Source organism: Peromyscus leucopus, chromosome 10 (genome assembly GCF_004664715.2).
Source record: "Peromyscus leucopus breed LL Stock chromosome 10, UCI_PerLeu_2.1, whole genome shotgun sequence".
In the NCBI taxonomy this organism is placed as follows: Eukaryota; Metazoa; Chordata; class Mammalia; order Rodentia; family Cricetidae; genus Peromyscus; species Peromyscus leucopus.
The window spans coordinates 12,731,361-12,803,449 of record NC_051071.1 but is presented as its reverse complement, the minus strand read 5'-3'; the positions used below and the strand labels follow the sequence as shown (position 1 = coordinate 12,803,449).

The 72,089-nt window shown below is 42.7% G+C and overlaps 2 pseudogenes; both read left to right on the top strand.

Moving 5' to 3' along the window:
* Positions 1-30,993: 30,993 nt before the first annotated feature.
* On the top strand, positions 30,994-31,873 carry LOC114697929 (annotated as a pseudogene).
* A 20,546-nt stretch (positions 31,874-52,419) lies between these two features.
* LOC114697930 lies at positions 52,420-61,063 on the top strand (annotated as a pseudogene).
* The last annotated feature ends 11,026 nt before the right edge of the window (positions 61,064-72,089 follow it).

The following is a 72,089-nucleotide window of genomic DNA, read 5'->3' as shown; positions in this document are numbered from 1 at the left end:
TGAGTGTGATCAGTGTTCCTTTTATAAAACAGCAAATTGATTGGCTTTTTCAAAATAATGATTCTTGAGCAATTGCCTTTTCTCAGTTTTTAGACCAAATTGATAATCAGTTTCCAGCTGATCAATTGTTACAATTTGCCCAAATGCATTCATTTGTATTTCTTAAGGTTGTGATGAAAGATCTTAAGAGATGCTATGCTAATTTTTACTGACGGTTCCTCCAATGGGAGGGCGGCTTATGTTATCAATGGTAAAAGCTACATAGTATAAACAACAGTACAGATAGTAGAATTGAGAGCGGTGACTATGATTTTTCAGTTTCTTGTAGATAGTTAATTTAATTTATATACAGATAGTCAATATATTTATAGGGCTCTTCAAGTTATAGAAACTGTTGCATGCATTGGCACTAATAACAGTCAGGTTAGGATGCTGTTTCAGCAAATTCAAGATGCTATTCACCAAAGAAAGCTACCATGCATTGCTAAGAGCTCACTTTTAGATGTTTGTTAAAGTTTGCAAAGTGTAAATAGTCCTATTGAGAGTTTGATTTTGGATGTAAGTTTGTGTGTGTTTCTGGCATCCTTGTCATGTATGAGATGGCTGCAATTGTATGCTCTTGTGTTTGAGTCTTCTGTTTAAGGAGAAATAAAAAAATCTTTAAAGTGATCAGCATCCTTAGAAATTAGGAAAATGCAAATTAAAATTACTTTGAGAATTTGTCTTACCCCAGTATGAATGGCTAAGATCAAGAAAACAACTGATCAAATACTGGCATATAATGGATCTGCAAGCTGGTCCAGCCACTCTGGAAATCAGTGTGGAGAATTCCCAAAAAGGTAAAAATAGATCTACCATATGACTTCCTAAACCACTCCTTGGCATATGCTGAAGGACTTGACATCCTATTCCACAGATTCCTGCTCAGCCATCTTCACTGCTGATCTAGTCGCAACAGGTAGGAAATGGAAACAACCTAAATGCCCTTCAATTGAGGAATGGATGATGAAAATGTGGTAGGAATACACAATGAAATCCTGCCACACTGTAAAGGAAAAGGAAATCATGAAATGTACAGGTAACTGGATGGAACTAGAAGATAGTATACTGAGTGAGGTAATGCAGATCCAGGGAGACAAGCACCATATTCTCTTTCTTATTTGTGGATCCTAGTTATGAATCTTTAGATGTGAATATATGACTTGGAGTAACTGCAGAAACCAGGGAAGCAGAATGGGACCGTGGGGAAGACAGGAAGAGTGGCATCGAGGAGGACATTAGGACACGGGTGTGATGAAGGGAAAATGTGAGGCGTTTATCCCAGGGTGGAGAAGAGCAGGCAGGGCAGAGAGAGGAAGAGGGAGAGAGGATGCTAAGGATGATGTAAGAAGCCACAGGGAAACATACTGACTTATTTTTACTTAGAAATACACATATCACATATGAAAGTGTATGTTATACAAATAATTTAAAGGAAGTTACACCATTTGGGTGATAATGCTCCTCCCACCAAGAGCCATAGACTAGCTAACAAAACCTCAGTACTAGACACAGGAAACCTTCTTCTAAGTTGTTGGTTAGGGAAGTTCAATAGACCTCTCCCCCCCAAACAATACAGGCTGTTGCCACTGCACTGTAATTCCAGCACTTGGGTGGGAGAGGCAGAAGGATCATTGTAATTTCAAAGCCAGCTTGGTCTACATAGCAAAATCCAGGGCAGCCAGGGATACATGGTGATGTATATGCTTAAACAAAGACAAAATATAATACATTATTATATAAAACAAAAAATAATATATTTGGGCATCACAGTGTGAACTTCTTCATGATCAACCTGACTGGATTAAGAATCACCTAGGAGACACACCTTTGGACATGCCTGCAAGAGTGTGTCCAAAGAGGATTAATTGAGGAGGAAGATCTGTTGTGGAATATTATTTTAAGGTGTGTTGCTTTTGTTTATGTTGCATTTGTTTAGCTCTGTGAAGCTGTGTCACTGTGCCTGTCTAAAACACCTGATGGTCTAATAAAGAACTGGCCGGTAGCAAGGCAGGAGGATAGGTGGGGCTGGCAGCCAGAGAGAATATATAGAGGGAGAAATTCGGGAGAAAGAGATTTGGTAGCCAGAGAAGGAGAACTCTAGGGGCCAGCCACCCAGCTACACAGTAAGCCACAGAGCAAGAGTAAGATTTACAGAAGTAAGAGAATGGGGAAAGCCCAGAGGCAAAAGCTAGACAGGATAAGTCAAGAAAAGTTGTCTAGAAACCAAGCCAAGCTAAGGCTGGGCATTCACAAGTAATAATATGCCTCTGTATGTGAATTTATTTGGGGGCTAGGTGGTGGGCCCCCCCAAAAAAAGAGTGAAAAACAAACCATTTGGTACCCAACATAGGTTGTATTTCCACATAGGGCTTAGGAAAGCTAAACAATGAAAAAGGGATACGGCTCCTTCAGGAGTTTCTGCCAGACAATTTCTGCCAGTCAATGAGCCCTTGAGCAGCTAGTATGCTAAAAAGGAACACAAAAACAAACAAACAAACAAAACAAACAAACAAACAACAAAAAAAAAAAACCTAAGTAAAATGCCTGCCACAAAGCAAGCATCGACATTCTAGAGCTCTAGAAAGGTTGACTGCAGTTCCTGGTCAGACAACCTCCAAGCAGCCTCGAGTTTCATATTTGGCTTTCAAGACCCGAGAAGCAGATGGAGCGGGCTGAGAGCTGCATGTGGAGAATTCAGGTGTAGGTAAACAGTTTAAAGTTTGTTCATGAGGGCAAAAAAGACTAGAGACACACAATAAGAGTGGTCCAGATGAAAAAACCTCTAAATGGGCTGGAGAGATGGCTCAGAGGTTAAGACCACTGACTGTTCTTCCAGAGGTCCTGAGTTCAATTCTCAGCAACCACATGGTGGCTCACAACCATCTGTAATGAGATCTGGCGCCCTCTTCTGGCCTGCAGTCATATATGCTGTATACATAATAACTAAATCTTTTTTTTTTTAAACCTCTAAGTAGGTTACAATATGTTTAACAATATGCGTAGACTTAAGAAAAGGATAAGGATATAGTCATAAAAAATGAATAGTTTACAAAATAAAATCTTTTTTTTTTTTTTAAAGATTTTATTTATTTATTATGTATACAGAAGAGGGCACCAGATCTCATTACAGATGGCTGTGAGCCACCATGTGGTTGCTGGGAATTGAACTCATGACCTCTGGAAGAGCAGTCAGTGCTCTTAACCTCTGAGCCATCTCTCCAGCCCCAAAATAAAATCTTTAAAGAGACAATAAAAGAAAAGCCATGTAAGATGGGAAATACACAAGTAGTCTAGATCCTATATGGGTTGATTTTGAATTTTTTGACTGTCGAGAAGCAAAAGACAACCAGTAGGACATGTGAGATTGTGAACTGGACTGCTAAATTGAACAAATATAGATATTTTAAAAATGCCTTAACTTAAAAAAGAAGTAAAAAAAATATTTGTCAAATGGAAATAAAAAATGCTTTGGAGTTTTGCTCCCACAAGAGATGAGAAGTTATGTATTCCTTTAGGGTTAATACAGATCAGGTTTGATCAGGCGAGACCTCCTGAAACTTGACAGGTGATATCTATCAGCAAAGGTTGGTAGATCCTGCTGGTCTTACCAGGACTTGGTCATTATCTCAAAATTTTCTCTCTGGGACCCTAAAGATACTTCGGTCCATAGACAGCAGGAAGAAGTATGTAGAAAACTACACCCACATTCTCACGATTTGGGGGTTATGGGTTGTTTTTGGTTATTTGATGGGCTAGGGATGTTTGTTATCATTTAGGGGAATATAGTATATTGATACAAATTTAAGGTAATTTTTATTACACTGTATATGTTTCTACTCTTGTTTAAAGGATTTTTGTATATTGGTAAAAATTTATTTTTGTTACAACATATTATATATATGTTTCTATTTTTGTTTGAAGTATTATGCTTATGCAGTTCATTTGAAAATGTAGCATGAAGTTCTAGTTTTTGAAAGCTATTATTATAAACTATATAGGACAATCAAGAAACATAGGTCAATAATTAGTCATTTAGATATGTTATGTTAGATAAGTTTTCTAGGTTAAATAGATTATTTTGATAATGGTCTTCAAATACTTCAAAGATCTATAGAATATGGCATTTAGAATGTTTTATTAATTTAAAGTTTTTCATGACAATGAGACACATCTGCTCCTGGCAGCACCAATTTACTTTAGAGAAGATGATGGGCATTGAAGAAACTCCTTTTGGAGTTTGCTTTCATTGTGGCAAGGTTAGCCACTGGGCAAAGAAACTGTTCTTGCCTTTGACTGACGACAATGTGCTGTGCAGACTGGACATGCAGGACACACAGAAAAAAAACTTTTGAACTTTGCCAAAACAAGGCAGGACAGTCCTTCAGAATAAACCAACCAGTTTATTTCAAAGATGTGTTGACCTCAGAATGGAAATCAGGATATGTCTTACATTAGGAAAGGGGTTTTGCTTTTGTTTTTGCAGGAGAAGAAAAGCTATGGATACCAACAAAATTAATAAAAATTTGATTTGAACAGGAGAAACCCCTTGATGAGAAGAGGAAAAAGCTCATCCACTGATGTGACATCTCTACAAGTTGTAAGAAAAATTTAACAAACAAGGGTTGGGCAGGGTTGTTTTCTGTCTTTACAGAATAATAGAAATGCCCATCTTCCAGCAATCATAAGACATTGGATACCTAACACACAATGGAAGGAAAAGCACCTATTGATACCAATATACTCCACAGGGTAATTTCTCAGTGCCTAACATCTACATCTCTTTAACTCTAGAATAGTTGTGGTCCCGATTCTAATATAAATCAAGCTGGCTTTGGAGTTGGAATGTGGCTCTCTCCATCTCTAAAACCAAGCATGTTGATAAAAGAAAAAGGTTAAGAGATTCTGTCTCCTATCAGAAGAACCACCTGGTGTGGGGCAGAAGAAAACTAATAATTTAGGGACCATTGTCATCCAGACTCTATTTCTTTCTATGCTTTTCCTCACCTTTGAAGAATTCCTTATCTATCCAATATAAATCCCAAACTTTCCATCTTGATATTGAAAATGTTCAAGTTTTTCCACAGCAAAAAAATAAGTCTTTTCCAATAGCCATCTCTGAAGTCTCCAGAAGGAAGATGGGGCCCCCTAACAATGACTCTGCCCAGTCCAGAATGATGCCATGGTATTCATGAACAACTCAATGATCAACCTTGGACTGAAAACTCTCCAAGATAGTCCCACAATAAGATGGTTCATCATACACTTCTAGCCAGAATCTCAGACAACCTTACCCGTTACTCTGAGATTGGCTGTAGAATCTACAGGTAGTCCAACCGAGACCTAACTATCTGAGCTTTCTTACAGGACTCCACAGAGATACCATCACCCCCTGAACATCAGGAAGCAATTCTAAGAAAATGATGCCCCCTTTTCCCAAAGGTTTCATGTTTCTCAGGGTTATGGATAATGGTTATAGAGTTGGGAGTGGAAGAAAATATTGGACTTAGTATTCTCCTTAAGAAAAGAAAAAGGGGAATGGATAGGTATAGGATATTAAGGTAGATTATTATATATACTAATAAACTAATTTAGTAAAATATCAGATTTAGATAAATTGCACTGTTATGAATTCTTGTATACTGATACAAACATAAACTTTTTATATTCTTATTTAAGATAATTTGTATATTTATACAAATACAGAACTGTATTTGTTGTAACGTAAACATATTTCTACTCTTATTTGAAATGTTTGTACATTGATACAAATGTAAAATTATATTTGTCATACTGTATGTATATTCTACCTCTGTTTAGGATATTTTGTATATTGATACATATTTAGGATTATTGTCATATTGCACTATGCATTCCTACCTTTAGCTATTTTGTGTACTGTCACAATTTTGAGGTCATTGTCCTTCTACTGTACTTTTGCTTACAGACTGTTTACCTTATTTACATAAAGTCTTAGTCCTTAGGTTATTTAGGTAGATAAGACTTACAGATTTATAGTCACCTATGCTTGTCATCTCTATAGTTATATTAGGTTGTCCAGATTTACAGATGGACAGGTAATCTTCAAATACTTTATAGACCTAGAGAATATGGCATTTAAATAACTTTGAATTCTGTTAACATGAGACATGATTGCTTCTGGCAGCACTTATTTGATCCCAAGAGAATGTTGGGCTTCTAAGACATTTCTGTTTGTAAGTTTGTCTTCTTGGCAAAAAAATGGCCTGCTGGGCAAAGAACTGCCCTTGCTTCGACTGTTGACAGTACAAATACTGTCCCTTTGGAATGGGCAAGATACAAAGATAAGCAACTACCAAACTCTGCCAAGAATGGGTAAGATAGTTTTTCAAAATACCTGCTTCTGAAAATGATCTGTCAGATACTCTAGTCCTGTAGCCAATTTGAATACACCAACAATGCTGGGAAACTTTAGGTGACTGTCCAGGCTGCCAGCTGTCTCTGTCTACTCTCAAAAGACTCCTGAAAGTTGCTTGTGTCCCATTTCTCAGGTATTATTATATTCCTTCTCAGGTCTTTGATGGGATTGAAGACTAACAATTACAATTACAATCTTCTCATATCTTAGGTAGAACATATTAAATATTAGATTCAGGTTCTTCAGGGTAGGACATCTTTTGGAATGATCTCTGTAACGTGCCATTTACCTATGCTCTAGACTTCTCTGGATGTTAGCATGTGTCTCCTGTTTGATGTTGTTCTTATTGGTTGTAGATCCATTTGTTTATGTCATTACCCTTTATTTCTCCTTGATAATTATTCCTATTGCATATAGTTTTGTGTTAGGTTAGAACTTTCTTCCTTAGACAAAAGGGGGAGATGTAGGGGTGGGTGTCTGTGCTTCACCCTTTAAGCACCGCCCCTAGTAGGCAGCAGGTAACTGCTAGGTACCTGTTCCCACCCTGGGGTGTGGCAGAGACAGGGACCCCTTGAGAACTGAAATACATACGTGCTCGCTTTCTTGGCTACCTCATGATCCTGGATGCTGGATGTTGGACTGCAGACCAAGTCAGAGTTCTCCAGAGAACCAAATTGGACTGTGCCTTACCTCTCCTGGATCCTGTAACCAACTTGCTTTGCTTATTATAACTTAACTCAAAATAAACCCCCTTTGACTATCAGATAAACTACATGGAATTGCCACTATATTCCTGTTTCACAGAAGAAACTGCCAGACATTCTGCAGGACACAGAGGAAAGCAACTGATGAACATTGCTACAATAAGCAGGACAGTCCAAAATTCTTTCTTCATAAAATAGTCTGCTAGATACCCTAGGCCTGTAGTCTAAAGATGGATGCCCCAATGTTACAGAGGAACTTTGGATGATTGTCCAGGCAGCCAGATTTCTTTGTTGTTAGATAATATTACATCCTCTTTAATGGAGGATGAAGACTAAATAATTATAATTGCAATTTTCTTAGTTATAATAGATAATAAATTAGATATAAAACTTTAGATTCACTAAGATAGAATAGATAATGCATTATTTTCTCTAAATATGCTAACTACAAGTGGGCAGAATATTATGAATGTAATCCTTACCTGATAATTGTTATTGTATATAATCTTACTATGTTTAAATTAAAACCCTTCTATTTTTATTTAGATAAAAAGAGGGAAATGTTGTGGCATAGTTTTTAAGGTATGTTACTTTTGTTTATGTTGCATTTGTTTAACTCTGTGAAACTATATTACTGTACCTGTCTAAAATACTTGATGGTCTAATAAAGAACTGGCCAGTAGCGAGGCAGGAGAGAGGATAGGTGGGGCTGGCAGACAGAGAGAATATATAGAGGGAGAAACTTGGGAGAAAGAGGTCTAGCAGCCAGAGAAGAGAAGGACTCCAGGAACCACCCATCCAGCCATGCAGCAAGCCGCAGAGTAAGAGTAAGATTTACAGAAGTAAGAGAATGGGAAAAGCCCACAGGCAAAAAAAAAAAAAAAAAAAAAAAAAAAAAAAAAAAAAAAAAAAAGGCAGACGGTAAAAGTCAAGAAAAGCTGTCTAGAAACTAAGCCAAGCTAAGTAATAATAAGCCTCTGTGTGTGGATTTACTTGGAAGCTGAGTGGTGGACCCCCCAGAAAAGATTGAAAAGTGAACAACAAAACCCGTCCTGAACGTGCATGGATGTGAGTGAATGTGCGTGGCCCGATCCTGTGGGCTGAGATCTTTGAATAGAATGGGGAAGTGAGCTGAGGGCCAGCGTTCATCGCCCTCTGCTGCCTTCTGTGCACACAATGTGACCAGTGCTTCACTCTCCTGGCGGCACAAGCAGAGCTGCTCTCACTGCCGTCATTTCCCGTTGTGATGGACTAGACTGTGAGCCCATTTCACAGAAATGAGAAAAGAAATTAACACGTTTTTACAGAGAGTGAAAAAGATCTCAGAAGGACTATTGCTGACTGTCCAAGTGCCGGCTGGTATTAGAATTCAATAGTTGGCAGTAATTGTGTGAGTATGTGTGTGTGTGTGTGTGTATGTGGTGTGTGTGTCTCTGTGTGTGTATATGTGTGTGTATGTATGTGTGTGTGTGTGTGTGTGTGTGTGTGTGTGTGTATGTGTGTGTGTGTATGTGTGTGTGTGTATGTGGTGTGTGTGTAGTGTGTGTGTATGTGTATGTGGTGTGTGTGTGTGTGTGTGTGTGTGTGTGTGTGTGTTTTCTAGGTCAGATGGAGCACAGAAAAGAGTCCATCATTTGTATCAATTCTTTCCTTGGAAGAACAGTGCTGGGTACAGAAGCATGGATGCTATGGTGGTTTGAATGAGAATGGTCCCCATAGGTTCATGTATTTGAATGCTTGGTCTCTTGATGGAAGTGTTTGGGAAGGATTAGGAGGCACAGCCTTCCTGGAGGAAGTGTGTGACTCAGGGTTGGGGAGACTTAAGGTTTCAAAATCCATACCATCCTCGGAGTGCCTTCTCTGATGTGAGCGCTCGTTGCTGCTCCAGCTGCCTGCTACTGTGTCTTCGCTCTGGCGTCATAAACGCCAATCCTCTGGAATCATAAGCCCCATTAAAATGTTTCTTTTATAAGTGGCCTTCATCATGGTGTTTTATCAGAACAATAGAAAACTAACTGATACATTGAGGGTCATGAACTGATTTAATTTAGTCCTCTCCAATCCATAGCTGTTTTTCATGAGCTATCCAGCCTCCTCATTCGGAAGTCTTGTCATGGGGATGCTGTACTCTGGAGGGCTCAGTAGGACTGACTCATATTGCTTGACCTGGTTTGGGGCCTAGAGGAAGCAGGACTCCCTAGGTCTAACAGGCTCCAGGCTGATATGACAGCCATCGCCTCTCCATTAGTCACATCTGGCAATGGAAATGTCTCCAGGACTGGATGATCTCTATCCATAACGTGCTTTCTTGTAGGGGAGGACAATACATAGCATACTCTGCAGGATACATGCCACTCAAGGACAAGCTTAAACTTTTCTATGACAGTACACTGCCCTTTGATCTGGCCTTCACTTCTTCCATAAACTCTTGTTCAGGCTTTAAGCCTTCCAGAGGCCCCCTAACAGCTAATTTAGCTTCTTTTATTAATTTTTGACCCAGAAACTTCAGCTTGATACAAATCTTGCCACATTTGTTTTCAAGTGGTCCCTCTTTCATTCCCTCCTGAGAGCTTTCACAGCTAAGAATATTATTAGTGTAAATCACTGCGGTCCAATGGAACCTCTGTTATCATGGAAAGATGGTGTCCCAGCACCAGCTTGGCCAAGCCACTGAAACCGTTAACAATGTCAAGATCTCTGTTGTGTTAATCCATTTCTTAACTCTCCAGTAGACACAGTCCTGTTCAGATCAGTGAACTAGACATCAGATGCTGCCTCTCTTGTGAGCAAATACCTCAATAATGCTTGTCTATTTTCCTTCAAGTCCCTAGCTTTAAGGGGGACCCCAGTGGGTGATAACAAGCTATACCTGTCAGTCCATCAGAGATTGATTTTCCTCAAGAAGACCAGTAGTTATATTACTTTTTCCTTCCTTTTCTACACCACTAACAGTGATCCCATCCACCCGGAGTTCCGTGGCTTCACAAGCTGGGTTATTTCTTTCTTGTTTAAAAGTCTTTCCTATTTCAAGCTGTTCAGAGGCAGACTACTTCCTGATGATCACAATTTCCTGTACTGAGCTATTATTAAAGCCCCTGCCTGTGTGCTGAATCTCTTGTCTTCCTTAGTATTAAAGACAAGATCTGGGATGTATCTTATCATACCTACTTCATTCTCTCTTTTCTCACTGTCCAGTTCTTCCCGTGAGATCCAAGTGTTTGGATCCTAAGAAGGGATCTTTAGCAGAGATCTAGCTTGAGCTCTCTTTTCCCTGCTTCCTGCCAGTCACAATAAATGCCAAGCCAGCACCTCCATTCCGTCTTCCCCCTCTCCCCACTGTTCCTGCCAAATCAAAAACTACTGCCAAGGACATCATCTGCACGCCCTTTAAACACTGTAACTCCTCATTACGCCTGCCCGAACTTTCCAGACAGTTTGGTTTCAGCCGCATGCCTCAGAATAGGAAGGAGCTGGCCACCTGCTGTCAAAGCCTCCTCGATCCCACCCAAGTCTGGCTGGGTGAATTAACAAGTTTATTGGTGTCCTTGCAAAAGCACAGGTGACCCACAGCGGGCCTCATCGCAGCCAAAGCCTCCGCCCCCCACTGTAGCCCGAAGGGCCATCGCTAGGAAGCCTTGCCCAGTATGACCAGTCGTGAGTCTCCAGAAAATTATTCAAAAAAAAGCAAATTAATAAAATAACTGAAGAAAAGAAAAAAAAGGACTAAAATACATCTCTATTAGAGATTTTTCCTTGGCATGAGTCATTGAGAGATGTTAATGTTACCTGCCATTGGGCAAAATTGTGTGAGCTATTACTTTTTGTGGTAAGGGGATGGGAAAGAGGAGAGGTAGGGATATTGGTAGTGCCCAAACAGTTGATAAACTCTCCCTGCATTCTATATCACAGACCATGAGTGGCACAGATGTGAGAGGGCCCCAAACCATTCAGGTTGTCTTAGAGTTTCTATTTCTGTGATGAAATACCATGGCCAAAAGCATCTGGGGGAGAAAGGGGTTTATTTCATCTTACATCTTATAGTCCATCAACCAGGGAAGTCAGGGCAGAAACTCAAGGCAGGAATCTAAAGGCAGGAACTGATGCATAGGCCATGGAGGAATTATGTTTACTGGCTTCCTCCCTGTGGGTTGCTCAGCCTGCTTTCTTATACACCCCAGGACCACCTTCCTAAGGGTGGCACCACCCACAATGAGTTGGGCCCTCCTACATAAATCATCAATTAAGAAAATGCCATATAGACTTAACTTCCAGGCCAATCCAATGGAAGCATTTTCTCAATTAGAGAACCTTCTTTCTAGGTGATCCTACCTTGTGGCAAGTTGACATTTAAAAAAAAAAAAAAAAAAGCCAGCATAGAGAAATAGAAAGCTGTAGCAACATGGAGCTATTCATCCTAAAGTAAAGCAGGCAGCTGGCATTTTGCAGAGCAATTTGCAAGAACATTTTTAAAGCTTAGAAAAACCAGAACAGTTCTTGGGCCCCAGTAACTAGGGATCTACCCTGGTCCTTTAGTCAGTAAAGAAGGGATGTTGCTGGAGGGCTTTGCCAGCCTGGCTAGCTTAGTCAGTAGAGCATGAGACTCTTAATCTCAGGGTCATGGGTTCGAGCCCCACATTGGGCACCATTTGTTGCTGGAGGGCTTTTTTCCAGGTTCCACCAAGCCCCGCAGTCCCACAATCCACATATAAAATAATCACTCAGACGCTTATATTACTTATAAACTGTATGGCCATGACAGGCTTCTTGCTAACTGTTCTTATATCTTAAATTAACCCATTTCTATAAATCTATACCTTGCCACGTGGCTGGTGGCTTACCGGCGTCTTTACATATTGCTTGTCCTGGCGGTGGCTACAGTGTCTCTCTCCAATAAGGGAGATGGATTGTAGATCCATGATGAATACGTTAAACACAAATTCCCTCTACTATATGCCAAGATGTGTGATAAAATGTTTAAGTCCAACTGTGTACTATTCCTTTACACTGTGTGAATATATGTCGCTGTGATTAGTTTAATAAAGAAGCTGACTGGCCAATAGCTGAACAAGATAAAGTTAGGCAGGAAAGCCAAACTGAGAATGATGGGAAGAAGGGTGGAGTCAGAGGGGTTGTCAGCAGATTCAGGAAGAAGCAAGATGGGCATGCCATACTGGGAAAAGGGACCAATCATGTGCCAAAGCATAGATAAGAAATATGGGTTAATTTAAGTGTAAGAGTTAGCTAGTAACAAGCCTCAGTTATTGGTCAAGCATTTGTGATTAATATTAATCCTCTGAGTGGTTATTGGGAGCTGCTTCAGGACAGAAACTTTCACTTACACCGAACATATATTTCAGAAAGAGGATTCAATTATTCTGGAACATCCGTTAGTTGTCTTTACAACTTCCAAAACTAAGGATGCCTTCAAGTTTACTTTGAAAGCATCTGAGAACAATGTATACCAACTGAAAATTAAGGATAAGCTTTTTATGTATAATCAGAGATGGAGACAGGAAAAACAAGTTTGAGGCCAGGATGGGCTACATACTATGATCCTATATTTAAATTAAAAAAAAAAAAACTCTCAGGTGGTGACGGCACACACTTTTAATCCCAACACTTAGGAAGGAGAGGCAAGCAAAGCTCAGTGAGTTCAAGGCCAGCCTGGTCTACAGAGCGAATTCCAGGACAGGCTCCAAAGCTATACAAAGAAACTCTGTCTCAAAAAAACAAAAATGAAACAAACAAAAAATCTCTCATGCTCAGAATAAACAAAATCTTTCAGTATTTAACCTCCCTCAAGTTTATTTATGTCTAGTTATATCATGTTGTATTAACATATCCATAAAGATGCTAGAACAGTGGTTCTCAACCTGTGGGCCATGATCCTTTCACGGGAGTTACATATCAGATAGTCTGTATATCAGATATTTACACTGTGACTCATAACAGTAGCAAAATTACAGTTATGAAGTAGCAACAAAAATAGTTTCATGGTTGGGGGTCAGCACAGCATGAGGGTTGCATTATAGGGTTGTATTATAGGGCTGCAGCCTTAGGAAGGTTGAGAACCACAGGTCTAGAATAGTGTGGTGTTATTCAGTTTTCTATCACTATAGCAAAATACCAGTGACAATGATCATAAAGAGAAAAGGTTGATTAGGCTGTGGTTTCAGAGGCTGCAGCACAGGGCTGGGGCTTTGGGCCTTAGCAGATGTGCCAGATGTCAACAGCAGCATGAGTGACAGATGAAAGCCACTATCTCATGGCCAGGAAGCACAAGGGAGTGATGGAGCCAGGGTTCGTCAGCTGGAGCCTATCCTCAGTGGTTCCATTACAGCCTCTAGCTCCACACTACGCCGTCTGAAAACCAATTTAGTTCTCTGCTTTCTCTCCGGGCCTATCATGGAAAGGACTATTTTGAACATGCTTGATGACCAAGTGTGGATTAGAAGAACAGGTTGAAAAACAGGAGATCATCCCCTGGAAATGACTTGATTTACTATTGGCAAAGTCTTCTGCTATCAGGGCAGCATTTTCAGAGATTGATCCTCAAAGAAATGAAGTCTAGTGCTGTTCAGAGAGGAGGATGGGCATCGAAGACACTCCATGTGGAGTTTATCTTCACCTTGGCAAAAATAGCCATTTGGGCAAGAAACTGTTCTTGCCTGGACTGCTTGATCAACTGGACATGCAGAACCCATAGAAAGATGACCACTAAACTTTGCTTGACAAGATGGTCCTTCAGGTTCCTGCTTCGCAGAAAAAACTGCCAGACATTCTATAGGACACTGGAAAAATAACCGAGAGACTCTAGCCCTGTGGGCTGAAGACAGATACCCCAACTTTACAAAGGAACATGAAGTGACTGTCCAAGCTGTCAGCTGTCTCTGTCTACCCTGCAAGACTCCCGAAAGTTGCTTGCATCCTCCTGTTTCTCAGGTAATATTATATCCTTCTGAGGTCTTTGATGTAATTGAAACCAGATAGTTACAATTTTTCTTAGTTATGATAAAAGATAAGTTAGATATAAAACCTTAAACTCACAAATATAAGATAGATAGGATATCTTCTTTAATATTGCTACTGTAATTCTTGCTCGATAATTGTTTTGTTATATGTAATTTTACTATGTTAAAGTTAAAACCTTCTTTTCTGAAAAAGAAGAAAAGGGGAAGTGCTGTGGATATCACTCTGTATAAACAAAACACTGATTGGCCAGTAGCCAGACAGGAAGTATAGGCGGGACTAACAGAGAGGAGAATTGAGGGAACAGGAAGGAGAGGGGCAGATTGCCTGGAGCCGCCACCAGGACAAGGACGATGTAGTACTGATAAGCCACGAGCCATGTAGCAAAGTATAGATTAATAGAAATGGGCTAAATATAAGAGTAAGAGCTAGACAATGATAGGCCTGAGCTAATGGCCAAGCAGTTTAAATAATGTAAGAGTCTGTGTGTTTATTTTATAAGTGGGCTCTGGGACTGGCGGGACTTGGTGGGAGCTGGAGAGAAATTCTCCAGCTACAGTCTAGTCAATCTTGATGAAATTATATTGTAAAGTTGGCCTAACTTGAATATTTAAAAACCACCATGGGGGCCTGGTAAGATGGCCCAGTGGTTAACAGGACTGACTGTTCTCCCGGGGACCCAAGTTCTATGTCAAACACTCGCAAAGGTGAATCACAGCTGTCTTTAACTCCTTTTCTGTCATGTACTAGTCCTGCACACACATGGTGCACAGACATACATACATACATGCAGGCAAAACATACATACACATTAAATAATAATATAGGAAATATAAAGAAAAAACAGCTAATAGCATAAAATATCACAGCGCTATAGATTTATGTGTATCATAGCAGGAAGATGGTAGGTGGTGAGGCATTGGACCAGAAAGAAGAGTTGAAAAATATTTTCTTTGAGTATTTTTCTTTGTTTGAGGCTTGAAAAAGTTTTACACATACACTTACCTTTTGGACTTGGTTCCACTCTTCTGTGGTTGTAGTTCATTGAAACGTGACTGTTGATGATGAACTGTCTGTCTTCCCTCTGGCCCCATTTTTCTCACTACACTTCACTTGCCAACTTTTGCTGAAGGTACATAGTGTGACATCTATATCATGTTCCTTCACTTCTGTGCTAAGCCTTCAGGGCCTTGGGAACTTTTTCCTTTTTTTGACCATCAGTTAAACATCTACTCTACTCAAAAGATACTTGAAAGTAACCTACTTTTAAGAGTCAGTGTGGCTATCACATCTCCTGTGTAGTCTTGACCAATAGTCCCACCCCTTGCAGGGCCCACTGGCCATGGTAATTCCTATTCTGAACATATTTCTGTAGTCATACTGCTATGCCTCATGTTTACTTTTTTAAATAATTTATTTTTATTTTATGTGTATGAATGTTTGTCTGCATGCATGTTTGGGCACCACACATGTGTTTGGTGCCACCGAGGTCAGAAGAGGGCATCAGATCTCCTCAAACTAGAATTACAGATGACTGTGAGCCACCATGTAGGATCTGGGAACTGAATTTGGGTCCTCTGGAAGAGTAGCCATTTCTCTTAACTGTTGAGTCATCTCTCCAGCCCTTATGTTTTTTTGTTTGTTTGTTTCTTTCTCTCTTTCTTTTTTTTTAAATGTAAATGTCTATCTATTTCTTTCTGCCAAGTGGCAAACTGCCTTCAGTCAGCTGTATGGATTCTTTAAAAAATCCAGGACTTCAGGTTTTCATTTAGTTTTTTGGATAGTTCTCAGCTCCTTTCAAAAAATTCCACTTCTGTATTTGAGTTAGTTGAAGTCACTTCCTATTATGTATGACCATAGAATCTTAACTATTGCATCAGTGTCTTGAAACTGAACAAACTGAACAGAAAGGATGAAGGTGAGAGCTCTTAGAGGCAAAGTAAAGAATTCAAATTCGGCAGCATTTGTCCATCACTACTCAGAGTGGGAGGTGTTGCTCCTGGGAACGTAACTCAGTCCGGTGGCTAAAAAGGTATTCTCTACTGTGGACCAAGGACAACCCTCAGACTTCATTATGGCCTTAAAACTTTCGGTAAAAAGAAAAGCAGGAGCAAAGCCATATGGCTGGGGTGGGTGGAATATAGCCAAATGCACCAACCAGGAGCTCACCCAGCATCTATAATGCTGGGCGGTTGGGCACGATAATCATGATCTCTTTGTGGGGAGGAAGCATGACCAAACTCAGAGTCATGGCAACCTGAGTGGGACAATGAGTGTGCCCAGGCTCCGAGGAGAAAACACGGGCCCACCTGGTACCTTGCAACACCAGCCAGATGGGCACTATTAGAGTGAGCATAGGTATGATATGGTGTGGAGAGAAAGAGAGAGAGACAGAGTCAGAGACAGAGAGAGACAGACAGAATGGTTCAGGTTCTGTGGACAGAGGCATATCTGAGAGACAAGAGAGGAAAGGGTTGGGCTGAGATGGTGAGGTTGCTGACCCCTTGACCAGTGGCAATGGCTGGGGAGAGACCCCCCATCAATGAGGCAGATGGGAGAGTTGGCCCTGTGGTCATAAGAGGAGGAGAGCTATCCCTGACCCCCACCAGCTGCAACACTCTGGAGAACAGGCCCTGCACCTCTCCAGGACAGCACAATAGAGACAACCCTGTTAGTAAAGGTGTGGGTGAGCCAGCCCTGAAGTTGTGAGCAAGAGAGAGCTGCCCTCATCACCCATCTGTCCTGTGGTGGCATGGGAGGGTGAGAGTTGCCCTCCCCCATCAATGCCTGAGGCAGGTGTGAGAACTGGCCCTGAGGTCACCAGAGTGGGAGAGTTGTCCCTGCCCCCCACCAGCTGCAACACTTAGGAGAACAGACCCTGAATATCACTTGGGTAACACGATAGAGCCAACCTTGTTGGCAAAGGGGTGAGTGAACCAGCCCTGAAGTTGTAAGTGTGGGAGAGCTGTCCCTACTACTCAGTCATGTGGTGATGTAGGAGGGTGCGAGATGCCCCCCCTTTTACCCCTAGCCCTTTACCACCTGCAACAGACCCTCCCCCTTACCAGCTGCAGCACTCAGGAAATGGGCCCTGACCCTCACCTAGAAAGGACAGCAGAGCTGCCCAGTGGTTGGAGGTGAGTGTGACCCAGCCCCGATGTTATGAGCAAAGGAGGGCTGCCCCCATTACTCATCTGACATGTGGTAGCATGGATGGAGGAGAGATGCCTTCCCCCCTCACCTCCTGCCCATCAATGCCTGAGACATGTGGAGGAGCTGGCTCTGGGGTCACAAGAGCGGGAGAGCTATCCCTATCCCTCACCAGCTGCAGTACTCAGGAGAGTGGCCTCTGTACCTCACCTGGGCAACACAGTAGAGTTGGCCTTAATGTTGCAGGTGTGGGAGAGCCGACCCTGCGGGTGTGAAAGCAGAAGAACTGGTCCCACCCTTGCTCATTGCTGCAAGAAGTGAATTGGCCAGCTGGAGGACTCACCCTGGTGGTGAGGACAGGGGAGAACTGGCTGGCCGACCAACCCTACAGCTGCCCAGACCCAGATCCTGGGTTATGACTTGGCCCGCCCCAACATCCACCCCATCTGTGATCGGCTGGAGCACATGAAGGGACCTGACCCACAGACCCAAAGCTGCAGGACCTGCACAGCACAGGGCAGCAACAGGAGATCCAGGAGGAGTCCCAGTGAGGGCCCAGCATTGATGGTGTAGCAGAGACCAAACCAGTGACTCTTGGCAATGAGCACTTGCACGTAAAGATATGTGGACAAAGGGGTTTATGGTGTGACTCACTGTGTCACACTGCAGCTTACATGATGAGATTTTAAATTTCTTCCCCTTTTAATTTTTTTCCTTTTTTTTGTCTTTCTTAAATTTCATTTTATTTGGGGGGGGGCATGCAGGGGCAGAGGGCGGGTGTGAAGGGATGGGAAATGAATGAGATCAAGATACATGACATAAAAGACACATGGAATAAATGAAAGAGAAAAGAAAAACATACATGAAAGCATTAAATTATGCACATTGATGGGGTGCTGCATACCGTCCCGACACATGGACACACTGTAGAGTGCTCAATCCCAGTTAGCTCTGCCTATCTCCAGAGTTTGTCGTTCCTTCCTGGTGAAAACTTCCAAAATCCTTCCTACTAGTTTTGAAATGTCTAGTATATTATTATCTAGACGGAGAATATTCCTAAAACCGCTTTCCACTCCTCTGATTCCACGTTTGTTAGGCAGCTTTATAATTATGAATTCAATTCTTGGAGTATTAGGAGATCAGGAAGTAGCTTTGGTAATTAGAAACAAAACATCTCCGACTATAAGAGGACAAAGGTGTAGAGCAACTGTGTAACTGTCTGGGCCGCCCACACCCCATGGCTCAGTGTGGCGAGTGTTACAGTCTGGCTGGGAGTGTTTGTCCTTTTTGAAGGCTGTCCTAGGGTGACCTCATCAAAGCGGCACCACCTTTGAGTTCACCACCACCATTTCCCTAGATTTCTCCCTCCACTCTGCCAGGACTAACAATATGCAGTCCCCCACTACTGGGCATCGCCTAGACCTGCATTCTTTGCAATTATGCAGGTTTAGGCACCAAACAAAAACTAATTAATTGCAATTAGAGAGTTGAGGGGGCGTCTCCTTTTAGGATAAAAGTGTTTGCTAAGCAAACAAAGGAAGTCAAGACTGACTCCCTGTTTTCATGTAGAAGGTGGGGTGGTCTGAGCAGCGGGGGCATGTGCTGCTGCTGACCCCGTCCCTGCCACACCGACCTTCCCTTTTATTTTCTCTTAAGAAAATACATTGAAATGTAGTGCTGTAGTGCTCCTGCAATAACCTTACATTTTCTCTGATTTATTTTTTAAAATAAATTGTTTCAAAATAAATGTTAATAATTCTACCCTGATTGGTATTAGGCTGGTTGCAAAACATCAGTGTGTCCTGTTGGGAATGTAAATATTGAAAGGAGAATGTGCTAATTATTAACTAAATTTAGAAGCGTTTTCTAATGGTTTTAAAATTACTATAATCAATTTAGCATTTTCTTGTCAGTTCAAGCAAGAGGTACAAAACCCTAATTTAGTAGTGCAGAGAGTGAACGGGACTAACCAGCGCCACTGAAAACTGATAAGCCGTTCCCATTATCTGAGAGCTTTCCGCCTGCATCTGCTTTGTAGGTTTGGACCAGTCTCTCCAAGTGGGTTAAATAAAGTATTACTAGGTACTCAAAGTTTTTGAGAAGCCAAAATCACCTGAGTCATCTGTCGGTTGTTGTTCTGAGATGTTTTCAGTTCTGCAGGGCTTCATCTCTTGCTGAGGGTCTAGTGGCTGACTGTGGATGTCAGGTAGAACTCACTCACTGTTGTCTTCTTTTAATACTTGACCTGCAGTTTTTGCCTCTAGAATAACAGACCTATTTCTGAAAAAAGTACTTTTCCTGCCAATGTCGTACAGAATACACACAAATTAGGTCCTAAAGTTTAGAGTAAATTGCTATTCTGATTATACCTTGCACTGAGGGTTGGAGAACTGTAAAGTCTTTGAAAATATACATCTGTGAATTTTTGTCCTACATGCAAGGAATTGCCTAGGAACAGAGAAATGAATTAGAGATGGTGCAGCTCCCCTTGCTTAACATTTCCTATTTTTCAGAGGTTTGTTTTGCAACTTTAATGTTATTAATCTACACAACCTTTTGCTTTCATTCAGAATTTATATCAGAATCAAGCTAATAAATTAAAGATGAGTTAGTTCATTGTTGGATGGTTTAACATAGACCTAGTATGTTAATCCTGATGTGCTTGCTACTAGGGTTTTAAAATTTTTATTATTATTATTATTTTTTCTGCCTTGTAGCTGTGGTTAGGCAGCAGCAATAAATCAGAACAAAGGAATGAAGATATTGGGGCTTTAGGGAAAACATGCATTAGAAAGAAAAAATTGGCTTGGCACTGAGGGCTTTATTGCATTAAGATGAATTTTAGAGATACAGGAGTAAGAAAAAGCTGACAAATAAATTGTATAAATAATCTGAGAAACAGCAGATCAGCACAGACCCCAAGTAACCCTGTAAGCTACCATCAGCAGGAGCTTCTAATTCCTGTCCAAACAGACCAAACAGGTACATTGGACTTAAATAAATAGCCAGGAGAAATGGGCGCGTGGCTAATGCTAGGAAAGTGGGAGGAACAGATAAAGCTCTTTGAAACAGCCCAAAGGATTGGCATAATAGAAGTCAGTGTGGGAGCCTGCCACAGCATCTTCTATGAATAGGGCTTTATTGCCACTTCAGGCACTGATATTACAAACACATGCTAAGACAACCAAAACCAGGAGCCTCATAGTACAACTCTGGCCTTAGAATGCACATCTCTGATCCAGGCAGTTCACGTTGGCAGCTTGAACGCAGGGACCCAGGAAGAGGCGTTCAAATAAAGCTGAGCATATGAACAGAAGACACTTCGTGGAAGGTAGTGTTGATAGGAACAAGATAGGACAGCTCTAGCAGGATGCAGGGAGTACAGAAGAATAGGAGAAACAAAAGCGTCTTTGCTTAGACTCCTAATGGTACCTGAACTCAGAGAAACCTGTGTTTTGGAAGCCCTGAAGATAGAGACTGCCTTTGTGAGCCTTGAGCTCGCTTTTGTGGTTCACACACGCCTTCTGTGTCTCTGGTACTTGAACACGAGTTGGTCACTGTCTAGAGAAGAGACGCTGCCTATTCTTATCATTGATGTTCCCTAAGCCCTTTTCATCTGTTCACTTGACTAGCTGTTTCCTGATCCTGCATCCCGTCTCCTTCAGGCCCTGATCCTCACTGGCCCCTCCATCTCAATAACATTTCCCTTATTTTTTTTCTTCCAGTGCTTGGGAGTGAGCCTAGAGACTCGAGTACGTTCCACAAGTACTCTACCACAGAACTATATCCTCAGCCTTCTTACCTTTGTGAATCCCCTCCTCAGTTACTCCAGCAAGGTGTACTTGACAGGACATCTGTGATAAGACATTAGTAGCTGTCCCTGGGTGGTAGTAACCTTGGTAATGACTACATTATCCCAGATAGCCTGGCTAATTGTCTGTACATTGTCATTAAAAATGATACCTGGCATGGTGGTACACATTATTCCAGCACTTGGTAGGCTGAGGCCTGAGGATTGGGAATTCATGGCAGCGTGGACTATGTCTCAATAAATAGACAAACAAAAAAGGGGGTGTGTGGGATATTTCTTTGGTGTCGTGGGTTTTCAATAACTGAGGGCAGACAGAGGTAGACACTTGTTTGATCTCTTAGCTTTATCTCTTTTATTAAAAAATTTAAATGTTTTTCTTTATTTATGATGGTGGTGCATGCATGCCACGGAGTATGTGTAGAAGTCAAAAGACAACTTGCAAGAGTCAGTTCTCTTTTTCTACTCTATGACTTCCAGGGATTGAACCCGGATCATCAGGCTTGGCAGCAAGCACCCTTACACTCTGAACCATCTAGTCAGCCCTTCCTTTACTTCTTAACCAACTGAGAGCAATGCATGGGCTTTGACCTCAAAATTCATGATGATTGGGGTGATTAAATGCAAAATTAGAATGTTCAATAACAGGAAAAAAATTTAAAAGTCTGTAGCTAGAGTTCTCCTGCCTTGCCCACAGTCAGGACAAATCTTTGTCACCCACCAGTCCCACAGCCGCTCAGACCCAACCAAGTAAACACAGAGACTTATATAGCTTACAAACTGTATGGCCGTGGCAGGCTTCTTGCTAACTGTGCTTATAGCTTAAATTAATCCATTTCCATAAATCTATACCTTGCCACGTGCTGGTGCATACCGGCGTCTTCACATGCTGCTGGTCATGGCGGCGGCTGCAGTGTCTCTGGTCATGGCGGCGGCTGCAGCCTCTCTGGTCATGGCAGCGACTGCTGCAGCGTCTCCTTCTGCCTTTCTGTCCTTTTATTTCTCCTCTCTGTTAGTCCGCCTATCTTTCTGCTAGCACGGCGATCAGGTTTTATTTATTGACCAATCAGAACAACTTGACATACAGACCATCCCCCAGCACAGCCAAGTGCAGACCATCTCAAACACCTGCACTCAGGCCCATGGTCCTAATCATCCTCTATGCGGACCTGCTGGGTAACACCACAAAGAACCCAAGAAAGGCTCCCACAGCACATACAGAACATCCCACAGCAAAAGTCAGTAACAGAAAATTTACATGTCAGCACATGATTTCTTGAAAAATAAATGGATGCTGATTGATGCAAAAATTCAAAAGTAGATGAGAAAGACTGCCTCTAGTCAAGGAGGCGTGTGTGTGTGTGTGTGTGTGTGTGTGTGTGTGTGTGTGTGTGTATGTGTGCTGTCCAGCTTACTTGTCAGGCAAAGCTGAGGATTTAGACCTGAGCTCTTGTGGGGTCCCTAAGGTTCTGGTTCAGACAAAGGAAAAAGAAAATATTTTATAGCTCGAGTTCTAGTGAACAGCAGCCAAGGACCTGGAGAGGTGACTCTCATCCTTGACAAAGAGCTTTCTCTGTAGCCTTTTGTGTTTCTTCCTGTGAAGTGAAGTATATCCCCACGATCTCGAGTCCCATTCTGGGTGAATCTAAACTCCAGCAATGTTTCTATTGGCTCATGAATGGACTACGAGAATCTGTCTGCAAGTCTGCCCAAGAGCCAGAGAGGTCCGCACTCCTCAACCAGGCCGCAGCCAACAGCAGGCTCTTTGCAGCCTTGGCTCGAACGCCAGCCTCGTTTCCATACTGCACCGTCAGTACTTTAGTTATTTGTTCCCCTGCCGCGTTTCCTCTCCCAAATCTCTCTTGCATAAATGATTTACTATTTGTCCCTAAAGCCGAAGATTTTATGCCTTGTCTCTTTCGATAAGAGGATATTGCGGCTGCTTCCCTTTTGTGCTCTGGATGGTTTTTATTTTGTTAATTCAAAGTTCAGCAGAGTAACTAGTTCAGTGAAGGACAGAAAAACCTAAAGGTTCAGCCCTGGGAATGACTAAGACAGTCAATCTTCCTGGGCTGTTATCACCAGGACCCTGTTGATTTGCTCCCTAATGTAAGTTAGCAAAGTGTGTTTCTTAAAATAGGTCTTTACACTTTCTTCGCTCTCCAAACTAAATGCATTTAACGACAGGGCACTTAAGGTACTTAAGATTAAGTTAAGAATGGAAACTTATAAGTCTTAAAGGATGTTTTTTTTTTTTTCATTAAAAAAGTGGGAGCAATTCTTTCTGGATGTACCCTCATGTAGGAATGTAGGGTTCTATATTAAAGACGGGATTATGAGATTTAAATTTCTCTCTAGTTTCTTTTCAGGGGGCACTTGGGATATTAATTTATCACACAAAAGGTATGGGTCACTAGAGTAACCTGAAAAATAAGAAATCAAAACAAAAACCATCTACAAACTTACTAACTTAATTCACCTGGACAGTACCGAAGTTCTGTCAAACTCAGACACAGTCACTAATGTCTCCTCCAGAGGGACTGTTGCAGATGCAGAGGACAACTGACCCTCAGAGCTTCTCATAATTTTAACTTTCGGACTGGGGACAAAATTGTTTATAGAATCCCATTATCAGTCTCAGAACACTTTACCTCCATTTATCTTATTCTCAAAGATTCTAGAGTGGTGACCCCAGGAAACAACCACAAGAAAGAGGAACCCAGTTAGTAGCTCCATGTCTGTGTCATACATTACATGATGTGCAAGCATCGGTGCTGGGGTCTGCTGGGGGATGGTCTGTATGTCAAATTGCTCTGATTGGTCAATAAATAAAACACTGATTGGCCAGTGGCCAGGCAGGAAGTATAGGCGGGACTAACAGAGAGGAGAAAGGAGGGAACAGGAAGACAGAGGGAGACACTGCCAGCCGCCATGACAAGAAGCATGTGAAGACGCCAGTAAGCCATGAGCCACATGGCAAGGTATAGATTTATGGAAATGGATTAATTTAAGCTATAAGAACAGTTAACAAGAAGCCTGCCACGGCCATACAGTTTGTAAGCAATATAAGTCTCTGTGTTTACTTGGTTGGGTCTGAGCTGCTGTGGGACTGGCGGGTGACAGAGATTTGTCCTGACTGTGGGCCAGGCAGGAAAACTCTACCTACAGGGGTCATGCAGAATAATTGCAGAATAATTTAAATTCTAACATAGACCTCAAACTCAAAACCAGACAGATAAAGCTAGTTAAAAAAAAGAAAATAAGGACACAAGGAATTTGGTCAACACAGTTCAAAAACTAAATATCCTAGATGCACAGAATTTTATAGCTGGTAGAAACAAAACAAACTTCTTTACAAAAGCCAATTATGTTTTAAACTACAAACACAATCCCAATGAAATGACTGAAGTTGACTAGCAGAAGTTACATTTTATGACATTAAACCCACCTCTCTCTCTCTCTCTCTCTCTCTCTCTCTCTCTCTCTCTCTCTTTTACACACACACACACACACACACACACACACACACCTATTTGAAGAATTTAAAATCAGACTTATAAGTGACTGTTTACTGCTCTAGCTGGTGGTGTGAACCTGGGAGACCAGGGCCTAAAAATGAGGCAGACTAAAGTCTCATGCACTAGCCAACTTTATTCAGAGCATCAGACAGTTTATACTCTGAGGGTTAAGAAGAGTCACCTGAGTAAAGTGTGCACTCACAAGGACAAGCTGCATGTGGCCAAACACGTTTTTTCTTAGAGGCGTATGAATAACAACAGCTGAGGTAAACTCACTCCTATCTGCTGCACCTGGGAGGATCACGGGAACACATTCCAAGGACCGTTCTGTGTTTTGAAGAAACTGAGGTCACAAGACTCTTGTCTTGTTTTCTTGGAGTGCTCTCATAAGCACTCAAATTCTCTTCGTATGAATCCATTCTTGGACTGTGTTCTGACAGTGATGCTTGGATTAAAAAGGAAAAGAATGATGAGATCAAAACATTTGGAAATGATATATTATATACTTTTCTCATTGCTGTGGCTGAATACCTGACCCCAAACAAAACAGAGCACATTTGGGGCAAAAGGGGTTTGTTTGGGTTTAATGTTGGGGGGATATAATCCATCATGGTGGAGAGGCAAAATCCAGCCCTCAGATACCTCAAAAATCTAATAACAGATACCTGAACACCTGGGGGAAGTTCTGAGCAAGTCTCTGCTGCACGGCTCGCCTGAAAGATGCACCTGTTCTCGACGATTTTGCCCCAGCAGAAACATGTCAACCCGGTCAAAATCAACAGCATGAAAAGAAACAGCAATCGACTCTCATGCTCCAGAGATAGGAAACAGGCTAAGACTGTGTAGATGCAAACACGCTTTTCTTTTCAATAAGACAGGTAAGGAGAGATTGATTTTTTAAGAACTACCTGCTGCCGAGGACAGGCCTTGAAATCTATTTCCTCTTTGCACTTCACATCTGCTCGGGACTTAGGACCCCTTTTTCCCTCCGTTTTCTTCCTCTTCAGACTGTAACATCTGTAATTGTTCTGTACTCATCTCACCATTGTATTTTCAGGACAAAGAGCTTGCTTTCTGGTTTTCCTGGTCCACAGACAGAGAGAACAGGCACTTTAATATGGATTGCAACCAGAACCTAAGTCAAATCTGCCTTAAATAACATCAATTAAAAAAGGAAAACGAGGGGCTTAGATAAAAGAGGTAAATGAGGGCTGGAGAGAGTTACGAGCACTGACTGCTTTTCCAGAGGACCTGGGTTCAATTCCCAGCACCCACATGGTAGATGACAACTGTCTGTAACTCCAGTTCCAGGGGACCCGACACCCTCATACAGACATACATCCAGGCAAAATATAAATGCACATAAAATAAAAATAAATTATTTTTTTAAAAACAGGAAAATGAGTACAACAGTAAGGGAAAGGTAATAAAATCTATAACTAAAACTTACTTTTTTCTAGGCATTAGTAGCCCATGCCTGTAATCCCAGTCCTTGGGAGGCAGAGACAGGAAAATGCCACAAGTTCAAGGCCAACCTAGTCTACATAGCGAGTTCCAGGCCAGCTAGGGATACATAGTGAGACCCTGTCTCAAAAAGTTTTCTACTTTGGTTAGAGAAGGTTCCTTATGCAGTGGGTAGAAATTAATTCAGAGACATAACTGGTCAAAGCACTGAGGATAAGCCACTCAGTGCTCAGTTCTAGTGGGAAATCTACACAAACCTCCCATCACTCAAGGTTCAGGGAACTCTGAAGAGGGGCAGGAAGTGTAGGGGCCAGGAAGAGCACCGTGAATGCTGGCCTCTGGCATGCCATACTGTGGCACTCTGATGTTCAATAATTCACAGCAGCTCTGGTTGCTGTACCAGATCAAGCCAGTTAAAATTCCAGCAGAGATGGTGTGGGGACTCATGAGGCTCCACCCCTAGGAGGATCTGTGTCAGCTGATGGCTGCTGAGGGTGTGAGAGCCATCCCCTTTTGGGGATGTGGTTGCAGGGAGGTTGCTTGTATCCTAGTGGGTGGCCACATACCCACCGATGACACTGACTGGACTCAGGGGTTTATTTAAGAAAGAATAAAAATGAAAATGAGAAGAGGACATGACACTGGGAGGGAGATGTGGTTTGGGGCACTGGGGGGGGGTTAGAGTGAGGTCGTGGTAGAGGGATACAGACAATATGTATTGCATAATTGAACTGTCAAAGAGTAAGAAACATTATTAAAACCTTTACATTCAATAAACTTTTGCATACCTATTCAAAACAGTCTATGTAGATATATAGTTATTTTATTTATATGCGGGTAGTAGTTACTGTTAAAGATTAGCATATATGCAAATATAAAGTTATCATCTTTACAAAGTTTTCTTTTCTCTTCAGAATAAAAGTGAGAATCTCAATAATCTTTTCCTATAAAAAGATTTGCTATAATCCTGCATTCTACAAACGTTATTCTGGTCACTAATTAACATAAAGTAGTTTACATACAAACTTTAATTTAGATTCATAGGAGCTTTAGGAGGCAAAATGAATCTAAGGACATTGTTCCATTTTATAGAAGAGAAAATAAATAGAGTAGGGGTAAGAAAGCTTGTCCATAGGAGAATCAACAATTAGTGATTGTTCTAGAAGAAAACACAAATTTATTGATCTGATCTCCTGCCTAGTATACTAGCTATTGTTATATATGCTTTTCATGATCTCAATTAAAATTATGAATGCTCTCCGTCTTTAGGGAATTGGTGCTGATACACTGAACATCTTTAATTATATGTACATCTCCATTGAATACTAAAGCATTAAAATTTAAATGGTAAAAACTGAAAGCTTTCCCTAAAATAATCAGGAACCAGACATGGGTGCCTATTTTAGTGACTTATGATCAATATAATACTGGAAGTCCTAGCCAAAGCAATCAGGCAAGAAGAGAAATAAGGGGCATTCAAAGAGGAAAGGAAAAAACAAAATTGTTCTGTTTTTCTAAAGAAAAGTAGGTTGACCATATGATAAAGAGTACTTCTGGGTACATTGTACCCAAAAGTAGTTAGAGCAGGATCTGAGAGAGATGTGCGCACACCCTGTGTTTATCACAATTATCTGAGAGGGATGTGTGCACACCTGTGTTTATCACAATTATCTGAGAGAGATGTGTATTATCCACAACCGCCAAGAAGTGAAAGCAACTTAAATGTCCATCAACTGACTAATGGATAAACAAACTATGGTATTTTTTGTGAGGTGAGGGGGAAAAGTTGAGGATGGTACCCATGAACACCGACTGTGCGTGGTGCTGCCCATGGACCGACTGTGCGTGGTGCTGCCCATGGACCGACTGTGCGTGGTGCTGCCCATGGACCGACTGTGCGTGGTGCTGCCCATGGACCGACTGTATGTGGTGCTGCCCATGTACCGACTGCGGGACTTTCTTGGAAATAACCTGGTCATGAGGTGACAGCAAAAAAATAAGTGACAAAGGAAAGGGGTCAATGCGACTAAACAGAACCGGAAGGTCCAGAGTGCATTCTGGAGCACTCAGCCCCAGGCACGGAGTCCATATTCTCAAAGCGGAGTGAGAGCCACAGAGAGTTGGATCTCAGCTCCAGACAAGGAGAGAGATTCAGAAAACTTCCGCTCTACTCTCAGTACCAGATAATTTACAGAGCAGAGACAGAGAGAGACAGAGACAGAGAGACAGATGCAGAGAGAAAGACAGAGAGACAGAGAGAGAGAAACACAGAAAGAAACAGACAAAGAAGAGAGACAGACAGACAGACTGTGCCAGTAGAGTCCAAGGGGGTGGGGACCACAACCAGCGCTGTCGGAACCGAAGGAATCTTGGAGTCTGCATATTGTACAGCTAGCAGGACATCCTCTCTTTTTGGCATTTGATTGGAGCCCTGGTGAGAAGACCGCTTTGAAAGGTCCTGCTGAGTCAGGAGACAGGAGGTTCCAGAAGCAGGGCTCCCTCCCCTGCACAACCCACCCTGGTGACCCAGGCAACTGTCAGAAAACTATTCTGGCTTGCAAAATGCTCTGTCTAGACAGGGCAGACTGATTCGGGGCTGCTCAGGATTCCACACAGCGGTCTGCCATACTCTAAGGGGAGACTCCCTAACTTCCCAAGAGGGCTGATTAGTGCCAACCTCTTAAAAACACTAGAGCACACACCAGCGGAAGCTTGTCAGCAGCGTTTTCTAGGACCTGGAGGCTGAAATGGCCTCAGGTTATAATACCCACTGCCTGGCTCCTGAGCCACATCCTCTGAGTGGGGAGGAAATCACACAACGTTCAGAAGACACCAAGCCCAAGACAGGCACGTGGCGTAGAGACGGCCTCAGCATCTGCATCAGCAAGCGATCGTCAAGACCCTCCTTTCGCACCTCAGCGTGGGGGGGACCACCAGATACAGTCTGAACCTGCACATGTGCAGTCTGTAAGTCATCACAAAAGGACTGAGTATGTGATCTATGCAAGTCTTATCAAATATAATAAAATTGAAATACTTGTGAGTTTTATCTGATAAAAACACCGAATTCAAAGCAAATAATGCACGGCAAGATACGGAGCAGGTCAAGACACTGTTCCCATCACTTGGAAAGCAGAGGCAGGAAGATCTCTTTGAGTTCCAGGACAGCCAGAGCTACATAGTGAGACTATTTAAAAAAAAAAAAAATCAGAGAGGCTGGAGGATGTCTTGGCAGGTAAGAGCTTGCACTCACTCCTCTTGCAGAGGACCAGTGTTCAGTTCCCAGCACCCACATCAGGTAGCCTAAACCACCTAGAACTCCAACTTTAGGGGACTCTGTTACTTCTGACCTGCCCAGGCATCTTCACTTACATGCACATACTCACACAGACAAACCTTTATGCAATTAAAAAAAAGTATTTTTGAAAATCAGAGAAATCACAAACAAATACCTTAATGATGTACCTCAAGCTCTTAAGAAAAACCAGAATAAGACAAATCTCAAATCAGTAGACAGAAAGAAATAATAAAGGTCAAAGCAGAAAATAATATAACAAGAAATGGAAAGAATCATACAGAACCAATGAAACAGAACGGGTTCTTTGAAAAGACAAAAAGATCAACACAGACCCAAACTAACCAAAAGAGAGAATCTTCGGGCTGGAGAGATGGCTCAGTGGTTAAGAGCACTGGCTGTCCTTCCAAAGGTCCTGAGTTCAATTCCCAGCACCCACATGGTGGCTCACAACCATCTGTAATGAGATCTAGTGCCCTCTTCTGGCCTGCAGGCAAAACATGCAGACAGAACATTATATACATATTAAATAAATAAATAAATAAATAAATAAATAAATCTTTTTTTTTAAAAAAAGAGAGAATCTTCATGCAATAAAATCAGGAGATGAAAGGGGAGACATTACAATAAGCACCAATGGAATACAGAAAATCAATAGAAAATACCTTTTGAAACCTGTGTTCTAATAAATTGGAAAATGTAAATGGTTACATTTCTAGACACGCATGATCCACCGACATTAACTATGATATGAGCACTGAAGCAAATCTATAAAGAACAATGAGATGCAAGTAGTAACAAAGTGTCCCATGAAAGGGAGGGATGCATTCATTGCTGAATTCTACTTCTCAAATTACCCCACACAGAAGGAGGGCTACCAAACCACTCTACAAAACCAATATAACCCTGACACAACCAAGTGAGGACACAAACACGAAAGTGTATGTCGGGCTCTCTGATGGAGCATGGAAGCAAAAATTCTCAATAAAATACTTGCAGACATCTTATGCTGTGCCCAAATCCCTTCCATATGGATCAAGGATCCCAGTGGAAGACCCCAATGCTGAAACTTCTAGAAGAAAGAGTAGGGGTATACTTCAAGACAGAGGCTCAGGTAAGGACTTTTCTGAATAGGACCCCAGTTGGCCAGGAAATGGGACCAACAAGCCGGGCTTTGTGAACTTGAAGAGCATCTGTATTACAAAGGAAGCATGTCTGACTGAAGAAGCAGCCTCAGAATGGGGAAAAAAAACCAGCCTTGGTTGTTATAAATCTTACAGAGGATTAGCATTAGGATAAAAAAGGAACCCAGAAAGCTAAATACCAAGAGAACAATGTAGTTAAAAATGGACTGTGGAGCTGAACTCAGGAGAAACATGAAGAGAGTTCACCATCGTTAGCTGTCAGAGAGATGCAGGTTAAAAAGACTGAGGTTTCTCTTACCCCAGTCAGAATGACTAAGGTGAAGAGACAAGAGACAACAGATGCGGCTGAGAGTGGGGAACGTGAGAGCCTCAGGTGCCGTTGGAGGGAGAGCATCCTGGTGCAGCCACTGCGGAAATCGGTGTGGCAGATCCTTAAAAATAACAACCAACCCACCCCCTTTCTGCACTGCCCAGGATGGGTCCTTATTCCTGTTGTAACTTAAATCTGACACAACGTCCGGGACCCTTGATGTCCTGCAGATGGAGGTGGAGGGCGCCCTCAAATCCCTTGCCACAGGAATCCGCTTAAGTGGTACCAACCTTGACTCTCAGAGGCAGTACATTTATGAAAGGAAAAGTGATAGTGTCTACATCATTAATCTGAAGAGGACCTGGGAGAAGCTGCTCCTGGCACCTCGGGCTATCGTTGCCATTGAGGACCCTGCTGATGTCAGCGTCATCTCCTCCAGGAACACCCGGCAGCGAGCCGTGCTGAAGCTTGCTGCCTCCACTGGGGCCGCTCCAATTGCTGCTGCTTCTCCCCTGGGACCCTCACTAACCAGATCCAAGCAGCCTTCAGGGATCCATGTCTTCTAGTTGTGACTGATCCCAGGACTGACCCCCCATCCCCTCACAGAGGCGTCTTGATCAACCACTGCTCTGTGTATAACAGACTCATCTCTGCACTGCGTGGACGTTGCCATCCCATGCAACAAAACAGGGAGCCCGCTCAGTGGGTCTGATGTGGTGGATGCTGGCCCGGGAAGAACTCCTGTGTGTGGCACCATCTCCCATGAGCACCCAAGGGAGGTTATGCCTGTTCCCTACTTCTACAGAGACCCAGAGGAGATTGAGAAGGAGGAGCAGGCTTCTGATGCTGAGAAAGCTGTGACTAAGGAAATACTTCAGAGCGAATGGACCGCACCAGCTCCTGAGTTCACTGCTGCTCAGTCAGAGGTGGCAGACTGGTTTGAGGGCATGCAGGTGCCCTCTGTTCCCTTCCCTACAGAAGACTGAAGCACCCAGCCAGCCAATGAGGACTGGTCAGCAGCTCCCACACTGCAGGCCACTTGAGTGGGTTGGAGCCACTACTGAGTGGTCCTAAGCTAGTCTACAGACACCTGAGCAAAGGAAAAAGAGGTGGAAGGAAAACGAAGTTCCTAAAAGCCAGTGTGTGTGTGTGGAAACCCAAAAACCTAGAAATATATATATACCATGTGACCCAGCTATGATTCTCCTGGGCATATAACCAAAAGGACTCTTTCCTACTATGGAGGCATATGCTCATCCATGGTCATTGCTGCTCTATTCACCATAGCTAGGGCATGGAAACAGCCTACATTTCCATAAACTGATAAATGGATAATGAACATATACTCATACACATGCACTTATTCAGCTGGAAAAAAAATGAAATTTGCATGTAGGTGGATGGAATTGTAAAGAACACTGAGTGAGGTAAACTGTACCCATAGAGACACATGTCACATGTTTTCCCTCACATGTGTATCGTAGCACTGCATCTTCAGGTTTTCATGTTTAACTTGGAGTGCCTGTAGAATCCATGTAACTAGAAAGGAACCATTGGTAGAGGGAGAAGAAAGATCCCAAGGGAGAGGAGTTGGTACAACACAGGGGATATGAAGAGGGAAGGCACCACTGCGGAGTGAGGTTTAAGCCTGGGGAGGGATTGGAGGGTGGGGCAGAGGAGGAGGGAGTGAGGGATGACTAACACTGAGGATGTTTGGGAAAAAGTATGGAAACATACTATTTTATAAGCTTTCTAAAAATTTATAAATAGGTATAAGATAGACAGATGATAGGTGATAGATAGATGATAGATAGATAGATAGATAGATAGATAGATAGATAGATAGATAGATAATTGGAAGTTTCTCTACACATAAGATAGTGCTTCTCCCAAAAGCCATAGGTTGCCAAATGGTAGGTATGGGATGCCTTCTCTCAGAGTGATTGTCAGGAGTATACTAGAGGTTCAAAACCAATGCAAACTATTGCCATTGCTCCTTGTTGTCCATGAGGACTTGATGGCAAGATCCTATTGCTGAAGACACCACACTTGGGTCAGGGTACTTGGAGAGATAAAGCTGGCACTGACCAGGAAGCTTCCTCCTTCCTGCTGGCTGCTTTCACAGTACCAGAAGGAGCTCTCATCAGCAGCCTCACTGTGCTGTGACCCTGTGAACTACAATAAAAACAAATGTGGCAAGAAATGCCCATGGATGCCACAGTGGCACAAACATAATGGAAGCTACCAATAACTTTCTGACTGGATTTAAGGACTGCTCCATGGAAGGAAACATGCTGGTACTGTAAATCTAGCCAAGAATGCTGGGGCTCATAGGTTACCTACTGTTATTATCAAACTGTCATTTAAATTTATATCTCTGTATACATAGATTAGTGTATGTCTCAGACCTCATCAATGAATTCTTACTATGCTTTTGATGACAGCTAATATAAAAATTCACAAATGGCCAAAGTACAGAGACTAAATGTCTGTTGAGTACTCAGCCACAAATGAGACATCTATTATATGCCCTTCCCCTCAAAGTTCAGAGACCAATGCAGAAGAAGAGGAAGAAAGATTATAAAAGCCAGAGGTTAAGGAGGGCCAGAGTGAAACAATGGCTTCTGAATATGATAGAACCACTGCACTCATGAACTCACAGCAGCTGTTGTTGCCTGTACACGACTCACAGAAGATCAGTCCAGGCAACATTCAAGCTTGGACCAGGGAAGAACTCAGGAGCCTCCAACCTAGCCGAGGAACTATTGGTGGTGGATGGCTACTGGCTGTAGGGTAGTTTTCTCGAAGGATGTGTTGTTAGTTGTTTTTGCTCTTTTGGCTCTTTGGGGGGCTCACCACCCAGCTCCCAAATAAATACACACACGAAGGCTTATTCTTAATTATAAATGATCAGCCTTAGCTTGGCTTCTTGCTAGCCAGATTTTCTTAACTTAAATTATCCTTTCTACCTTTTGCCTCTGGGGTTTTCCCATTCTCTTACTTCTGTAAATTTTACTCTTACTCTTTTGCTGGCTGTGTAGCTGGGTGGCTGGACCCTGGTGTCCTCCTCTCCTTGTTCTCTGTTTCCTTCTTCCTTCTTCTCCCAGATTTCTCCCTATTTTTATTCTCTCTGCCTGCAACCATATTTATCCTTTCTCCTGCCTCACTATTGGCTGCTCAGCTCTTTATTAGACCACCAGGTGTTTTAGACAGACACAGTAACACAGTTTCACAGAGTTAAACAAATGCAACACAAAAGAATGCAACATATCTTTGCATCATTAAACAAATGTTCCACAGTATAAACAAATGTAATACATCCTAAAATAATATTCTTCAAAGGTGTGGTTCCTGATGGCTCTATACATGTGAGTATTTACGGCACAAATTAGACTTGGTGGGCTATTTTTAAAAAGGACATAAAGTTTAGAGTGGGTGGGATGGTTGTAGGAGTAGTAGGGGGTAAATATTATCAAAATACATTGTATATATGTATGAAATTCTCAAAGAATTTATTGAAATATATTTTAAAATACTTACAAACCAAATTTAACAACATATTTAAAATATCATCATAACCAAATTGGTTTAATTCCAAAGATACAAGGATGGTTAAATGCACATAAATCAATAAACTTGATGTAGCATATAAGTAGATTCTAGGACAGAAATTATATTATCATCTTAGTTGAGTCCTTAGATAAAGTTTAATATCCTTCCATAATAAATACCCTAAAGAAACTAGGCACAGAAGATATCTCAAATAACAAAAGCTGGATATAACAAACCAATAGTTCACATTCTACTAAATGGGAAAAAGATCTCTACGTATTTCCTCACAAATGAGGAATGAAGCAAGGATATCTGCTCTCTCCAGTTTTACTCAACAAATTGCTTAAAGTTTTTTAGCTATAGCAATGAGACAAAAGCAAGAATCAAAAGGAATACAAAGAGGAGAGAAATTCCCTGATTTGCAAACTGAGATGCGGTCAATAAGAAACCCTGGAGCGAGATGTTCCGTGGGTGAAGCCCTTGCTGCCCAGCTCTCCTGTAGGGAGATGGGAGGCAGGGACAGGAGGAGCCCCAGAAGCTAGCCTGCCATCTACAGTGGGAAAAAAACAAACAAAGAGCATTTTATAATATACATGCAATGGATTTTCTGGCTAATTAAATCCAACACATTTTACAGCAGCTAACAATATGTGGTTGTCACTGCACTGTTAGCTATGTAGCGTTATGTTAGGATGAACCATTTGGCTTTGTCTGAGAACAGGAAGGGTGCTAGTTTGGGAGTACAACGCTTATGGTCGTTTATTCTGTGTTATACTTAAAGTTATAAGCTTGGGAGCTTTACATGAAAACCATGCATTTTCTAAATAAATTTTAATGTTGAGTCAAAAACTTCCTTAGGGAATAATCTTTGTAGATTTGTCATCTTTATACTGTAGAGCCTACATTAAAAGTATATTTGAAGTATCATCTGTATGTAAATCACTGTACTTGGCATCATGAGAAATATATAAATGAATTGCTCCAGTCTCTGGACTCAAGGATCTTATGTTACCAAGGTAATTTGAAGAATTTCTGATTCTTAAATTGTGTTCCAATGAATTATTTAACTTTGTAAGTCTCCTTGATTCACTTTTCATCAAGTACTTAAGTTTTATCAAGGTAGCTCTTCAACCTGGTCAAGGCTCTTCTAGAACACACACAGGTGTGTTAACCCCTGGCATGCTACCTCTCCACATGGTCTGCAGTAGATCTGGGGCATTGGGTTATTTTTAAATGACCGAGTTCCTGAAGAATGCAGATAACTAAAAGGGGGTAGAAGTTTCCATGTTTCTGGTGTCAAGCAAATCAGTATAAACAATTATTAGGGACAACAATCAACTATGCATAATGTGACAACTACTAAAATTATAGTATTTTAAACTCATGCCTTTAGATTTATATCTTATATACTTATACAAGGAATAGCATTTAAAAAATAATTATCCAGATATATTACCTAAAACATACTAGATGACCTGACATAGTCACTAAGTAGCAGATGGATGGTAATAGAGCAGTCATGAAAAGGAAACATGTTTAGCCATTAAATAATTAGAGGTAGGTTTGAAATAATCAAAGAATATGTGGACTGTGATCTATTTGTGAGAAAAATGCCTGTGCTGAAAGTTTTCTGTTAGTGTAGAAAGAATCTAACTATTGACAGTGTCTACTTCCACAGTGTGGATATGGAAATTGATTATGGGATAATATGTGTAAGTGGTTAGATTTTTCATTTTCTACTTATGTTTACATACATTCTACAAATAATCCAATATTGAGCTACTTTTCTAATAAAATTAATAACAATAAAATGAGCACAGACCCTCTTCATCTGACTGTGCACACTGCTCATGGAGAGCTCTCTAACTTAAACATGGAACTCCAGAAGAGATCATAAGTTCTAAGTCACCAACCAGCCCAGCTTTGTACTATGAATAACTACAGTCCATCATCAGCCCCAACTGAACCGTTAGGGAGATAATTCAAATTTCAAATACTGTAACTCACACCTTGCATTTATATGTGACTCTGGATATGAACCTTTGACTATCAAATTTACATTTATTAGACTATCCTTTATGCCTGGTGTGGTGGTTTGAAAGAAACTGGCCTCCAAAGGAAGTGGCACTATTAGGAGGTGTGGCTTTGTTGGAGCAGGCATGGCTTTGTTGGAGGAAGTATGTCACTGTGGTGGGTGGTGGGTTTTGAGATCTCCTATATTCAAGCTATGCTCAATGTGACACTCAGTTCAATTCCTGTTGCCTGTGGATCAAGATATAGGACTCTCAGCTCCTTCTCCAGCATCATGTCTGCCTGTATGCTGTCATGTCCCACCATCATGATAATGGACTAAACCTCTGAACTATAAGCAAACAACCCCAATTAAATGTTTTCCTCTGTAAGAGTTGCTGTGGTCATGGTGTCTCTTCATAGCAATAGAAACCCTAACTAAGACACCTGGGAAAGGTCCTCTGAATGTTCTAGATATGCCTGCCTTCTCATTACCCTTCCTATTCATAATTCCTGATGCTCTAATGGTATTTTACATGATTTTGTCCCCTAGCCACAACTGATTGAACTAAGAACGGACACTCCACCCTATATGCCTGCCCATAGGCTGTTCTGTGTCCACTGACTTGGACTGTTAGACTCCTCTTTTAAGACCTGGAATTGAAAAACAGCAGCTAAAACTACAACGTCTAAAGGCAGTCACCATTGGCCCTGCTTCAAGCTGACGTCCTGTGGAGAGTGGGCTCAGCTGATGCAGAAGAGAAGCACCATGAATCTGTTCTGTGTTTCCCCAGGGGAAGGAGAGGTAGTGACTGGCTGATGCCCTGATGGCTTTCTACTCTGGTTCTGCTTACAGTTCATTCGTGTCTTGGAAGACAATTTTTTAAAAGATAACTTAAGTAGATTCTTTATAGCCAAAAAATTTTACTTATGACACAAACCTGGTGATCTTTTTTTTAAATGTGGAAGTCCTAATTAATAGCTAGAGCAAATTTTGGCCTAGTAAGAATATCATTCTTCCAAAAAGTTTCAGTTGGCATTAGTTCTCCCCTGAGAGAGACAGGCATACCCACATGATTGGTAGAAGCATATATTGACGGGAACCTTCTGAAGGGCAATAGAATGAAATAGATATCAAAATTTATAGAGAATGTATGTCCTGGGATTCTCCTTTAAAGACTAGAGCAAAAGGCCAGCGAGATGGCTCAACAATAACGTGTTTTCTGCCCAAGCCTAGTGACCTGAGTTTGACCCCTGGAACCCACAGAAAGGTGGGAAGAGAGACCTCACTCCATGAAGTCATCCTGTGACCTCCACGTGTGTACTCTGGAGTGAGTCTTGTGCTTTTCACGTGCACACTGCTGTGTGAGTCCTGTGACCTCTACATGTGCACCGCCGTGTGAGTCCTGTGACCTCAATGAATTAATAGGTTAGCTAGTGAAACGTAAGCTTAACAAAACTTTATTACATACTGTCTATATTTTAATTAATATAGTGCTTGCAGTCATTGCTAGGGCAATTTGGGAATTTGATGCCTAATTGTAAATTCAAATCTGAATTATTACATCGTTATTTAATGTGGAGAAAACCCACTTCTCTTAAATAGAAAACTGACACCAAGCAACGTTCCAGCAGCTAGCACACTGGAACACAGAGCTTCCTTTATAGTGCTACTCAAGATCATATTTTTCCATTTGTAGTTGTATAGCCTCTTAAATTGGTATGAAGTAGTGTTTTGGGAAGAAATCTGACAAACTGATTTTGTGACAGTTACAGCAATGTCAACCCCAGCTGTTAGATTAAGGCCCTAAGCTATGACAAACATAGTTCCAGTTTCTACGCCAATTTCAATAGGAACACTATAATATTGTAATGACCAGATCTTGGCCAAAAGACTGCTAGTCATAGAGATTGAATTTACAAAATACCAATGTTTCCATGCATCCAAGTTCAGTCCTAAACTCTCTGCCACTTTCCTGCCCTCACTGTGCTGCTGATTAACTGGAGCCAGAAAAGAAAATGTTAATAAGATGAAGCTACAAGGGACATGTCCTCCTTCACCGTTCTGATTTACCACTGTTGAGGAGTTCAGCCAATGTAAGAAAAGAGAAGAAACACAGCAAGAGAAATAGATAATGGAAGAAATTAGAACATTGCTGCTTGAAGACAACTAATTATGTGTCTAGCAAGACGAGTAAGCTAAATTTTTAAAGTTAATAGACTGGTAAATAGATTGTCTTGATCAGTGTTCCACTGCTGTGAAAAGACACCGTGACCAAAGCATTTAATTGGGCTTGCTTGCAGTTTCAGAGGTTTAGTCTGTTGTCACCGTTGAGAGCATGGTGGCACACAGGCAGCCAATGGTGCTGAAGAGTTAGCTGAGTGTTCTGAATCCAGATCTGCAGGCAGCAGGAGAGAGAGAGAGAGAGAGAGAGAGAGAGAGAGAGAGAGAGAGAGAGAGAGAGAGAGAGAGTGCTGGCCTGGCTTGGGCTCTTGAAATCTCAAAGTCCACCCCCAGTGACACATTTCCTCCAACAAGGTCACACTTTCTCCAACCTCCTAGTCTTTCTCAAGTAGTGTCACTCCCTGATAGATGAAACAATCACATCTATGACCCTACAGGGGCCATTCTTATTCACACCACCACATTCCACTCCTGGCCCCCATAGACTTGTAGCCACATCATAATGCAAAATGCATTCAGTCCAACTTCAAAAGTCCCCATAGTCTACAACAGTCTCAACACTTTAAAAAGTCCAAAGTTCAAAGTCTCTTCTGAGACTCATGACAACCTCCTAACTATAACCCTTATAAAATCAAAATAAGAAAGCATATCATATACTCCCAACATACAATGGCACTATATATATATATAGCCATCCCAAAAGGGAGGAAACAGAGCATAGTAAGGAAATACTGGACCAAAACTAGTCCGAAAACCAGCCGGACAAACTCCAAACTCTGCATCTCCATGTCTGATGTTAAAGTGCTCTTCAGATCTCCAACTCCTTTCAGCTTTTTTGTTAACTGAAGCACACTTCTCTCTCTTGGGCTGGTTCCACTCCCTGTTAGCAGCTTTCTTTGGCAGGCAACCCATTTCTTTGGCATCTCCAACATCTTGGGGTCTGCAAGGCAATCCAGGCTTCAATTTCACAGCTTCACAAAATGGCCTCTCTGGGCCTCCATGCAGGGTCAGCCCTGACACACACAGCTTCAGTGGCTATTCTTAGTCGGGGAGGGAGATTCCACAACCCCTTTTTTGTATTCTTGACTATAAAGCCAGAACTATGGCCCAAACTGCCAACTTCTGCTGCTCCCTGTGGATGGAACTTGACCCCTAGTTCCATTACATCTGCTAATCATCTTTCTGTTGTTGATGGATTCCCTCACTGATTAAATTTTTCTTTAATTCCTTTCCACAAGTTAGAAGCTTAGCCAGGTAGGATCTTGCCCTGAGTTTTCATTAGCCTTCTAGAAGAAATGATTGTTTATGTTTAAGGATTTGGAAGTATTACACAGGGGCTTATGCCTTCAGAAATGTGATGTTTGTGGTGTTTTAAAATTATAAAACTATAGAGAAATACATATGCTTTCTTGGCTTCTGGGATCTGCAGGGTCTGCTGAATCTGCTGTATTTTGCGTAGTACTGTGCCATCTAGCAAATGCCCAATAGATATCTTTCACTTAATAGTGTAATCATTAAGGAGATGTTAACTAATTCTATTGTGCTATGATTTGAATACAAAATATCTTCCACAGGTTCAGATTTTGAGATCATGGTCCCTGGCCCATGATGCTACTGTGGGACCTTTAGGAGGAAGGGCCTTTGAAGGTGAGTCTCACCCTCTGTCCCTGCTTGCTTTCTTTGCTTGCTCATCAGCCACAATATGAACATTTGCTCTGCCTCATGCTGCTACCACGACAGTGATTGAAGTGTCTCTGCAGCCATGAGCCCAAACAAACCTTCTATTCCTCAGGTTGTGTCTGCCTGGTGTTAGTCACAGTAACATAAACAGAGTTAATGTATGTGGTGACAGGCACAAAGCAAGGGGAACCTGGAGTCCAGTTAGTCATTTGCAACAAAAATTGACTAGTATGAATTAATTTCTTTGATCCAGATACATATGAACCCGTGGACACAAAGCTGTCTAATCAGGCTTGTGATGGGCAAGTAATAAGAACAGCAGGATGAATACGGAAGTGCTCTGAGGCCGTGTCAAATCTACTACAGGCATATTTGCTGGGTAGGGTCAGAAACTAGCAGGCTGCATGGGCTTGATCTATGGTTTGACTCTAACAAGGAATCTGTACAATTTGGGAAAGCTGAAGACCAGAATGAAGCCAAGGTTCTTGTATTCAGCAGTCTGAGTAACTGGATAAAGGGTATGGTTGTGTGTGCTTGTTATTTTCACAAAGAATTTATGGGAAATGACTCGTAAGTGTTGCCATCAGCTTGAAGTCATCGCTGGCACTGGGAATCAGTGTGTCATCCAGAGCGGACTGCATGCTTCTCAACAGTGTTCTTCCAGGTTAACTGCAGTGTCCGTGAACACTTCAACTTATTGTAGCTGCAACTTCTAAGGCAAGCAGAAAGACTTTAAAGTCTGTATATGATTGTTTTCAGTGTGTGTAATAAAGGAAACATTCAATTAGAGTCATTTAGTAGCAGGAACACCTATGCAGTAAGACGTTTTTGCCTTATTTCCAGAGTCAACTTTGTGCAGACTGCTCGTATCATTCTATACATTTTTGGGAAACCAGTAAATGAATTGAACAGCATTTATTTGGATTAGGCCAAAAACAATCATTTGGATTTCATCAAGATCTTGTTTTCCAACTTAGAAACTGGCCTTGGAAACATAGAAAACTGGCCTGATGGTTGCTAAGGATATGAATATAAAGGTTTTCATCTTGTGAAGCCCTATTTTCTCAGGGATTTAGACATAAACACTCTTTGGGGCAGTTGGGAACACAGAACTGCCTGTCATTGTTCCACTCTAGAGCAAACATTTCTGATGTCCTCACACCTCCACCTGGAATAATCCTCCTGCTTATCGGTTATGCTGAAAGATAGTTTGTCCAAGATGAATAGCATCTTTTTGGCTATTATTATGTAATTATCAAACTACTGGATAGGGTGCACCAGAATAGGATGGCAAACCATTTGCTTCCTAGTTATGTATGTCTACTGCAACTTTCTGAGCATCAAGAAAGAAAGGCAGGTTGCTAAAAACCTATTTGTGAAATGGCAATGACAGGACCAGTGTGAACTACATGTAAACAGGTATTTTAACATGATGGGGGGATAAGAGAAGCTGATATGTCAACATTTCAAACTCTATGATCAAATTGGAATAATATCAAATGTGATTGCAATCTGAGGCAGTAGAATCCAATCTTTCTGGTATGATGGAAATGTCTCTGGGCATGCCCAGGGGAAGTGATCACTACAAGGTTGATGATACACTGATTCCCAGTGCCAACAATGACTTCAGGCTGATAGCAACCTTTACAAATTGCTTCCTGTAAATTCTTTGTGAAAATAACAAGCAATCCATTTTGCTTGAGAGTGACTTAGCTGAGGGACTCCACCCAAGGATCTGGATTTAATAAAACAAAATACATGTTGGCATTACAAATATTTTCTTTTCAGATGCAAGTTCCCCACAAAAGTTTTTGTTAAAAAAAAAAAAGCATTTTCATTCTCCTTTTTGAATTTTTTATTTATTTTGTGTGTATGTGTATGTGCCTGGGTGTATGTGTCTACACCACCTATGTGCAAGAGCCTTCCAAAGTCAGAAGAGGGCATCAGATTCCCTGGAACCGGAGCTGCAGATGGTTGTGAGCTGCCCTGTGGGTGGTAGGAATGGAGCTCTTCTCCTCTGCCAAAGCATGAAGTGCTCTGAACTGCTGAGCCGCCTCTCTGGTGCCAGCATTTCCACTTCCACTTAGTGAAACGGATCCTTATGTAGGGCTAGCAGCTAGTTTAAATGACGAACTGGTGAGGAAGGATGGAACGGCGTGAAAGTCACTGATAAGTTGTGTCTGTGTGTGAGCATGTAAGATATTTGGGTTAATAAGTTGTGTCTGTGTGTGTGCATGTAAGATATTTGGGTTAATAAGTTGTATTTGTATGTGTGCGTGTAAGATATTTGGGTTAATAAGTTGTATTTGTATGTGTGCATGTAAGATATTTGAGTTAATACTTACTGAAGACTTCAAAGTCACAAATGCTCACCCCTCCATTTGTTCATGTATTCAGTATGTAGTATTTATTGAATACCAAGCAATGTTGAACGGAACAGAAAATGCCTTTGTTCTCATGGAGCTTTTTAGTGAGAGAAGGAAGATAGTCAATGAACTAAAAGTTAGCAAAAGATAAATTCCTTAACAAAGATTTATATTTAATGAGCAAGACAGAGGAACTATCTGATTATAGAGGAGTACTGAGCGTACTTAGGATTTTGTGGCTGGTAATAGACATAAAAAAATCACACCAGTTGTCGGCTAGCTTAGCATTGCTCACACATTATATATAATTCATGATCTTGCTCCTAAGACTCAAAGAGCTTACAATTGAACTTTTAAATTATTCCTAAAAGTCATGCAAAGAGGAAGGAAGTATCATCAGGATATTCAGATCTTTTTCTGTCTTCTAAGTGACAGCTCTGTTGCCTTTAACGTAACAATCAGTGTGAAGAACGTTCAGAATTCTTAGGGTTTGAAGTTCATACTATGTGTTCTTTCCTATTTGGTAAAGAACCAGCATAGTCACTGGTATGTTTTTGGAATGTCCAATCTACTTTGCTCATTCCAAAAAATGCACTGTGATCATATGGAAATAGGAAAGCTGGCTTTAAAATTGTTTTTCAAAATTAAACAGCCATAGTAAGAAAGATCTTGCTGGACAGGGATAGGGCATATGTTTAGCCAAAGTATATGTAGCCCTAAGTTCAATCCCTAGCGTGTACACACACACACACACACACACACACACACACACACACACACAACCTGAAAAGCCAGCAATGCGATTCAGTCCCAGGCCAAAGCCCTGAGGAGTTCTGAGGTGTCAGGACTGCCGACCTGGCCAACAACACCTGACTAGGGAAGTGAGAATTAAAAGAGTGACATAAAAGGAAAGACAGAGACACGGGAAGAATCAGGGGTGGGGCTCTTAGTAAATCCTGCAGCAACCCCAAATTTATTTCTCATAGCCTTTTTATACCCAAAGCAAGAGGGGCAAAAGACATCCTTACTATGGTTCAAGGAATAAACAAGTGTAAACACCTCCTTATTCTCAAAACATCCATTAATCATGCTTTTGGCCAATCATCTTGTTATTCGGCCTTAAGGAGCAAAAACATGCTTGAACTCTCTGACCTTAAGTCAAGATGGAATCAAGCCGCAAGCTGGAGTCACTGTGAGCTCCCACACGGAGGCCACCGATGAAACTTTCAGTAGAGGACTGTGCAAGTTACACTGTGTAAGTCCCTGACTCCAGAGGCCTGAGATCAAGGGACCAAGTGTCCGAGTGTAGAAAGGTAGACACACTCTGAATCAAGAAGAGAGTAAACTCCCCTCCTCTGTCTTCTTCCTGGGGTCTCAAAGGCTGGAGCAAGCCCAACTACGTTGGTTGAGGGAGATCTTCTTATTTTTTGTGTGTAGGGTACTGATTCAAATACTTATCACTGCTGTAAACACTCTCACTACTATCTGGGTAACCCTTAACCTCGGAATACTGACAGCTAAAGTTAACCATCCCAGCACCTTTTATAATCTTTCCTATTTTAATTTATATTACTACAAATGAGGTTTTCCAAATTAAAAAAAAAATCCTTAACCTCATACATTTCTCTTTCCTATTGTACTGAATGAACATTTGCTTAAATGTTTAATAAATTTGGTTTTGGGGGTGGCACTTAAGTGACCTTTGAGATAAATGGGGGTGTCTGTGCAGCAACAGCCACAAGCTCTGACTGGAGAAAACACCCCGGCTCTCCTCGTTCTCACAAACCTCAAGACTCTCTCCATTATATACCCACTACATAGAAGCCATTGCACATCGTTTCAGGAATCAGTATTCGGTCATTCTACATTGCATGGTTCCTGGTCTGCCATTGTTCTCTATAGTTTTTTTAAATCAGTGTTTCTCGTGTTTCTCATTTTACTAGCAATGTGATGCTTTACATTAGCACACTGTCGTTGTGGTCCACGTTTCACTGATGATGTGAGAGCGTGTGTCCCCTAGCTGTTGGTTATGTTAGTCTCATTGCTGAAGAGAGACAGGCAGACCCTTGGGCTCGCTGGATGGTCAGCCTAGTGTTCGTGAGTTCCAGGCCAACGAGAGACCCTGTCTCAGAAAACCAGAGTAGACAGCTAAGGAGAACTCACACTCAAGGTTGTCCTCTGGGTTTCACGCTTTTGAGGTAAGCACTTTAGTGACTCAGGTATCTCCCAGTCATCCTTTTTACTTCCTGGATTCTGAACTATAAATCATTCTGTAGTTTATGTTACACATTCCAGAGTAAAATGAGGTAACATGTAACATATGGCCAAGTATGCAAGTCCTGGCAGGCTGGCCTGTTTCTCAGGCCCTGGACAGGTTACTTAATGTCCTTGGGGCAAGGTTTCCTCACTTAAAAGCACAGTGATAGTAATGGTGCCCATCTTGTGCAATTATGAATCTTAAATATGTACAGTCAGCCCTCAGATCTATACTCAACACATTGTAAGCATTCAGCCATGCCAGCCATTGTTAAAGTTTTTAGCATACCATTTATTGCATCTTAAAACTCAATAAATGCTCATTTCCCACTTTTCACCCACCAAAGTGGATGTTTTCCTCAGACAACATGTTTGACTCTTTCTTTTAATTATGGAAGAATAAACTCAAGTTGTAAATAATCTCAAAGGTCTAGTTTGACTTACACCATGTATGTCCAGAATGTTCCACATAAAGAATGGCAGCTTACAGAATCATGAAACACTTGTGGGATTCTCCTCCTCCTGTGTGAACTATTCACACAGATGAAGGGTTTGACCAGGTCCTCTGGAAGAGCAGCCAATGCTCTTAACTGCCATGATCTGATTGGTTCAACTATTTGTCATCAAGACATGTTTTCCCGGGGCCTGCAAGGTGACTTTTTAGGGAAAGGTGTTTGCTGTGCAACCTGGTGTCCTGAATTCGGTCTCCAGAACACACATAAAGGTGCTAGGAGCAAACCAACCTCACCTCACACATGAGCTATGGCAGGCACACACACACACACACACACACACACACACACACACACACACTACACACACCACACACTACACACACCACACACTATACACACACTATACAAACACACACACACATACACACTACACACACCACACACTCACCACACACACACACACACACATACTACACATACCACACACTACACACACACCACACACTACACACCACACACTACACACACACATACTACAAATACCACACATGACACAAACCACACACACACACACACATACCACATATACCACACATACACATGTACATACTACACATACCAATTTTTTTAAAAATAGGCATGATAGTGCACTATTAACCCTAGCACTCAGGAAGCAGATGCAGAAAGATCTCTGTGAAGTCCAAGTCCATCCTCTAGTCTACACAGCAAGTTCCAGGCCAGAGAGGGCCATATAATAAGACTCTGTACCCTTCTAAATGTGTATCATTTCCTATGGTGATATTTTGTGTGTGCTCTAACAAATAAAGCTTGCCTGGAGATCAGAGGACAGAGCCAGCCACTAGTTAGCCATAGAGGCCAGGCAGTGGTGGCACACACCTTTAATCCCAGCACTAGGGAAGTGGAGACAGGAAGTGATATGGCTGGGTGGAAAGAGGACTATAAGACAGGGTGAGACAGGAGCTCAGTCTCTTTCGATCTGAGGATTCCGTAAGAGGTAAGAAGTCTGTCTGGTGATTGACTGCTCTGCTTCTCTGATCTTTCAGCATTTACCCTAATATCTAACTCTGGGTTTTTATTATTAAGATCAATTAGGATTCCTTCATGTTACATCTGGCATCCATTTTTTGGGGCACAAATTCACAAAAAAGTTGCTCCCCTGTGGCTTTGTATCCACCGGCTCAGGCCGGAGCTATACACAGCCAGAGTCACTACCCGACCAGCTAGATTTTCCTTTTCTTCCCCAAGCCCTCTGAGGGAGTCTGGGGGTTTTTCCTGTTGTAGCCTCTGTGTGACAGACTCCACAGGCTTTGGGGCTCCAAATGCCACAGACGGCTGACTCTTTGGCTTCTTCCCTCTCCTGGTGGGTTTGGCTTTCCCTGGAGCCCTCCTCAGCCTGCCACACTAGGAAGCTACCTCACTTCACCATCATCTGAATCATCATTGTCAGCAGACTTGGTGAGTCAATAGTTGAGAGAGAGAGAGAGAGAGAGAGAGAGAGTTTTTTCCCCACATTAAAATATAGGAAACATTTTTACAGTGGAGGAAGTTAGATCTCTTTTTGAAAATACATTAGGCAGTATAAAAATGGAGCAATCTAATGAGAGGATAATTAATATAGATGGATTTACATAATGTCAATTATAAACATTATTTGCTTGATCATTTTGTTTTATCATTTAAAAAGTTGGTTAATATGAGTGCCAAGATAAAAGTTTTAGAAAAACTTGTTAAAACAGATTATAGAGATATTCAGACCCAGACAAAGGAATTTAAAGGAGAACCAATTTCAGCATTGCATTATAAGGTAACAGAGGAATAGCCTAAGTCTTTCAAACGGCCAACCGTAATTTATCCAGTAAACTTACAGGAACTACCAAATGATAGATAGATAGATATCCCCCAGACTGTATAAGGGCTAAATGGACTCTTGTGCAAATGTTAGATTTGAGGAGATTCAAGGAAGCAATAGTCTCATATGGCATTCATTCACCTTTTGTGAAGCAGATGTTAAACTTGTGGTCAACAAGACCTGTGGAGCCTCCATGGGACTGGACTAGGCCCTCTGCATAAGCAAGACAGTTGTGTCGCTTGATCTGCCTAAGGGGGTCCCTGGCAGTAGGATCAGGATCCACCCCTGGTGCATAAGCTGGCTTTTTGGAGCCCACCACCTATGGTAAGACACTTTGCATAGCCTTGATGCAGGGGGAGGGGCTTGGATCTGCCTCTACTGCCCTCCCATGGGAGGCCTTACCTTCTTATAGGAGGGAATGGGGGTGGGTTGGGAGGAAGGCTGGAGGGGCGGGATCTGTGATTGGTATGTAAAATGAATAAAAAATTTCTTAATAAAAAAAAACTCACAGTGAACTTGTAATAGAATTATCCCTCAAGAGTGGAGAGATTTGGTTATAGCAGTCTTGGAGGCTTGTGCTCAATTACAATGGAGGACCTGGTAAAAAGATGAGGCTAAGACCATTGAACAATGAAGTAGAGCTAGAGGTATGGAAATTTCCCAAGACCAACTTCTTGGAGGGGGAGATTATGCTAATGTACAAAGGCAATCTTTATATGATGACCACACCCTAGCTTTATGCTGCAAGGCAGCCTTGAATACTTGGGACAGAATTGAAGAAGTAGGAAAGAAAATTGAGTCATTTACTAAAGTCATGCAGGGCCCCAAAGAAACATTCACTGATTTCTTATAGAGATTGACTTCAACAGTAAGTAGAATTATACCAAATTCAGAAGATACACAAATAATAATTGAATCTCTGGATTTTGAAAAATGCTAATGAACAATGCAAAAGGGTGATTAGGCCATTAAAAGCAAGATCAACACCCTTTGAGGATTGGATCTGAGATACAATTAAAATTGAATCTCAAAACCATGATGATGCTTGGATGGGAGAAGTGATTTCCAGAGGTTAGAAGAAAAAATCAAAATGTCAAATGTCTAAATTGCAGTAAACAAGGTCACCTAAAAAGGGATTGTAAATAGGGTGTTCCTAGAAACAATGCTTTTTCTAAGAATAATCCAAACAGAACACCCCTCTCTTCTGGAGTATGCAGAAGGTGTGGCAAAGGCAGACATTGGACTAATGAATGCAGATCAACAAGGGACACTCAAGGTAACCCTTTGTCATTGGGAAATGCCTTGAGGGGCCTCTCACAGGCCCCCATGTCAAATTTGGTTCAGTCCTTTCTTGTCATCATGGAGGAAAGGCCTTCCCAGAGCAATTAAAGAACCTAATGCCTATTGTAAAAAACAAACAAACAAACAAAAAACCATACTGCTCTGGATGATAGAACAACTTAGAAGCTAAAACAAAAATTTCAGAGAAACTGGAACAAGAGAGACCTCTAGATTAGAAGAGATCATAGTTCATCAGCCAGTGTGACCATTCAATCTAAACTAACTTATAAGACTAACAAATGTTTTTCATTTGATCAGATATAACTTGCCAAAAGGGAAACTCCCCAAAGTTAGGTTTGGGGAAAGTTTTGTTTTTGTCTTTTCAGGGAAATAAAAACATCTTTGAAGAATTTAAAGACCTTTGGATGATAAGCATCCAAAGAAGAAGGGAGAACTACCTAGAAAAAATTAGCAAGAAAAGGAATAATCTGACCTAATGTGATATCTGAAGTCTCCAAAAAGATGATGGGGGCTCCACAATGATGACTCCATCAGGATGATGATAACACCACTAAGCTGACAAACACCACCTAAAGACTGGCCTTGGACTACAAACTGCTTAGGACAGTTTCAAGGTGGATAGCTAAGATGATCCAGCCTCACAGACTACTCTAGCCAGGACTTGAGACAAGCCCTGCACGTTTCCATTTCGCAGAGACTGGACAACAAATAATGCAGCTACCTCTCCCAGGACTTGACAATTAACCTAAATTTTTCTTTTTAGGATCCACCCCCAGACAACAGGAAGTAAAATTTAAGAACACAATGACCACATTCCCAAGGGGGTAGTTTTCAGTCATTCAATGAGTTATGGAATTTTGTCATTGTTTAGGGTGTTTGGTTAAAAATTGTTATTGGTAATGGTCAGGAAAAAAGCTGAACAAAGGAGTTTAGATTCAGGGTTCCTGTTTTGAAAAAAAAGGGGATATATATTAGGATAAAAGGGTAGATTATTGATTCAACTCTGAAAAAAAGGAGGGAATATAGCTATGATAAGATAAAAAGAAATCATTGAATCTACTTTTAAAAATCAACTACTAGTTTTAAATATTTTACATTAGATTAGACTTTTGTATATTGATACAAATTTGAGATTAGTTTGTTAGAACATACTGTGCATACATTTCTACTCTTGTTCAAGGTATTATACCTATACAACTCATTTGACAATGTAATGCAAACTTCTAGTCCTTGAAAGTTATTATTACAAACTAATTAGGATATAAAGAAATGTGAGTTAGTAGCTAGCCGTTATAATCAAACTTGCCATATTAGGTATGTTTTCAAGGTCAAACAGAGATATATTTTAGACAAGTCATCTTCAAAAACTTCAGAGATCTATAGAATATGACATTTAAGATGTTTTAATATCATAGGTTCTTTTTTTATGATAATGAGACATGTCTGCTCCTGGTAGCACCAATCTATTTCAGAGAAGATGATGGTCATCAAAGAAAACTCCGTATGAAGTTTATTTCCTTTGTGTCAAAAAGTAGCCACTAGGCAAGAAATTGCCTTTGCCTTGACTGCTGACAGTATGCTGTCCAAATGGAAAATTTGGACACAAAAGAAAGTGACTGCTGAACTTTACCAAGACAAGATGGGACAGCCCTTCAGAAAATCCTGCTTCACAGATAAGTCTATCAGATATGCTAGGCATGTAGACCAAAGATGGATGTCCCTACATTGTAGAGGAACCTTGGGTGACTGTCCAGGCAGCCAGATGTTTCTGTCATTTCTCACATATTTTTGGAAGTCACTTGCTTGTACTTCCTGCTTACTCAGGTAATATTATTTCCTTCTCAGGTCTCTGATGGAGTTGAACACTAGATATTTATAGTTTTCCTTGTTAAAAAATTCAAAAAAGAAACTCACTAAAGAGGTTTAAAAGTATGTAAGTTTGAGAGACATTAAAAGATAGTTTTCAGTTGGTAATACAAGTTGGGATGGAAAGTAAATTAGGTACAACACTTTGGACTCACTAAAATAAGATAAATAACAGAGTATTTGCTCTGAAGTTGTCAAATGTTAGTGGACTAGACATTATTGATATAATTATTGCCTGTATATACTGTATATAGTTATTGTACTCATTGTATATAGTTTTTCTTATATTAGCTATAACCTTTTTTATTTTAGACGAAAAAGGGAAATGTGTGATATTTTGTGTATGCTGTAGCAAATGAAGCTTGCCTGAAGATCTGAAGGCAAAGCCAGCCACTAGTTAACCATAGAGGACAGGCAATAGTGGCACACACTTTTGATCCTGGTCCTTGGGATCTCATGCCTTTAATCCCAGGGAGGTTGAGACAGGAAGTGATATGTCTGGGGAGGAGAAAGGAGCTCAGTCTCTTTCAGGCTGAGGATTCGGTAGAGGTGAGAAGTCTCTAATGGCTGGCTGCTCTGCTTCTCTGATCTTTCAGCATTTACCCCAATATCTGGCTTTGGGTTTTCATTATTAAGACCAGTTAGGATTCGTGCTACAATTTCCTTAATCATTTTTGGATGCTAGGACAGGGTCAGAGCTGTAGCACTGTGATGAATTTATTCCCTGGTGGGCTGGAGAAATAACTCAGCATTTAGGAGTACTAGCTGCTCCTACAGAGACCTGAGTTTGATTCCCAGTCCACACATACATCAATAACTCACAATCATCAATAACTCCAGTTCCGGGTTATCTGACACCCTCTTCTGGCCTCCACAGACACCAGGGACACACGTGGTGCATAGGCATACATCAGGCAAAACACCCAGACACATAAAATAAACAACAAAAAACAAAAATCAAGAAAATACAAAGACAAGGCCATACAATATGGAGACCACATTCTTAAAACTAGTGTTGTATGTGTTTGCATGTACACAGTGTTTGTACATGAATGTGGGGACATTCATGCCATGGTGTGCATATGATGGTCAGAGAACAAGCTTGGGTAGCAGTCCTTGCCTTCCACCTTGGAGGCAGGGTCCCTTGTTCTTTTCTCCATGAGAACACCAGGTTGGCTGGCCCATGAGCTTCCAAGGGTTCTTCTGTCTCTGCTTCCATTTTCCTTGGAGGAGCCCTGGGATCATAGACTTTGTATCAAACTCAGCTATACATGGGTTCCTGGGATTCGAACCCAGGCCTCCAGGCTTGCACAGTGAGCACTTTTACCCGACATGCCCTCTCCAAGCTCCTCAGACCATCCATCTCCTTAAGGACGCAGGCAGAAGGGCTGTGCCGAAAGCTTTGAAAATCAGATTGGAGAAATGGTATTTGCTATAAATCTCCCCAAGCATTATATGTATGTATTGCTGAACCAGAGTTACAGACAGGCCCACCACATCATATTTAGAATTAACATTTTTTATGTTAAAATGAGTATGAGTTTTATGTACCTTCAATTAATAATTATGATTAGGCATGGATTGAACTCATTATTACCAAAATATTCAGTAATAAGATATTTCTCAGGAATTCATTTCCATAGTTTCAATAAGACACTTGCCAATGTCTAGCAGGACTGGTGAAAATAAACAGAGTAAGAGTTCTGGCTGGGCAGTGGTGGCGCACGCCTTTAAACCCAGCACTCAGGAGGCAGAGCCAGGTGGATCTCTGTGAGTTCGAGGCCAGCCTGGCCTACAGAGCAAGATCTAGGACAGGCACCAAAACTATGTGGAGAAACCCTGTCTCAAAAAACAAAAAACAAAACAAAACAAAAAAGAGTGCTGGTTAGGGGTGACCCTAGGAGCTGCTGAGGTCTCTCCTAGTTCACGACAAAGTCTCCATCAGACCGACTTCTACCCTGCCATATCCCTTGCCTGCCAAGGGCCTCTTGTAATATCTGTGATTCTGCCTAAAGCCTTCCTCAACTGTGCAGTCAGACAGAATTGAGGACAGGCTAGACATGCTGGGGACTAACAACATGCAGGGGCAAGAGGGTGGGGACAGGCACCCTCCCTCCTCAGGTGGGGATGGGGCAGGCACCCTCAGTCCTCAGGTGGAGGATGGGGCAGGCACCCTCACTTCTCAGGTAAGGGGATGGGGCAGGAACCCTCAGTCCTCAGGTGGGGGATGGGGCAGGCACCCTCACTCCTCAGGTGGGGGATGGGGCAGGAACCGAACACTGTGCCAGAGGCTTCTAGAGCTGTTGCTCCCCACTTCACAGCAGCGAGATGTTCATGGACGCTTCATGTGGACTTCTGTGGGTCACATCTGGATAAAATCTGCACTTTGGTGTCGGTTTATGCCTAAAATAAAGTTTCATTCCTAGCCTCTAGGCCCTGTTACCTCAATATTTGGTGCCCAGAGAAATGTGAGAGGTTTGGAAATGAGCAGACATTTGAGAACTGATCACCACTAACACCGAGGATTTTAGCCCTTGAAACCACTGACACATGCATCTCCTGTGTCCCCCCCACTGGCACATGGATCTCCTGTGTCCCCCCCACTGGCACATGGATCTCCTGTGTCCCCCACTGACACATGCATCTCCTGTGTCCCCCACTGACACATGCATCTCCTGTCCCCCCCACTGACACATGCATCTCCTGTCCCCCCACTGACACATGCATCTCCTGTCCCCCCACTGACACATGCATCTCCTGTCCCCCACTGACACATGCATCTCCTGTGTCCCCCACTGACACATGCATCTCCTGTCCCCCCACTGACACATGCATCTCCTGTGCCCCCACTGACACATGCATCTCCTGTGTCCCCACTGACACATGCATCTCCTGTGTCCCCACTGACACATGCATCTCCTGTCCCCCCACTGACACATGCATCTCCTGTCCCCCCACTGACACATGCATCTCCTGTGTCCCCACTGACACATGCATCTCCTGTCCCCCCACTGACACATGCATCTCCTGTCCCCCCCACTGACACATGCATCTCCTGTGTCCCCCCACTGACACATGCATCTCCTGTCCCCCCACTGACACATGCATCTCCTGTGTCCCCCCACTGACACATGCATCTCCTGTGTCCCCCCACTGACACATGCATCTCCTGTGTCCCCCACTGACACATGCATCTCCTGTGTCCCCCTACACATGCACTGACACATGCATCTCCTGTGTCCCCCCACTGACACATGCATCTCCTGTCCCCCCCACTGACTCATGCATCTCTGCACTGTCGTCCCCCCCCACTGACACATGCATCTCCTGTCCCCCCACTGCACATGCATCTCCTGTGTCCCCCACTGACACATGCATCTCCTGTCCCCCCACTGACTCATGCATCTCCTGTGTCCCCCAATGACACATGCATCTCCTGTGTCCCCCACAGACACATGCATCTCCTGTTCCCCCCACTGACACATGCATCTCCTGTCCCCCCACTGACACATGCATCTCCTGTGTCCCCACTGACACATGCATCTCCTATGTCCCCCCCACTGACACATGCATCTCCTGTCCCCCCACTGACACATGCATCTCCTGTGTCCCCACTGACACATGCATCTCCTATGTCCCCCACTGACACATGCATCTCCTGTGTCCCCCACTGACACATGCATCTCCTGTGTCCCCACTGCACATGCATCTCCTGTGTCCCCACTGACACATGCATCTCCTGTGTCCCCCACTGACACATGCATCTCCTGTGTCCCCCCACTGACACATGCATTCCTGTCCCCTCACTTGCACATGCATCTCCTATGTCCCCCACTGACACATGCATCTCCTGTGTCCCCACTGACATGCATCTCCTGACCACATGCGTGTCCCCCCACTGACACATGCCTCTCCTGTGTCCCCACTGACACATGCATCTCCTGTGTCCCCCACATGCATCTCCTGTCCCCCCACTGAACATGCATCTCCTGTGTCCTGACACATGCATCTCTGTGTCCCCCACTGACAATGCTCTCCTGTGTCCCCCACTGACTCTGCATCTCCTGTGTCCCCCACTGACACATGCATCTCCTGTCCCCACTGACCATGCATCTCCTGACTGACACATGCATCTCCTGTGACACATGCATCTCCTGTGTCCCCCTGACACATGCATCTCTGTGTCCCACTGACCATGCATTCCTGTCCCCACTGACACATGCATCTCCTGTGTCCCCACTGACACATGCATCTCCTGTGTCCCACTGACATGCATCTCCTGTCCCCCACTGACACTGCATCTCCTGTGACACATGCATATGCATCTCCTGACACATGCATCTCCTGTCCCCCCACTGACACATGCATCTCCTGTCCCCCCCACTCTGCCCCACTGCCATCTCCTGTCCCCACTGACACATGCATCTCCTGTGTCCCCCCACTGACACATGCATCTCCTGTGTCCCCCACTGACACATGCATCTCCTGTGTCCCCCACTGACACATGCATCTCCTGTGTCCCCACTGACACATGCATCTCCTGTGTCCCCCACTGACACATGCATCTCCTGTGTCCCCCCACTGACACATGCATCTCCTGTGTCCCCCCCACTGACACATGCATCTCCTGTGTCCCCACTGACACATCCCTGTGCACTGACACATGCATCTCCTGTGTCCCCCCACTGACACATGCATCTCCTGTCCCCCCACTGACACATGCATCTCCTGTGTCCCCACTGACACATGCATCTCCTGTGTCCCCCACTGACACATGCATCTCCTGTGTCCCCCCACTGACACATGCATCTCCTGTGTCCCCCACTGACACATGCATCTCCTGTGTCCCCCCACTGACACATGCATCTCCTGCCCCTGTCCCCCCACTGACACATGCATCTCCTGTGTCCCCACTGACACATGCATCTCCTGTGTCCCCCACTGACACATGCATCTCCTGTGTCCCCACTGACACATGCATCTCCTGTGTCCCCCCACTGACACATGCATCTCCTGTGTCCCCCACTGACACATGCATCTCCTGTTCCCCCCACTGACACATGCATCTCCTGTCCCCCACTGACACATGCATCTCCTGTGTCCCCACTGACACATGCATCTCCTGTGTCCCCACTGACACATGCATCTCCTGTGTCCCCCCACTGACACATGCATCTCCTGTGTCCCCCCTGCACTGGCACTCATGCATCTCCTGTGTCCCCCCACTGACACATGCATCTCCTGTGTCCCCTCACTGACACATGGGAATGGCTTCCAAAGCACAGGGTTGTGCTATTCGCCTCTTTGGTCCTGCTCAAGTCTTTATTTCAAAAATATCAACTTTGTTTCTGGTTTAGTTTCTTTTATGTTTTTGACTTCCATTTCTCTCCTTTTATAGCTATCCATAGAAGGACTGACAGGCAATTTAATCCATACTGGGACTGAAATTCTACAGTTGGTGACAAAATGTAAATCCATATTTATTGACTTAAGAGTTATGACTGAGACAAAGAGGGAGAGATAGTTCAGTGGTTAAGAGCACCTGTTGCTCTTGCAGAGGACACAGGTTTGGTTCCCAGCACCCACATGATGGCTCACAATTATCTATAACTCCAGTTCTAGGGGACCTGATGCTCTCTTCTGATCTCTGAGAGCACTAGGCAAGCACATGATATACAGACCTATGTGTAGGAAAAATACTCACATACATACAATAACATAAAGTCTTTAAAAATTAAAAATAACGACTAAGAGAACTTTATGGTTAGGGAGTTTAGACTTGCTGTGAGTCACAGAAATATGAAGTAGGAATTCAGCTGACAACGGCAAAAGCTAATGCCTGGAAGAGTCAATAATTCTTCCAGAGGATAAAGCCAAAACTCAAGTGTTATGCCCAGATCGTAACCCCCAGAGAGACCACCAAGGACGAGCATACCAGAATGCAAAAGCAAGGTTTACTTCTGCTGCAAGTCATGACAGGGAACTCATCTCAAGCCTTCACTGGCAGTGAGGCAGGGAAGAGTTCCTCTTTCTTGGGGAAGTTAGTTTTTATAGGCAAAACCCATAAAATTTCTTAGAGGGGAGGGGGTTAGTACAGGTCCATCCTTGATTGGTCCAGTTTTTCCTGGGCCTGGACTTTGTCTTATTTTACCTTATCTGTTTGTCCTGTCAGGAGTTTTACAACTCATCTCTAGGGTCTGGTCATGTTATCTCTGGAGAGGGGCATCTGGTAGTTAATCGGTTACCACCAGACATCCTGACTTTGTTCCTTTGAAAACACCTGTCTTTACCCTCTCCAGGAAGGGGGAACTGACTCATTTTTAAGATATCTCTTTCCTCAGCTCTTTTGGGTTTCTGGGGAAACTGTGTCTGGGTCTTTTATCTCCGGTGCTAAGATTAAAATCGTGTGCCACCATATTTCCATCCCATTTGGTTTTGAGACAGGATCTCTATAGCCCAAACTGGCCTGTGTTATGCCCAGATTGAGTCCCCAAAGCCGCCACTGGAGACTTTAGGTACAGAATGCAAAAACAAGGTGTATTCTAAGTTTACAAGCCTCTATAGGGAGGCTCAGCAGGGAGGCCTTTCCAAATCTCTCAGGGGAAGCAGGGAGGTTGGAAAGAGCACTCCCCTTTCTTTGTAAGGCTAGTTCTTAAAGGCATAGACCATATAATTCATTTTAACCCGCCTCCCTTTTTTAGTCTTTTGGTCAAATATCCTCACTCTGTGTTTTTCAAAGTTCCTGTAGCAGATACAGCCACCTGGGAAAAAGGGGTCTAAGTTCTTATCTACACTTAGGAATCCTGGTTTAAGCTTCTCTTTGTCTGTAGGGGATAGAGCATGGGGTGGGGGCTTTACTGAGGTTTCACATCAAGGAGTCTTGGTGACATTGGCTTTTGAAAGTTTCCTGCAGTGAATTTCTTGTGTGCTATTGTAGCTTTCCTATTTGATTCTTTTCCCAAGATCTTCTAACAGTGTGGTTGATCATTCATTTGAGCACAATTTCTCCTATACAATTGGAGTATTTTAGATAACATCCCCCGTGTGCCTTTCTGTAACTATCTCCATTAGCAATTATCTGGCCAGGGCCATCTCTTGACAAAAGCATTTTATCTGAGATACTTCTCAAACATCCAAGGACAGACTGCAGATAGATAAGCATTCAGACTACCTGCTAGCCTCCTCAAATAATGTCAATATCCATACTGAGACAACCGCCAAGCCTAGGTGGATGTTAGGTACAAAGCTTTGTTTCTTGTGCAAATTAAGCTTAAACTCTCCTCCTTTAACAGTCACTCCCCTTTTGGGTTGTGAAAGAAAGCCTGACAGTCACTGCCTGAGGAAAACTCTTATCTGCCTTTATGACCCTGAAAGAATTCAAGCCTCGTGACCTTGCTTTGGCCAGATAATTGCTGATTGTATGGGTCTACAACTGGAAACCTCAGAGATTTGAGGAGGACTAAGATGAGAGAACTAAGACAGAGCTAAGAGAGAAGAGCAGAAAAATATAGAGAGAACCAGGCAAGAAATGAGCTAAGCAAGAGAACAGAAAATGAAGCTGTGGAGAGAGAACTGACTCAGAAGAATAAAGTGAATGAACTAAAGTGTTTCATGTATGTAGATTCATTCGACATCCCTCAGATGAAGTTTCATCATGGGTAGCGTCTCTTCTGGAACTCTGGGAAAAGACTATAAAGGGCTAGACCCCGACAGTCTTTGTTAGAGACTGGTGTTTTGGAGAGGGAGAGGAGGGCTAAGACCTGGTGATCAAAGACCCTCCCAGGGAGTGCTGGGCCGCGTGACCCAGTCCGTCCCCCCTTTTGCAGGAAAGCGAACTGTCGCAGGAAGTAAAGCTATTGGTGCAGGGTCTCACAGCTTGCAGGGGTGAGCAGCCCTCCTTATCTCTCGGGTACCGCCTGCTCGGCCAGAGGCTGCTCAGCTCCCTTCTGGTGCAGGGCTGGCCCCATCACAGCGTCCATCCTTTGTTAACTTTGGAATTTGCCTTGACCATTCGGCCTGGAAAGTATGAGGACAAATAGAACATTCTTTTAAGTGCTCTCCACACAGCACAGCAGCAGCTATCCCAAGAATGCTTTGTATATGGGGTGAAAATATTGTTTGTTCTGTTTTAATTCTTAGGGGAAAAAATCTAGTTGCATGATTTTCCCCCCTTCAGAATTAACCACGAGTACCATATTCTTTCCTTCTTTGGAAAAGCAGAAAACAAAGTAGCCATTGTGGGTCCCCCTTTTAGACCTAGGGACCAACGGCATTGCTCACTCCTCCCACTGAAGGCCACAGATACTGGTCTCCTGGAGAGTGGGACAGCCCAGGGTGGTGGAAAGCTGCTGAGTAAGCTTGTCCTCAACCCAAACCCGATTCCAAAGGACAATTCTTCTGATTGTTCTTGAGTCTTGTCATATCAAATGTGCTCAACAAGAGCTTCCAATTTCTGTTTGGGGAATAAAAATAAAAAAGACCAACACATTCCTCTTATGTCTGTGCAAATGAAACAGAGGCAAGAAGCTGGGGAACACCAGAAAGAGCCCTTTGATAGGTAACTCGGCTGATTTCCCACTGAAGTCCCGAGACATGAATGAACATAACACACAGTTGTTCCTCTGTCTCCTGGGGAGCTTGGCCCCAGGCCAGACCCTCAAGTCTCTTATATAAAAGGCACAGCATTTGCATATAACCTATGGGCATCCTCCTACATAAACAATCTCTAAATTAATTCTGATACCTAATACCATGTAAATACTAAGTAACTAACAGTTATACTGTATCTTAGGGAATAAAGACAAGAAAAACATCTGTTCATGTTCAGAAGAAACAGAGTTCTGCTGACCATTTTTGACTCATGGTTGGTTGGATCTACAGTTATGGAGACTACAGATGCAGTGAGCTTGTTCCTAGATGGAGCTGCTGTTAGGGTTCCTGTGACAGCCTTGATACGTAGGCCCAACCACTCATCCTCAATAGGTCAATAAAACTGACAGATAGAAGTGAAAGCCGAGAGCTGTCCCAGCAGTGGGTGTGAGAGACCGTGCTGGTGGCCCCTTCCAGGATCCTGAGATCCAGAGAAGCTGGGGTCCAAGCCCTCCCCCAGAGTTACTGATCTATGAAATGGCAGAGAATGGAAAAAAATTGTGACCAACAAATGTAGCAATGAGTAAGGGACAGCACAATGCAAGCTTCACAGGCCCTTCTTCAGTACGTAAAAGAAGAGAAGGGATAGAGAAGACGGAATATTGTCCTGTGGAGACAACTGCTCATTACCTTGCAGTATTTTTCTCTGGAAACTCCTGCAGTTTTGAAGGAATGGACTTGAAACTTGTGGCATTGTCAAAACATTTGTGGTGTTGTTTTTACTACTTCTTGCTGTGCTTATAGGTACGTACAATCTGGAAGGAGCACACCAACAGTATGTGCAGCGGTTAGAGAAGCAGTTTCTTTCGGATGGCTACTGGATAGGCTTGGGGGTTTTGTCCTCTATGGGCTTGCATACCTTTCTGCTTTACCTGGGCCCACACACAGCTTCAGTTACAGTAGCTAATTATGAATGCAATGTTGTGGAATATTAATTTAAGATGTGTTACATTTGTTTATGCTGTGGGACATTGGTTTAATGATGCAAAGATGTGTTTTACGTTGCATTTGTTTAACTCTGTGAAGCTGTGTTACTGTGTCTGTCTAAAACACCTGATGGTCTAATAAAGAGCTGAACGGCCAATAGCAAGGCAGGAGAGGGACAGGAGGGGCTGGCAGGCAGAGAGAATAAGTAAGAGGAGAAATTTCATAAGAGAGTTCGAGGAATGAGAAAAGGAGAAGAGGAGGACATCAGGGGTCAGCCATCCAGCTACACAGTAAGCCATGGAGTAAGGAGTAAAGAAAGGTATACAGAAATAGAGAAAGATACATGCCCAGAGGCAAAAGATAGACAGGATAAGTTAAAAGCTGGCAATAAACAAGCCAAGCTAAGGCCAGGCATTCATAAGAAAGAATAAGCCTCCGTGTGGTTTTTTTTGGAGCTAGACAGCGGGGGGCCCCCAAAGAGCAAAGAGCCAGAGAGTAAAAACAACCAATGGTGGTGCAATGCAGTTAGTTTCCCTGAGCCACCGTATCCTGACCAGATTGTCTATCCAGATGAGAGTGCCCTGAGGAGCCGTTTCTTTGCGGAATACCATCTCAAATTAGAATTGAGGCCTGCATGTGGCCAGGGCAGAGCACCTCTCAGGTGCAGAAACAAGAGGATGAAGAAGATCAAGAATTTGAAGAAATGCTGTAACATGCAGTTTAAAACCTGGCACAGAAAGCTGGTCTGTTTTAATTTGGGCCTGTGTTTCTATTCCAAACCCCGTTTGACCAGGCTGGGGACATGTGGGCGCTCCCTTGTACCTTTTTGGACCTTCTTTGGTGCAACCCTGATTGCATAAGCAATCATTAAACTACATAGCCAGAAAACCTTTGTCATAATACCTTTCTGAAAGCAGTCGTGGAGCAGGTGGTGGCTTTCACTGGAGCTGTTCCCGCATAGCTCCGTCTCTGCAGAAGCCTTTCAGTAATACCTGGGCACACAGCAGGGAGAAGTGTCCTGTAAGCTTGAGAAGCTGGTCACTGTAATGGAGTGTTACCTCATCCTGGTTATCATTAATTCCATGGCACATAGTTAAGCCAAATGAATCCAGCAGAAACTTGATCTCAGAGGAGAAAACTAAATAAGCAGAGAAGTTTTTATCTGCAGAAGTTAGCATGGACGGGTCCCTCCTTACACTGGGAGGGCTCAGACCAGGAGGGAAGGTCCCCTTTTCCAGCCTGTATTGGTTTTTTTCCTTTTATTTTATTTTACAATACCATTCAGTTCTACATATCAGCCACGGATTCCCTTGTTCTCCCCGCTCCTGTCCCCCTCCCCTTCCCCCCAGCCCACCCCCATTCCCACCTCCTCCAGGGCAAAGCCTCCCCTGAGGACTGAGATCAACCTGGTAGACTCAGTCCAGGCAGGTCCAGTCCCCTCCTCCCAGACTGAGCCAAGCGACCCTGCATAAGCTCCAGGTTTCAAACAGCCAACTCATGCAATGAACACAGGACCTGGTCCCACTGCCTGGATGCCTCCCAAACAGATTAAGCCAATCGACTGTCTCACCTATTCAAGAGGCCTGATCCAGTTGGGGGCCCCTCAGCCTTTGGCTCATAGTTCATGTGTTTCCATTCGTTTGGCTATTTGTCCCTGTGCTTTATCCAACCTTGGTTTCAACAATTCTGGCTCATATAAACCCTCCTCTTTCTCGCTAATTAGACTCCCAGAGCTCCACCTGGGGCCTAGCCGTGGCTCTCTGCATCCAGATTCCTCAGTCCTTGGATGGGGTTTCTGGCACGACAGTTAGGGTGTTTGGCCATCCCATCACCAGAGTAGGTCAGTTCGGGCTGTCTCTCGACCATTGCCAGCAGTCTATTGTGGGGGAATCTTTGTGGATTTCTGTGGGCCTCTCTAGCACTTTGTTTCTTCCTTTTCTCATGTGGTCTTCATTTACCATGGTCTCCTATTCCTTGTTCTCCCTCTCTGTTCTTGATCCAGCTGGGATCTCCCGCTCCCACAGGCTCTCTTTCCCTCGACCCTCGCCCTTCATTACTCCCACTCATGTCCAGGTTGTTCATGCCTGTATTGATTTTTAAAACATTCTTCCTGAAAGCAGTTTAGTCTGCATTTTACATTGACATACTTTCCTTTATGTGCTAACATAAAATCTCCACCCTCCGTTCAATGCACGTTGTATTTCCTTAGGGTGGGTGTGATATTCTACTGTAGATTCAACAAAAATTGGCTTTCTGTTACTTTCAAAGGGCCCACATGGTACGATTGGAGAACTCCTGCCACACAGAACATTCTGAAGTATGTTAAATATGTCAGGCTTCTTAGGCTTGTCACAAATGATTTTTTTTTAAGTCATCAATTGTCTTTTAAGTTATATATATATATTGGAGCATGATCTTGCATGTCTATCATGGAACAATTTTATATGTCTTCCTTTCCCACCCTCAAAAAGATCACTTTCTGATACATTGCACACCCTCTGGGGAAAATGATCTTTAAATAGACAGTATAAGGAAAGTCTGGTCGCTGCTCCCCCCATGAGCACACCATTTTTTATTCTGTATATTTAGAATGAAGTCGTGAGAAACTTTAAAAAGACATCTTCAATCATGGGGTGGGGGTGAAAAGCAGTTGTTCAATATGCCCACCGTGAAAGGAGAAGCAGATCAGTGGGTCCGCTGCTGACCGAAGTCCAGCTTTGGATACAGACAAGAGATCTGGGTCTAAACAGAAGGCAAGAGGTGTGCATAACTCCATCCCACCAAGGTGCGGTCCTGTCAGCCATCACTGTCTGGGCTCCCAGCTCTCCTGAAAGGCGGCCTGACAGGCTGTCAGAACTGTAGGGAATCTCTTTTGGGAGACAAGGTCCTCCTCTGACTGGCACTGGCTTCAGCCCTTCCTTCTCCCAGATGAGACTACTGGGAAAATTCCAATTCCTTAGAGTGTATCGTGATCTCAGTGGGCTGATAGCTGAGGGAGAGGCATGAGGACTTCTTGAGAACAGCATTCATTCTGCCTGGATGGTTATGCACTTACTGTATTTACTTGTGTCTGGATTTCAAGATTTTATTTTCGGTACTTTCTATGGGCTAGGAGATTGATATTCTGAGAATGAATGTGCTTTTATCAACCTCCAGTAATAGTGACTCAGGCATAGTTGTAGATCCATTAAAATACAACTTTTTCTGCCCACACTACGCTTCGTTTTTTAAAGTGGGGCATCATTAGCCCACTTAGTGTTCACTTTAGAACAATGCAATTCACCACAGAGTCATTTAATTAAAAGCTAATTTCCTGTAGTGTAAAATTTCAGGCAATTCAATATCAGTTGAGCAATACACTGACAGTAATGTTATTTCTACTCTCATTTTCTGCATTGATTCACGTTCGACTTGAATCTAATTGGGCATGTCTCACTACAGAAAACATTCCTCCCCTGCACAGAACTGGGTGTGTGCTGCTGTTGGGTAGGGATGTGAGAAGGCCAGCCTGAATCTAACACATGTGTTTCCCAACTAAAACGTGAGTGCAACCTCCAATTCATCCACCCTCCTAAGTCCGCCTCTGTGCTGATTCCTGCTTCTCCTACAGGAGAGTTAAAACAGATAAAAATCAGAGACTCTAGAAAAGTCAGCGTTCCGAAGGGAAGATATTATAGTAAATGGGAGCAGCTCTAACAGGCTGCATCCAGGAGCAAAGAGCAGCCAGGGATGGGCTCTTCCTGGAAAAACATCCTCATGAGAGCAAACAAATTGGCAAACAAAAGCTGAAGGGGCAGGGTCCTCTAGGGAAATAGTACAATCTCTTTCTCATCTTAATACTGTCAATTCAGCCCAATTAACTTCCCTCCTCATAGACCACCTGCACCAAGATGATGGACTTCCATTTGCTGGGAAAGGAAAGGAGACAACTCGGGAGCATGGTGTACTTCAGGAAGAGAGCTGTGTAAAGAGTGAGGACACAGGATGACATGCCAGTAGAAGAGATAGGAAAGCATTTAGAGCAGGCAAAGCAAGATGGTATGCACCTGTAATCCCAGAACTCAGAGGTAGAGGAGGGGAATAGCCTGGACTACACAGTGAGTTTCAAGCCAGTGTGGACTATTTACCCTGTCAAGAGGTGGAGGGGAAGAAGAGAAGGGGGAAGAGAAGAAGGAAAGAAGAGGAGCAGGAAGGGAGGAAGGGAGGGAGGGAGGGAGGGAGAGAGGGAGGGAGGGAAGGAGGGAGGGAAAAAGAAGAAAACCCAAGCACACATCACTAATCTCTAAGTGTGTCCTTAGAAAGATGTTAGTATTCTGTTCTTGGTCCTTCTCCTCATCTCCTTCACATCCTAATGATCCCATGCTCCTAGGAACAGGAATTGAAGCCAGTATGATCAGCATGAGGATTTTAGCAACATGAATCATTAAACAGGCTTCTCTGGGAACAACTAGAAAATCCACTGCTATAATAATTAAAAACCACAATAATATTACTAATGGCTAACAATAATTACTATCATTACTGTCATTCTTCATCTCCTCCTCCCTCATCAAAGCTTCTTTGGGGAATCTTGTAGCAAATTCTAAATTGTGGTACGCTCTTGCTTCTAGGCTAGACCATAAGAGAACCCTGGGAACCAGGCAAATTGGCAGGGCTTATGAGCACAGGAAAACATGTTGGGCCATGTACCTCAGGGTCAGCCAAAAGGATGAGCAGGCTGTAATTCTGGTCTGCTTTCCAGACTGAACACCTTGGCTCATGCCTGCATCATTGAGGAAGGCAGGACATATTTGCTCATGTCCACACAAGCTACAGGTTGACTGGGCCCTGAGCCTAAGATAGGTATATTTTTTACTCCAGAGGCAGATTCCCAGCATCAGGAATAGTATGCACAAGCTGACACTAAGTCCTTTTGGAGAGTTCCAGAACCATAATTTGGAGTGTTACAGCTAAGCTGAGGCCCAGCGTTTGAGGGGGATGTTGAGGAAACATGTAATCAAGCCCTCAGGTGGAGGGCTTTGGCAAGGGGCTTCTGGATTAGACCACTGTTGGGCAGCTTTCACTGTAAACCCTGGCCACTGGTATCTCCCAGCAGCCTCAAGCTGGTGCCTTTGTAGAAATCCAATGCAATTGCTCCTGGCTTCTGGTTCCTGCTCATTTCAAAGAACTCTGATTTCCACCTCACTTCTTTATACAGCCCTTTAATTCTCTTATCTTTAAGAACTAAGGTAAAATATGGCACTTTGATAAGTAATCAGATTTTCCGATTCTTGATTTGAACTAAGAACATCCTTAAGCAAAACTTGTTAGAAAGTGAGTTAAGTGTGATTTATTAGTCGGGGCCTGTGAAGACTGTTCTAGCTGTGAATATCCAGTGAGACAAATAGGCTTCTAAAAAACAAAACAAAACAAAACAAACAAACAAACAAACGGAACCAAAGCAGCATCTGGTGATCTTCCTTTGGTCTTTATTCAGCACTCCGGCTTTCGATGGCTAGCAAAGCAGAGCCTGTGGGGGACAGTCTGTGGTCAGCGGAGAGAATCAGTCCACACTACAGGCGACAGCAAGGAGGGGAGTCTTAGTATTTGTTCTATAACCTGGTGCTTCTCGCCCTGCCTAGGGCTGACCCTTTCATGCAGCTCCTCATGCTGTGCTGACCCCAACCATAAACGATTTTTGTTGCTACTTATAACTGTAATTTTTGCTACTGTCATGGATCATAAATATCTGTATTTTCTGGTGGTCTTAGGTGACCCCTGTGAAAAGGTTGTTCAACCCCCAAAGGGGTGGAGACCCACAGGTCTAACCTATAGTTTTTTATATTCAAAGATGTTCCAGTTTAAAGTATCAGTGGATCTATGCTTCACATGACTTTCATGATAAAAGGACATGTAAAAAATGAACTCATAGTACAGCAGTAGTTGGGACATAGACATCCTCAAGTAGAAGGATGGACACTCTGCTACGTCACATGGGCATCTGCCTGTTCGTCAGCACGTCTTGTAGTCTGGATGGCTGCGTGTGAGTGTTTAGTAGTTTGAATGCCTTAGTTTATCCACACACTGTTCCTCTCAGTGGTTCAACAAAATGAGAGTCCCTTGTCTTCTCGAGACTCAGCAGGTGACTCTGCAAGTTTCTGTTGCGGTCACTTGTGCTTCCTTGTCACTGGCCAGAGCAAATCATATCCCCACTCCTAACTGCAAAGGGGATAAAGAAGTAGTCTCTTACCACATAGCCAGAAGAGAGCCCCAACGACTGCCACTCACGGTCGGTCCCCTCAAGGAGGGCCTCAGTACCACCCCTGTAGATAGGAAATGGCTTCTATGTCCAGCAACCATCACAGCTTGGATACTTTAATTCCAGAGGGAGGTTTTGTGTGTGTGTGTGTGTGTGTGTGTGTGTGTGTGTTTGTGTTGTGTGTTTGTGTGTATGTGTGTGTGTTTCTGTGTATGTGTGTGTGTTTGTGTGTGTGTGTTTGTGTGTGTGTGTTGTGTGTGTGTGTGTGTGTGTGTGTGTGACACAAGAAGACTTGGCTGTTCCATATAGGTCACTAGATTTTTCACTTCTAAAATTATGTTTTCTCTAAAACTCAGAAACCACTGCTGAGAAATAACCTGAGAGAGTAGAGTCTCCATGGTTTTGCATATAGGTTCTGGACACTGATTGTCTAAAGAAGCTGTGTTTCCCAGGGCCATCATTGCTTTCCACATTTGAGTCATATGGTCAAAGATTCCGTGTAGCTGGAGAGTTTTCTCTCCTGGTCCCACCAAGCCGGCAGTCCGACAGCCCACTTATAAAATAAACACACAGACTCTTACATTATTTAAACTGCTTGGCCATTAGCTCAGGCCTATCATTGTCTAGCTCTTACTCCTATATTCAGCCCATTACTATTAATCTATACTTTACCACGTGGCTCGTGGCTTATCAGTACCTTATATCTTCCTTGTCCTGGCGTCAGCTCCAGGCAGTCTGCCCCTCTCCTTCCTGTTCCCTCAATTCTCCTCTCTGTTAGTCCCGCCTATGCTTCCTGTCTGGCTACTGGCCAATCAGTGTTTTATTTATACAGAGCGGTATCCACAGCAATTCCAGGAAGATGGTTGCCATTCCACTCAGCCTGGCTCCTTTTCCAACACAGAACGGATAGGATAAGAATGGACAGCTGACCAAGGCTGGGCCAAGGCCTCTCCCTTAGGATTTGAGGTTTGGAACAAGAGTTTGCACTACCTTGTTTGACTTCCTACATTCTCCAGGATCCCCCACAATTAGATCAGAGATGGATAACTAAGTTCTAGCCAACGGGAAAGAGGCGATGCAGGCCACATCTAGGCTCAGATGCTGGAAATGTCTCTATCTTTCCCCTGTCTGTTTCTCCACCACAGCCACTTTGCAGGCCACATATTCTAGACACATAACTGTAGCAGAGAGAAGTGGGCTGCAGAGTCCACAGAAAACTGTGACACGAATGAGGAAAACACTCCTCATGTTTGGGATTCGTTTCTCACTTCAGCATTGCTTAGACAAGTGATTCTCAACCTGTGGGTCACGACCCCTTTGGAGGTTGAACAGCCTTTTCACAGGGGTCACCCAAGACCATTGGAAAACATTGATGTTTGCATAACATTTCATAGCAGTAGCATAACTGCAGTTATGAAGTAGCAACGAAAATAATATTGTGATGGGGGGGCGAGGTCACCACAACATTAGGAACTGTGTTAATGGGTCACAGCACTAAGAAGGTTGAGAACCACTGACCTAGACTGTCTTGACTAATGTAAGATGAGCACTGAAGTGTCTGTGGCCAACCAAGAAACAGTAACTACTTTCTGGGCTGGCAAGATGGCTCAGCGGGTAGGGTAGCAGGTAACACTTGTCACCAAGCCTTGCATTTGATCCTTGGGACCTATATGAAGGGAAGAGAGAAATGACTGCTGTAAGTTGTCCAACACACACACACACACACACACACACACACACACACACACACACCCCTAAATAAATGTTAGTTTTTTTTAAGAAGAAAGAAAACCCGCTTTTCAGAAAGTGCAGGAAAATGAAGCACACACCCAGAGTGCAGCAGAGTCTCTATGTCTTTCTACTGATTCTTGGTTTCCACGCCTATTTAAAGGGCAAACTAAGTTTTTTCCTCTATGATGTCCCCTATATCCTTATTACAGGAAACTCCTTGTTTTTATTAAGTTTATGCCTAAGAGTGTCTGTCCTTTGCCCGGTGCGGCAGGAGTTCACTTACGCTTTCGTCATTGTATCATGACCTAGGAGATGAGGGCTGGCCACTGATTTTTAGTCCCTTCACGCCCTGTATTCCTCCCGAGAATGTTAAAGTGCATCACACAACCTCGTCCATGATGAGATCCCACAGTGTAGCTCTCGAGACACTATTCCAGAGTTATTGATCTTCTCTGTTGGTCCGAATTTGAAGCACAGGCAGGTAATCTCTTCAGTTTACTGGTGACAAACATCTAGCTGACAAATGGCTCCACTTTTGTGACTGTGGGGGGAGGGGAACTCTGGAGCTGTCAAGAAAGAGTCACTTGTTCAAGAATGACTTGGAAATCCACTGGATGCTTGGAACCTGTGCCAACTTCCTTTCTGCAGGTAGGGTACCTTTCATGAAGGGGAAGCCGTCATCATAGAAAGAAACTCTCTGCCCTGTGAATAAGCCAAATGCAGTCACAGAAACAGCAGACAAAAGAGCTTTTGATGACAGACATTGCTGATGCCTGGTGCCTTCAAAGGCATTCCAAAAAAAAATGTGAAGGAATAATTATGAGCAATATAACTTAAGTTTCTCCCAGGATATTACTCATGAACAAATGGCTCACTTGGGAAGTATGTAGGTGAGTCTGCACATAGCCAGTTTAACAAAAACACTCAGATCTTCAAACCTATTGCATGGAACTGAGTAACCCCAAGAGGTAAAGGCAAGAGAGCTTTGATAGCAAAAGATAAGTTTGCTCCTTCAGTCTCCTTGTCTACTCTCTCAACTGTAAATCTAATCAGAATTAAGAAGTCAAGATCAATGAAGCCCAGAATGAGGATATATGCTTATGAGGTAGAGGCAGGAGGATCGTGCATTTGAATTTAGCCTGGATTATATATCAAGATCTTGTCTCAAAGAACAATTCGAGGGGCTAAGGGGGTAACTCAGTTGATAAAGTTCTTTCTTTCCAAGCACAAGGATCTGAAGTGATTCCCACAACTCACACAGAAAGACATGGTAACATAGGCTTGTAATCCCAGTGCTGGGGAAAGAGAGACAGGCAGATCTCAGGACTCTCTGGCAAGTCATCCCAGCCTATGTACAAGACCCGGGCCAGAAAGAGATAATGTCTCAACAATAACAGAAAAGTAGCACCAGAAGAATGACACCTAAGATTGTCTTCTGGCGTATACAGACAAGTGCGCGCGCGCACACACACACACACACACACACACACACACACACACAGCACTCCCCCCATATACACAGGTGTATAGTGTCTAAGAAACAATCCCTGAAGTTGAAGTTGTCCTCCAGCCTCCACATGCACAATGTGTTGTGGAATATTAGTTGAAGATGTGTTACATTCATTTATGCTGTGGAACATTTGTTTGATGATGCAAAGATGTGTTGCATTCTTTTATGTTGTATTTGTTTAACTCTGTAAAGCTGTGTTACTGTGCCTGTCCAAAACAGCTGATTGGTCTAATAAAGAACTGAACAGCCAGTAGCAAGGCAGGGGAGGGATAGGTAGGGTCGTCAGGCAGAGAAAATAAATAGAAGGAGAAAAAGAGAAGATGGAGGTGTGAGAAAAGGAGGAGAGGAGGATGCTGGGGGCCAGCCATTCAGCCACACAGCCAGGCATGGAATAAGAAGAAAAGAAGAAAAAAAAATTAAAAAATAAAAAAAAGAAGAAAAGAAGAAATATACAGAAATAGAGAAAGGTAAAAGCCCAGAGGCAAAAGATAGATGGGATAATTTAAGAAAAGCTGGCTAGAAACAAGCCAAGCTAAGGCCGGGCATTTATAAGTAAAATAAGTCTCTGTGTATCTATTCCGGAGCTGGGAGCTGAGCACCCAAAGAGTAAAGAATAATTAAAAAACTACACACATGTGCACCCATACACACATGTACACCTCTACAGACACTAACATGCACATACACATATACAAATAAAAATTTGAGATCACTTTTCAAAAAAAGGTAGAAACAAACAAATTAAGGCAGATCTCTGACTTTGAGGCCAGCCTGGTCTACAGAGCAAAGTCTAGGACAGTCAGGGCTACACAGAAAAACCCTGTCTCAAAAGCAAACAAAAAAAAAAGAGGGGGAGTCAAACCATCATCAAGAAGTAAAAAAAAGGAATCCAATAACTCACCAAACATCCTAAACAATATGAACTTACAAATTTATTTATATTTTCCGTTATAAAGTGACTTTATTAAATTGATTTAGACATACTGTAGGTCAAATAATATTTTCTGAAGATAACAATTATTGACTTTAAAGCTTGACATAAAATTAGTAGCTTCAAAAGTATCAGTTGTATTCCCCAGCAACAGCATGATAAAATAATTCAACTATGTAGAAATATAGAACTCTAGGACTAGCTGGAAAGTGGGAAATCATTTAGTCCAGTGTCCTCATTCTGTGAGAAAACTAGACCTGAAGATTAAGCGATTTGCCCAAGCTTACATACCTAGTAGTAATAAAGCTAGAAATCAAACCAATTCTTCCTAAAACTAAGATTCTATCGATGATATTTCAACTGCCTCTCTATCACCTCAAAGTCTAGGCTTTCCTCTCATGCTCCACGCTGTGGTGACATTGAGTTAAGACACTACAGTAAATTGTGGTGGTAGCTGTGAGGCCTGGAAGGGGCTTTGTGAGTCAATAGCCCTCTGGAAAGGGGGGAAGGCAGTGACCAGTGGGCCAGAGACTTGCCTGCAGGTGTCTGCACTGAAATGCATGGTAACAGATTCATGCCCAAGCACAACCCACTGACTGTGAACTTACAAATTTATATTACAACTTATATCATAAGAAGAAATACCAGAATCTGATAAACATGGCTATAAATAAAAGGAAGCTGGGTTGCATAGTCCAACATCTTTTATCCCAAATTCCATGGTGAAATGACCATAGGGACTGCTGTGGCTCAAAGACTAACCGTAGCCACTGACTAAGTTGATATCTATTATCTTAATTTGTATTGCATTCAGAATGGTTTATTAAAATATGGGTATATTTTAAAGAATAAAAATCCAACACCCATGTATTTGCCTTTTAGCCTAGTATAAAGATGAAATACTATGATCAAAACACATTACATATATTATTAAAATGTCATAATGATGTTCATTACAATGTATAATTTATGCTATTAAAACATTTTTAGCCGGGCGGTGGTGGCGCACGCCTTTAATCCCAGCACTCGGGAGGCAGAGCCAGGTGGATCTCTGTGAGTTCGAGGCCAGCCTGGACTACCAAGTGAGTCCCAGGAAAGGCGCAAAGCTACACAGAGAAACCCTGTCTCGAAAAACCAAAAAAAAAAAAAAAAAAAAAAAAAAACAAAAACAAAAACAAAAAAAAAAACATTTTTAAAATAAAATATAACTACATTTCCTATGAAAGTTATATATATATATATATGTATATATATATGTATATATAATATATATATTATATATATATATATATATATATATATTTGCCACATGTGTGCAGGTGCCCGTGGAGGTCAGTAAAGGACATTGGGTCCCCAAGAGCTAGAGTCATAGGTGGTTATGAAGCGTGGGTGCTGGGAACTGAGTTCTGGGAGAGCAGTAAGCACTCTTAACTACTGAGCCACCTCCAGCTCCAAATATTAACTCTCTTACAAGCCCCATGCTCCTGCCCTGTTTGTTCTAACCTCAGTTCCTACTGCGGTTAACGGGAATTCACAGTTTTGTGTTGATCCTTGTCAGCCCTCTATTTGGTTTTACCACCTATGTTTCTACATATAAACAACGTATTTTCTTTTTTAGTTTTGAAATTGAAGTAGCTTCCTAAAGAAAGAACAAAGTTACGCGAGACTTCCAGGATGAGCACAGCAGAATCTCAGCATCTGTTCCTCTAGAGTTTCTAAAAGCCCTTTTGGGAAATTCAATGGGCCAGGTCACAAACCAGTC